Source organism: Vulpes lagopus, chromosome 1, assembly GCF_018345385.1.
Source record: "Vulpes lagopus strain Blue_001 chromosome 1, ASM1834538v1, whole genome shotgun sequence".
In the NCBI taxonomy this organism is placed as follows: domain Eukaryota; kingdom Metazoa; phylum Chordata; class Mammalia; order Carnivora; family Canidae; genus Vulpes; species Vulpes lagopus.
This window is the reverse complement of record NC_054824.1, coordinates 52,767,804-52,839,892: the sequence shown is the minus strand read 5'-3', so window position 1 is coordinate 52,839,892 and position 72,089 is coordinate 52,767,804. Positions and strand designations below refer to the sequence as shown.

General features: G+C 40.5%; 2 protein-coding genes across 4 annotated transcripts; one reads left to right on the top strand and one right to left on the bottom strand.

The window, feature by feature from the left end:
* The first annotated feature begins 39,391 nt into the window (after positions 1-39,391).
* On the top strand, positions 39,392-53,546 carry TMEM14A (transmembrane protein 14A). 2 transcript variants are annotated; one of them, XM_041760566.1, is made up of 5 exons: positions 39,392-39,540; positions 43,260-43,351; positions 48,435-48,536; positions 50,391-50,478; positions 53,258-53,546. In XM_041760566.1, the coding sequence occupies exons 2-5, from the start codon at positions 43,282-43,284 to the stop codon at positions 53,295-53,297; spliced, it is 300 nt and encodes a 99-aa protein (XP_041616500.1). In that variant the 5' UTR covers positions 39,392-39,540; positions 43,260-43,281; the 3' UTR covers positions 53,298-53,546. The 2 variants fall into 2 exon arrangements, with proteins under 2 accessions (XP_041616500.1, XP_041616421.1); XM_041760487.1 differs by lacking the exon at positions 39,392-39,540 and adding an exon at positions 39,556-39,935.
* A 1,604-nt stretch (positions 53,547-55,150) lies between these two features.
* Positions 55,151-71,880, bottom strand: LOC121493085 (glutathione S-transferase-like). Of its 2 annotated transcripts, none has more exons than XM_041758663.1 (7): positions 71,800-71,880; positions 68,348-68,446; positions 63,833-63,884; positions 61,867-61,999; positions 58,974-59,115; positions 56,862-56,993; positions 55,151-55,460 (listed from the first exon to the last, which is right to left on the bottom strand). In XM_041758663.1, exons 2-7 carry the CDS (start codon positions 68,432-68,434, stop codon positions 55,290-55,292), a joined length of 717 nt encoding a protein of 238 aa, XP_041614597.1. In that variant the 5' UTR covers positions 68,435-68,446; positions 71,800-71,880; the 3' UTR covers positions 55,151-55,289. The 2 variants fall into 2 exon arrangements, with proteins under 2 accessions (XP_041614597.1, XP_041614591.1); XM_041758657.1 differs by lacking the exon at positions 71,800-71,880 and adding an exon at positions 68,551-68,598.
* Positions 71,881-72,089: the final 209 nt, after the last annotated feature.

The window sequence follows — 72,089 nt, the reverse complement described above, 5'->3', positions numbered from 1 at the left end:
ATAACAGAACCACTTGTCAGGATAGCACCCTAAGTCAATGCCTCCAGCTACCCTCAGCCTCACTTAACCATGGATGGGGTCACAAAAATGTAATATTAACATGAGAGGACATTTCATTCCCTTTAGATCTCACAGTGACTTTGTCAAGCATTGAAGGTGTTGTGTGTGAGAAGGGCAAAAATCAAAAGCCAAAAGGAAAAAAAAAAAAAAACAAACCAATCAAACAACAACAAAGGCTTTCTAGGCTTTGTACTAGAAATGGTGAACAGATGTTCCTCAGATCCACTGAGAAATGGCCTTAAGTTAAAATAATCAGAATTTAGACATATCATAATTTGGGCACAGATGGGATGGAGAGCCCAGGGGGTTAAAAATCTAGTTATAAATAGGAAAGCAGAGGTAGTGAGTGAGGATATTTTCAGAGGGGAGAGTTAGTTAACACGGGTATGGGTTATTGATGAAGGTCATTCAATGTACATTCACTCTCAGTAGACATTAAAATCAGATAGACTCTCACCCCTCTGAGCCAGCACAAATTAATTCTCAGGTCTCTCAAGATTTTGAAACTCTAGGACTCTTTGTAGGGTGTAATTATATTTTATTATCAGATTTTCCTGTGAAAAGCCACGAAATGGACATCTCTCAGAAATCAGACATCTTAGTCAAGGTTAACCCGTCTTCCCTGTCCCTAGCAAGGCCATACATGGACAGCTAACCTAAGATTTGTGATTTGGGGGACAATCTCATGGACATTAAGCAATGATTCTCAACACTGCACACTATAATTTGTTGAAGAACTGTAAAAAAATACCAGTGCTGCAATACTGTACACTGAAAACTTTTATAAATCATCATTGAAAGCAATTAAAGAAGACCTAAGTTAACGGAAACATCTCAGGTTAATGGATTGGAAGGCTTAATAGTGTTAAGACAGCAATACTCTTCATATTGATATATAGATTCAAAGCAATTCCTATCAAAATACGGGCTCTCTTTTTGGTAGAAATTTGACAAGCTGATCTTAAAATTCATATGGAAATGGAAGGGACCCAGAATAGCTAAAACAATCTCAAACAAAACAAAACAAAACAAAAAACAAAGTTATAAGATTCGCTCTTCTTGATTTTAAGCTTACTACAGTAATCAAGACTGTGTGGTTACTGGCATAAGGATAGATGTATAGAGCAATGAAAAAAATTGAGAGTCTAGAAATAAATCAATGTGTGTATGGTCAACTGGTTTTTGACAAGGGTATCAAGACATTTGGTGGGAAAGGAACAATGTTTTCAACAAATAATATTGTAATGACTAGATATCTAAATGCAAAAGAATTAAATTGGATTGCTACTTCATTCCATATGCAAAAATTAACCCAAAATGCCTCAAAATACAAATGTTAAGGGGTAAAATTATAAAACTATAGAAGAAAACATAGGTATAAATCTTCATGACTTTGGATTAAGCAATGGTTTCTTAGATTCGATACCAAAAGCACATATAATAAGAAAAAAAGTAAAACTGGACTTCACAAAAATGAAAAACTTTTTGCATCAAAGAGTTTAGAAGTAGAAAGCAACCCCTAAAATGGGAAAAAAAATATTTGTAAATCATATATCAGATATTACATACATCTATTGGTGTCTAGCTATTGATATCTACTGGTACTCCAGTACCCAAAATATGTGAAGACTTTTACAACTCAATAATAAAAAGAAAAATAATAACCCAATTTAAAAGAATTTGAATAGACATTCCTCCAAAGAATATATACAAATGAGGAATAAACACATAAAAAGATGCTCAACATTATTAGTCACAAGGAAAATGCAAATCAAAACTGTCAGATATTCCTAGAAATATAAACTACCATACCTGAAGCAGGAAGAAATAGAAAACCTGGACAGATCGATTACCAGTGGTAAAATTGAATCATAATCAATAAACTCCCAACAAACAAAAGTCCAAGATCAGATGGCTTCACAGGTGAATTCTACCAAATATTTAAAGAAGAGTTAATACCTGTTTTTTTTCAAACTTTCCCCCCAAAATGAAAGAGGATGGAAAACTTCCAAATTCAATCTATGAGGCTAGCATTACTCCGATACTAAACCAAATAGAGACACAACACACAAAGAAAGAACTACAGGCCAATATCTTTGATGAAGATGCAAAAGTCCTCAACAAAATACTAGTAAACCCAATCCAACAATATATTTAAAGAAAATAATTCACCATGATCAAGTGGGATTTATTTCCAGGATGCAATTGTGGTTCAATATTTGCAGATTAATCAAGGTGATATATCTCATCAACAAAAGAAATAAAAACCATAAATCATTACAAATAGATGCAGTAAAAGCATTTGATAACATTCAACATCTATTCATGAAAAAAACCCTCAACAAAGTAGATTTAAAAGGAACATACCTCAATATAATAAAGCCCATGTATGAAGAACCCACAGCTAACATCATATTCAATGAGGAAGAACTAAGAGCTTTTCCTTTAAGGTCAGGAACAAGACAAGGATGTCCACTCTCACAACTTTTATTCAATATAGTATTGGAAGTCCTAGCCATAGCAATCAGACAATAAAAAGTCATCCAAATTCATAGGGAAAAATTAAAATGTCACTATTTGAAGATGACATGATACTATTTATAGAAAACCCTAAAGAATCCTCCAAAAAACTATTAGAACTGATAAATGAATTCATCAAAGTCCCAAAATACAAAATCAATGTACAGAAACCTGTTGCATTTCTATATACTAATAATGAAGCAGCAGAAAGAGAAATTAAGAAAACAATCCCATTTATAATTGCAACAAAATAATAAAATACCCAGAAAATAAACTTAACCAAAAGGATAAAAGAAAACTTTTATTCTGTATTCTGTATGCTGAAAATTATAAAACATGATAAGTAATATTAACAACACAAACAAATGGAAAGATATCTTATGGATTGGAAAACAAATATTGTTAAAATGTCTATATTACCCAAAGCAATTTAGAGATTTAATGCAATCCCTATCAAAATACCAACAACATTTTTCACAGAACTAGAACAAAATCCTAAAATTTGTATAGAACCACAAAAGACCTTGAATAGCCAAAGCAACCTCAAAAAGAAAAATAAAACTAGAGGAACCACAATTCAAGACTTCAAGTTATATAACAAAGCTACAGTATTCAAAACTGTATGGTACTGGTACTAATAGAGACACCTAGGTCAAGAGAACAGAATAAAAAAGCCCAGAAATAAACCCATATGATAAATTAATCTTCAACAAGGAGGAAAGAATGTGCAATGGGAAAAAGACAATCCCTTCAACAAATGGTGTTAGGAAAACTGGAGAGCTACATGCAAAAGAATGAAACTGAACCATTTTCTTAACCCAAACACAAAAATAAACTCAAATGAATTAAGAACCTAAATGTGAGACCAGAAACCATAAACATCCTAGAAGAGAACACAGGCAATAATTTCTCTGACATTGTCATAGCAACATTTTTCTAGATATGTCTCCTGTGGCAAGGGAGACAAAAGCAAAAATAAACAAAATTAAACAATAAACAATTGGAACTACATCAAAATAAAAAACGTCTGCAGGGCAGCCCCGGTGGCTCATCGGTTTAGCGCCACCTTCAGCCCAGGGCGTTATCCTGGAGACCTGGGACTGAGTCCCACATCAGGCTCCTTGCATGGAACCTGCTTCTCCCTCTGCCTGTCTCTGCTTCTCACTCCGTGTTTCTCATGAATAAATAAATAAAAATCTTAAAAACAAAAAAAGCTTCTGCACAGTGAAGGAAACAACCAACAAAACTAAAAGACAACCTAGTGAATGGGAAAAGGTATTTGCAAATGACATCTCTGATAAAGGGTTATTATCTAAAATATATATATTAGTAATATATAAATATACTAATATATTTTAGTATCTAAAATATATTATTCAACATCAATAAAAAAAATGTGATTTAAAAATGGGCAGACGACCTGAACAGATATTTTTTTTTCCAAAGAAGACATACAAATGGCCAACAGACGTATGTAAAGATACTCAACATTGCTCATCATCAGGGAAACGCAAATCAAAATCATAATGAGGTATTACCTCACACCTGTCAGAATGGCTAAAATCAAAATCTCAGGAAACAACAAGTGTTGACAAGGTTGTAGAGAAAAACGAATCCTCGTACACTGTTGTTCGTAGAAATGCAAACTGGTATAGCCAGTTTGGTATAGACTGGTATAGACAGTACGGAGGCTCCTCAAAAAATTAAAAATAGAATTACTCTATGATCCAGTAATTGCACTAGTGGGTATGTACCCAAATAATATGAAAACATTAATTTGTTGAAGAGATATATATGTGCATACTGATGTTTATTGCAGTATTATTTAGAGTAGCCAAATTATGGAAGCAGCCCAAATGTCCATCAATAGATGAATAAAGAAGTGGTAAATACACACAATGGAACATTAGCTATAAAAAAAGAATTAAATCTTGCCATTTGCAACAGCATCTATAGTGCTAGAGAGTATAATGCTGAGTGAAATCAGTCAGAGAAAGACAAGTACCATATGACTTCACTCATATGTGGAATTTAAGAAACAAAACAAAGAAAAAAAGAAACAAACCAACAAACCAACAGTTAACTACAAAGAATAAACTGATGGTTCTGGGGGAGGGGTGGAGGGTGGATGGGTGAAAGGAGTTTAAGAATACGGTTATCTTGATGAGCACTGAATAATACATGAACTTGTTGAATCACTATACCGTACATCTGAAACTGATGTAAAACTGCAAGTTAACTATGCCAGAATTAAAATATAAAAATAATTTAAAAATTTTTTTCACTATGAAGATATCACTTCTTCATAACCACTAGGATGGTTATAATCAAAAAGACAGATAATAACAAGTGTTGCTGGGGACAGAGTGAGAAAATTAATAACCTCACATTGGCAGTTCCTCAAAAACTCAAAACATAGGGGTGTCTGTGTGGTTCAATCAGTGAAGTAGCCCATTCTTGATTTTTTTTTAAGATTTTATTTATTTATTCATGAGAGACAGAGAGGCAGAGACATAGGCAGAGGGAGAAGCAGGCTCGTGATGTGGGATCACGACCTGTGCCAAAGCCAAAATAGGTAAATCCATAGGGACAGATCAATCATATCTTAATATCTCGGGATGAGGCCTGGGCCTTTGAATTTTTAAAGGTTCCTGCTAATTTTGAAGCACTGGTGCATTAAATAAACCATCAATCTTTTTTATTACAAATTTATTGGCAGAGATTAACAAGATTTTTTGACCTGCCTCCCACTCCCATCATTATTATAATGGTTAATTTTGGTGAGGACAGTGGTGGGAAAAGGTCTAGAGTAATGATTGCTAAAATTCACCAGTACGAGAATTATTCACCAGTGCTATCAACAAAGGGACATATTGTTTCATTACGTTATAATGCGCTTTAAAAAAAAAAGTTTTCCCCAATTCTAAACAGCATTTTCTTACCTGTTCTTTGCATTGTAATATCATTTAAGATATTTCAAAGGATGTGACATTACCCTTAGTTACCATGTCAATACAACAATCTGTAATGCCAGAGGGGTTTTGGTTGTGTTTTGCTTTTAATCTACTCCTGCTTCAAAGTTCACAGTGGAATAGCCATGGTAATCCCTAGCTCTGAGGATTTCTCCCTGTGGGATCCAGCCTTCAGATCTTGGGTGGTCCAAAGGGTTGGGTGGGGGTGCTTTAACTCAGGATAGGCTAAACAATTTCACCTACCCTAAGTGAAGGCTAGAACCACAACCACCCAAGTGGTTTTTAATTTTGCTTTATCATTCGTTTACTATTCCCACTTAATTTCCAAAAGGAAGTTGAAGTAATTTGATTGTCTAAGAAAGTATATTTAGGCTGGAGCAGGCCTGATAAGCAAAGGCTTAGGTTTCCAGCATGATTCTTTATGGATAGTAACCTGGATATTATGTATCATTTTGGAAAATGACCGCTTTCCACATAGTCTAATCCCATGATGAGAATCAGCAGGGACAAAGCCATGCAGAAAATGCAGATATAATGGCAAAGTTCTCGTATATTCTGGGAAACACCTCATTTCTGCTAAGATACCAGAATCATATACACATTTACATTTATTTATTAGAAAATTTTTCCACAATTAAGCAATAATCTTTCTGAAACATTTCTAAATAATGGGTTTCAAGCTTTTAATCTATTATTAAGCATAATGGATGAAATGTAAAACTCATGGAACATATTAGAGTAATGAAAAATAACTCTACCTGTAACTTTACTATTTTTAATCTCATACAAGAAAGCATATCAGAATTGAAATGAGCAAAAATAATGTTAATTATTGACTCTAGGTGATGAGTACAAGTCTGTTGTTCCGTGTACTGTGTCTCTGCTAATATTGAATTATCCTAATTATATTAATACTTAATATTGGGTCCAATTCAACAGAAATGTGAAAATACAACCTAATGAGGTAGGTTCAGTATTGGGGTAATATTGAAACTATTGAATTTAGAATTATCTTAATAATAGCATCAATTAAAACAAACTTTTTACATAGATATTCTGTTCTAGCCATGATGAAATAATTGATACCACAAAGCCCTCCCACTATAAACCCTCCTGCCCCCTCAAACTAGATAAAATATATAAAATAGCTGTTTTCATATACTGGATAATAGTCATGGAGGACTATAATTTCTGAAAGAAAGAAAACAAGACAAGTTACAAGGACACAAAAAAAGACTTCACTGATGAATTATCTCAAACATTTTAAAGGAAGAAACCTTATTAATCCTATATAACTCCTTTTAGAAAATAGAAGAGGGGGAACACTTACAAACCTGTTTTATGAGACTAGAGTTACCCTGATATTAAAGCTAAAAAAGACATTACAAAAAGGAAAACTACTGACCAATACTGTCATTGATATAAAAGTCCTTAACAAAATTTTAGCAAATTGAGCCCAACGACATAGTAAAAGAGTAATCATCATGATTGAATGAGACTTATTCCAGGAATGAAATGTTAGTCTAATATTTGAATACAAATTGATGCAATTTAAAGAATAAAGAAGGAAAAACATATAATCATCTCTATAGATGCAAGAAAAGCATTCAACAAAATTCAATATAGGATAAAAGGAAACTCCCTCAAACTGATAAAGGACATCCATTGAAAAATCTACAGGTAGCAACATACTTAATGGGGAAAAATTAAAATATTTTCCCGCTAAGATGAAGATCAAGGCAAATATGTCTACTCTCACCACTCCTGGTAGAGGTCTGAAATACTTTTACTGGAGATTTTCAACACTGTAATAAGATAAGAAAAAGAAATAAAAGGCATTAAACTGCAAAGGAATGAGCAACAGTGCCCTTATTTACAAATGATATGATTGTGTACATAGAAAATCTTAAGCAATTCAACAAAAGATACTAGTGCTATTAAGTGAATTTAGGATGATTTCGGAATAGAAGGCCAAGATACAAAACTCAGTTGTATTTCTATATATTAGCAAATGAACATTTGAAAAAGTAAACTTAGAATAATACCACTTACAATAACATTAAAAGCCCAATAGGTTAGGTATGCACATAATAGAATATATGGAAGATATCCTGAAAACTAAAATATTGCTAAGAAAATCAAAGGTGACAAACAGAAAGACATACTATTTCTTGCTAAGATGTCAATTCTCTAAGAGTTGATCTAGAGATTCAACACAAACCCAATCAGAATCCTAAACTTTTTTGCAAAAATTGACAAATGGACTATTTTTGTAGAAATTTTTATAGAAATTTTTATAGAAATATGAAAAGCCTAACAGAGATAAAGTAATTCTGAAAAGAAAAAAAGTTGGAGGTTGTATAATATCTGATGTCAAGATTTCTGTAATGCTATGGTAATCAAGACAATGTGATATTGGCATAAAGACAGACCAACAGAAGACTGAATATACTACAAAAGTAGACCCATATATATTGATTTCTCACCAAGGTACCAAAGAAACAAAATGGGGGAAAAAGTACTTTCATCAAATGGTGCTGAAACAATTGCCTATGTATGCAGAAAAAAAATCAATTGCAATTCATACTCACGCCAAACACTAAAATTAATTTGAGATGGATTATAGCTCTTAACATAAAATCTGAAATCATAAAGTTTCTAGAAAAACATATGGAGGTTATTTTTGCAACTTAGAGATCAGTAAATATTTCTTTGTCAAGGACCCACAAAAACTAATCATAAAGGAAACAAACTGATAAAATGGACTTAATAAAAATTTTAAACTTCTGTTCATCAAAAGTCTTTGTTATTACATTGAATAAGCAAGCTAAAGGAAGAAAATATTCATGACATATCTGACAAAGGACCCGTATCTAAAACGTATGAACAACTCCTATGATTCAGTAATTAAAAGATTTTTAAGAAGTAGTCAATTTTTAAAAAGTAGTCAAGAAGACTTCTGCTTCCAGAAAGATAGAGTAGAAACAATTTTTTCCCTTACTCCTTCTGCTAAGTAGACCTAAAAACTCTGGGCATTCTACATAAAACAAGGTAAAGGGCTGAAATGTGGAGAGAAGGCAGACCAGCGATAGACATCAGAAACTGAAGAACAAGATGGTGAGTTCATGGGTTTTCTTTTTGTCTCATATATCCCAGACTAGATGGTAGAGAAATCAACAACCTGAAAATGCAATTGGTCATGAACATCTTTCCCTATCAATAAATATGTTTCTATGCCACCATTTTCTTTCAATCAATGTTCATTACTACTCAGCAATAAAAAGGTGCATGTGTGCACCCTCCACCCTGCAGAAAAACCTGCTGGCTCTAGTCAAAGGACCAAAATAGGACAGGCTAGGAAGACAATAACAACTCTATTCCTGCCAAATACTCCGGATAAAATGGAACTCCACCCCCATCTGCACCAACAAGTCCAGGTAGGGAGCCTAACCCTCCATCCTCAAGAGCTTATAATGAGGTACCCCAAACCTCTCTCTTACCCTCCCAGTAAGGTGGTGTCAGAGATCATGGAGCTAAAGATTAAGTCCCAGCTTTAACTGAGTCTCTGATTCCAGTTACTCATTTTTTGATACCCTAGGAGGCAATGAATTGCCCTTTCAGCTTAAACTACTTTAATGAAGTTTATTTAAGAGCCCTAATTCGACTTAAAACTATTTTTTTCTGCAACCTAAATTCTGCTATATACTTTCTTCTCTCAACTTCCTATCCTTTCATGCCTCTTACTACTTAATTCTTCTCTTTAATTGTGTTGGTCATGCTTGCCCACTTCCTTCAGTGCCTAGCCTGTATCCTATAATGCATCTCCTCAACAATGCTTCTTGTTGAAATCAATTTTACTGATCTATAATTTGCCCGCAATAGGCTTCCTTTTAAAATGTACAATTTGGTGAGTTCTGAAGCATCCATATACCAGCGAAACTACAGCTACAATCAATACAGAGAATATTTTCGCCACTCTCAAGTTTCATCTTGCCTCCTGGCAGTCCATCTCTCAACTCCAAGTTTTTTTAGTCACTGTATTTGAATTATCACTATAGTTTATATTATTTACATTTTTATGTCTGGTTTCTTTCATAATGGTTTTGCATTTATCTATAGTCCGTTCCTTTTTATTGCTGAGTCGTATTCCATCACATAGACACCATATTTTGTTTATGCACTTACCAAGTGAAAGGTTGTTTCATTTTTGGGCTATTGTGCATAAAGCTGTAAAGAACATTCATTTTTAAAAAAATGGTAGCATAAAAGCATATTTACTGATAGGGAAAGATATTCATGACCAATTGCTAAATGAGAAAAACAAGTCATGGAACCGTTTATAAATATGAACCCATTTTTTATAAAGACTATATTTATGTAAATAAGTAAATGCATAGAAAAAATCCAAAATATTAATGATGGTTATATCTGAGTGTTGAGATTACACATCTTTTAAGGTAAAAATCAGTTAAAGTGGGCAAAAGACTGAAACAGTCACTTCACAAAGGAAGATATGCCAATAAATATACGAATAAATTGGTCAACATCCTTAGTCATCAAGGAAATATAAGTGAAAGCTACAATGAGATACCACAACTGATAGCACCAAACATTGGCAAGAATGTAGAGCAACAAAACACTCATATATTACTAGTGAGAATGTAAAATGGTATAGCCACTTTGAAAATCAGTTTGGCAGTTTCTTGTAAGTTATACATACACCTACCTATGACTCAGCAAATACACTTCTAGAAGAAACAGAAATACTGGACACAGAAAAGTCTTGTGCATGGATTTCATAGCAGTTTTACTCTTAGCCCTGAATACTCCAGGAAGAAAATCAGATTTCAAAATATTTTACTTTGTTTTCTCTTTTCCCAGCCTCAGTCTCAACAACTAGAAACTAGAAACAACCCAAATGTCCATCAGCAAGAGAATGAATAAATAAAATCAGTATGTCCATAAAATGGAATACTTTACAGCAATAAGAAAAAAAAAACACAAAAACCTTCTGATAGCTGGTTGCGCCCCAGTATCATTACACTGAGTAAAAGAAGACAGAGACAAAAGGATATGTACTATATGACTCCATTTGTATGAATTTCTGAAATAGGCAATGTCAATCTATGGCAAAAGAAATCAGCACAATGGTTGTCTGCGGAGGAGGGGGCAGGCAGGGATTAACTGGGATGGGGCTTAAGGGATATTTTGGGGGTCAGGCAATATTCTGTATTGTTATAGGGTGTGGTTGACACACATGTATGCAACTGCTGAAGCTCATCAATCTATACTTAAGAGCTGTCATTTCACTGTATATAAATTATATTTCAATAAAATGGGAAAAATTAAAACAAATCTTTTTGTTAATGTAGATTTTCAAACACACAAGAAAAGTAGAAAATACACTATAAGGATCCCTCTATCATATTTGAGTAATCATTTGCTAACTTCACTTACTGGCAAAAAAATTGCTTACGACACATAATTCAACGGATTCCCATAGGTTTGTGAGCCAAGAACGATTGTGTTTACTTTCTAAAGAAAGGCAGGGAGTTTTTTGATTGCTTGTTTGTTTCTTTGACAGATTTCATGGTTTGAGAAATGGTAGTATTTTTTATTTCCCAGGGATTTCAACAGAAAGTCAAAATTTGAGGTACACCTGGGTGGTTCAGTGGCTGAGCGTTTGCCTTCAGCTCAGGGTGTGATCCTGGAGTCCCAGGATCGAGTCCCGCCTTGGGCTCCCTGCATGGAGCCTGTTTCTCCCTCTGCCTGTGTCTCTGCCTCTCTCTCTTTCTCTCTCTCTCTTTCATAAAAATTTTTTAAAAAGAAAAATTTTTTTTTAAATTTTTAAAAAGAAAGTCAAAATTTGATCCACTGACACCTACTTTAAAAATGTGGTCATTTTCAAATACCAGCCAGCTTCATTTTTAAAGGCTTTTTATCAGTTAATGTTGCTTCTTAGAAGGAAACAACCAGAACTGATTAATTTTAAAATAAGCTCAGGGACACTTGGGTAGGGTAGTCGGTTAAGTGTCTAACTCTTGATTTTGGCTCTGGTCATGATCTCAGGGTCTTGAGATCAAGCCCCACATCAGACTCTGCACTCTAGAGTGCAGAGTCTGCTTGAGATTCTCTCTTTGTCTGCCCCTCCAGCTCGTGCTCTGTCTCTAAAATAAACAAACAAACAAGCAAACAAATAAAATAAGCTCAATATTTTTTCCATTTCACCAGCTCAGGAACTACCATGATAGTTTCTGCTATACTACTCCCCACTCATATTTTAGAAGAGGAATCAATGGAAGAAAGGAGGTAGTTTGAGGTTATGATGCTGTTCTTACCAATTATTTGCTATATGATCTTGAATACATTTCTAAATCATTCTGACCCTCAATTTCCACATCAATAGGCATGAGAATCCCTATCTCAAAGTTTCATAATGGAAATTAAATATTGTCTGTGAAAATGCCTTGACATACACCAGGAGCTCAGTAAATATTACTACCTTCCCTGAACGAAGACAAGAATGAAGAGCATGTTTTCCTTCATATTTCATAGTTAGGTACACTCTGGTATCTGGACACTCTTTGAGTGATTTACACAAGTTCCACTTGAACTATTTTTTAGGTGAGGTGAGGATGGGTGGATCAAGGTGGGCAGGGATGGCAAGGCTGAGAGATCCTTATCTTTTATCTCCTAAGAACATTGTGAACATTTTATAAAAACTAAGGATGAAATATTGCTTATTTTTTGCAGTTTCTATTTGTCTCTAGGAAAGTGTATCTAGAAGGCAATTTCTTGTGGTGGTGGTGGTGGTGGTATTTCGTTCTGTTGTTGTTGTTGTTTTCTGCACTAATCAGTACAGACTGCAGTGATGATTCCCATACTCTGAACAATAGTCCCCAGTGTGTGGGCAGGGAGGGCCAGCATATGGAGGCCTCTCATATAGCCAAATACTGGCTCTCTGCCTTTCCTTCAGCTTTGTTTAAAGACAAGATCCGTTTCCTCCTTTGTCATCCCCTACAAGGCCTCCAGACTCCACTCTGAAGCCCAGCCAGATTTCTGTAATAAATTACCTGGGAAGCTGAGGCTGAAAAAAAGAAAAGAACAAGGTGAAGTGTTTTGAAATCTGACTTTCCTTTCTGGAGCATTCAGGATTACCTATTCAGAGGGGGCAAGGTTGCACTAAGGTTTGTGCTAGGAAATTTGCCAGCTAAAGTTTGTAGAAGAAGTTTGGTCAGTTCATTTAGGCCATTACAAGTTTTTCATATTAAGGGTGAAATGTGTCCAAACTTAAAAAAAAAGATAAAGAAAATAGGTTCAGAGAATTACAAAAGAGTACATATAAAAAAGTTTTGTGGCATGATATAAGCCTATACAGGCATGACTTGTTTTATTGCACCTCACTTTATTGCACTTGGCAGAGGATGCATTTTTTACAAACTGAAGGTTTGTGGTAACCCTGCATCCACCAGTCTATAGGTGCCATTTTCCCAACATTTGCTCACTTGTGTCTCTGTGTCATATTTCTGTTAATTCTCACAATATTTCAAACTTTTTCATTATTACTGTTTTTGTCATGGTGACCTGTGATCAATGATCTTTGATGTTACTATTATAATTGTTCTGGGTAAGCATGAACCATGCCCACATAAGACAGTGAGCTTAATATATAATTATTTAGGTGTCTGACTGCTCCACTGACCAGTTTCCCTCATCTCTCTCCCTCTCCTTAGGCCTCTCTACTCCCTCAGACACAATATTGAAATAAGGGTAATTAATAACCCAACAATGGCCTCTAGGTGTTCAAGCAAAAGGAAGAGTCACACATGTCTCACTTTGTTTTTTAATTTACTTTACTTAAATTTGATATAATTAACATAGCATATTATTAGTTTCAGAGGTAGAATTTAGTGATTCATCAGTTGCATATAACACCCAATGTTCATTCCATCGTTTCCTAGAGTTAAGAGTCTCTTATAGTTTGTCTTCCTCTGTTTTCTTATTTTTCCTTCCCTTCCCCTGTGTTCATCTTTTTTGTTTCTTAATTTCCACCTATGAGTGAAATAATTTAATTGTCTTTCTCTGACTTTTTTGCTTAGCGTAACACCCTCTAGTTCTATCCACATAGTTGCAAATGGCAAGATTTCATTCTTTTTGATGGCTGAGTAATATTCCAGTGTGTGTGTGTGTGTGTGTGTGTGTGTGTGTGTATTATCTCACATCTTCTTTATCCATTCATCTGTCAATGGATGTCTGGACTCTTTCCATATTTTGCCTATTGTGGGCACTGCTGCTATAAACATTGGATTGCAACACATCTCTCACTTTATTTTTTTTTTTATTTTTTATTTTTTTTTCATCTCTCACTTTAAATCAAACCTAAAAATGATTTAGTGAGGAAGGCATGGCAAAAACCCAGACAAGCCAAAGGCTAGGCCTCTTGCAGCAATTAGCCAAATTTCAAATGCAAATGAAGAGTTCTTGAAGGAAACCAGAAGTGCTACTCCAGTGACACACTAATGGTATGAAAGTGAAACAGCCTAATTGCTGATATGAAGACAGCTTCAGTAGTCTGGATAGAAGATCAAACCAGCCACAATATCCGCTTAAGCCAAAGCCTAAAGCAGAGCAAGGCCCTAACTCTTTTTAGTTCTACAAAGGCTGAGAGAGGTAAGGAAGCCGCAGAAGAAAAGTCTGAAGCTAGGAGAGGTTGGTTCATCAGGTTTAAAGAAAGAAGTCATCTCCATAATATAAAAGCAACAGGTGCTAATGTAGAAGCTGCAGCAAGTTATCCAGAAGATCTTACCAAGAGAATTAATGAAGGTGGCTACACTAAACAACTGATTTGCTTTCCTTCCCTTCCTTCTTTCCCTTCCTTCCTTCCTTTCTGCAACAGATTTTCAATGTAGATGAAACAGCCTTCTACTGGAAGCAGATGCCATCTAGGACTTTCATAGCTACAGAGAGGTCAGTGCCTGGCTTCAAAGCCTTCAAGGACAGTCTCACTCTCTTGTTAGGGGCTAACACAGCTAGTGACTTAAATTGAAGCCAGTGCTCATTCACCATTCCGAAAATCCTAGGAATCTTTAAGAATTATACTCAATCTACTTTCCCTGTGCTCTATACATGGAATACAAAGCCTAGATGATAGTACATCTGTTTATAACATGATTTACCAAATATTTTAAGCCCACTGTTGAAACTTACTGTTCAGGAACAAAAGATTCTTTTCAAAATATTACTGCTCATCAACAATGCACCTGATCATTCAAGAGCTCTGATGTAGATGTACAGCAAGGTTAATGTTCTCATGCCTGCTAACATAGCATCCATTCTGCAGTCCAAGGAGTAATTTCAATTCTCAAGTCTTATATTTCTTAGTTAAACTCCATAATTTATAAATTAAACGATAAAATTTATAATATAAATTAAATGTTATTTAATTCATGTTTCATAAGGCTATAGCTGCCATAAATAGTGATTCCTCTGATGGCTCTGGGCAACGCAAACTGAAAACCTCCTGGAAAGTATTCATGATTCTAGATGTCATTAAGAACATTCAAGGAAGAGATCAAAATACTAATATTAACAGGTGTTTGGAAGAAGTGGATTCCAACCCACATGGAGATTATTGAGGTGTTTAAGCCTTCCATGGAGAAAGTTAAAGTGCAGATGGGGTGGAAATAGCAAGAGAACTAGGATTAGAAGTACAGCCTAAAGATATGCCTGAGTTGCTGCAAGCTCATGATAAAACTGAAATGGATGAGGAGCTGCTTCTTGTGGATGAGCACAGGCAGTGGTTTCTTGGGATGGAATGGACTCCTGGTGAAGATGCTGCAAAGACTGTTGAAATGACAATAAGGGATTTAGAACATGACATAAACTTAGTTGATAAACGGAGGCAGCATTTGAGAGGACAGATTCCAATTCTGAAAGAAGTTCTACTGTGGGTAAAATGCCATCAGACAACTCACATGTTACATAGAAATCATGAAAGGAAGAGTCAATTGATGAGGCAAACTTCATTGTCTTAAGAAATTGACACAGCCAGCCCAGCCTTCAGCAGCCACCACCCTGAGTCAGCGGCCATCAACATTGAGGCAAGACCCTTCACCAGCAAAAAGATTATGATTCTCTGAAAGCTCAGATGATGGTTAGCATTTTTAAGCAATAAAGTATTTTTACTTACTTACTTACTTACTTGTTTATGGTGGGGAGGGGCAGCGGGAGACAGAGAATCCCAAGCATGCTCCATGCCCAGCATGGAGTATGATGTGGGGCTGGATCTCACAACCCTAAGATCATGACCTCAGCCAAAATCAACAGTTGAATGCTGAACTGACTGAGGCATCCAAGTGTCCCTAAAGTATTTTTAATTAAGGTATGTACATTGTTCTTTTTAGACATAAGACTATACCACACACTTACTAGGTTATAGTATAGTGTAAATATAACTTTTATATGCACTGGGAAACCAAAAAAGTAATTTGATTCTATTGCAATATTTGTTTTATTTCAGTGGTCTGGAATTAAACCTGTGATATCTCTGAGGTGTGCCTAGAAGTTGACAAAGTTGTTACCGGGTAGGTAATATTAGTATCCCTCATTTTATAAACGAGGAAAGAAAGTCTCAAAGAGATTATGTGCTTGTTTGATAAAAGCATATAGACAGTAAGGAGTAAAATTAGGTCCTGAATCCTGGCATCCTGGTTCCAAATCTTTCCCAAGGCCAGATACCAATTTCAATTCCTCTGAGAATAGTCCTAGTTGATGTGGCCAAGCTTTGGGGCAATGTTCCCTGAAGCACAGACTGTGATAGTGGGGATCCAGAGAATGAGGGGGAAAGGTGGAGATGTAGGAAGCAAACATGAGATGTGGCACATGAACATCACAGCAGTCATTTGCAGGGCTAAGTCAAGAGGTGCCCCTGATAGCATCTCTTGGGTGGGACCCCCTTTCACACATCCCCTTTCTGAGATTACATCTCTGTTTCAGATTGGGAACAACCAATGCAGAGGGAAGAACAAAGGAAAATAGAAAATAGCATTTCTTTTTTTTTTTTTATTTTTTATTTATTTGACACACAGAGAGAAAGAGCACAAGCAGGGGGAGGGGCAGAGGGAGAAGCAGGCTCCATGCACCGGGAGCCCGACGAGGGATTTGATCCCGGGTCTCCAGGATCACGCCCTGGGCCAAAGGCAGGCGCTAAACCTCTGCGCTACCCAGGGATCCCTAGCATTTCCATAATGTGTTGAGTATCATCCAAATGAGAAAGAAATTTGTGAATGTACATAGAACAACGAATAATTTTTTTTAGATTAAAAACACGGTATCCCATCAAGTACAAAGCTTGTTGACTTTTTTTGTCAGCCCCATGGGTTTTTTTTAAAACAAAAAAAACATTTTATTTATTTATTTGACACACAGAGAGAAAGAGCACAAGCAGGGGGAGGGGCAGAGGGAGAAGCAGGCTCCATGCACCGGGAGCCCGACGAGGGATTTGATCCCGGTCTCCAGATCACGCCTGGGCCAAAGGCAGGCGCTAAACCTCTGCGCTACCCAGGATCCCTAGCATTTCCATAATGTGTTGAGTATCATCCAAATGAGAAAGAAATTTGTGAATGTACATAGAACAACGAATAATTTTTTTAGATTAAAAACACGGTATCCCATCAAGTACAAAGCTTGTTTGACTTTTTTTTGTCAGCCCCATGGGTTTTTTTTAAAACAAAAAAAACATTTTATTTATTTATTTGACACACAGAGAGAAAGAGCACAAGCAGGGGGAGGGGCAGAGGGAGAAGCAGGCTCCATGCACCGGGAGCCCGACGAGGGATTTGATCCCGGTCTCCAGATCACGCCTGGGCCAAAGGCAGGCGCTAAACCTCTGCGCTACCCAGGATCCCTAGCATTTCCATAATGTGTTGAGTATCATCCAAATGAGAAAGAAATTTGTGAATGTACATAGAACAACGAATAATTTTTTTAGATTAAAAACACGGTATCCCATCAAGTACAAAGCTTGTTTGACTTTTTTTTGTCAGCCCCATGGGTTTTTTTTAAAACAAAAAAAACATTTTATTTATTTATTTGACACACAGAGAGAAAGAGCACAAGCAGGGGGAGGGGCAGAGGGAGAAGCAGGCTCCATGCACCGGGAGCCCGACGAGGGATTTGATCCCGGTCTCCAGATCACGCCTGGGCCAAAGGCAGGCGCTAAACCTCTGCGCTACCCAGGATCCCTAGCATTTCCATAAGTTTGAGTATCATCCAAATGAGAAAGAAATTTGTGAATGTACATAGAACAACGAATAATTTTTTTAGATTAAAAACACGGTATCCCATCAAGTACAAAGCTTGTTTGACTTTTTTTTGTCAGCCCCATGGGTTTTTTTTAAAACAAAAAAAACATTTTATTTATTTATTTGACACACAGAGAGAAAGAGCACAAGCAGGGGGAGGGGCAGAGGGAGAAGCAGGCTCCATGCACCGGGAGCCCGACGAGGGATTTGATCCCGGTCTCCAGATCACGCCTGGGCCAAAGGCAGGCGCTAAACCTCTGCGCTACCCAGGGATCCCTAGCATATCAATGCAAACTTCCTGTTCCCAACTGCTATTCCTCTTCTTAGGTCCATCATTACAAGCAGCAGGAGGGCTGATGTTCAGCAGAAAATTAATTTGACAGGGTGTGTGCTTAAAGGCATCAGCTTCCAAGGGGAGGAAGTTTTTGTTTTGTTTTATAAAGCATTGCTTTTTACTTGTGGTGTGCCTTCTGTAGTTATGGATTATTTTTTGAAGGTAAAGACTTTAGGTTTAGCTTAGTTCTCCTGGAAAATATTCCGTACATGCTATTGAATTGAATGTTTAATAAATACTTCCCCTTAACAAAATAAGGAAAATTCTATGTGTCACTCTTCATTTTATTTTTTTTTTAAGTTAAAAGGTTTTATTTATTTATTGACTCAGAGGGAGAGCACAGCAGTGGGAGTAGCAGAGGGGCAGGGAGAAGCAGACTCCCCACCAAGCAGGTTGCCCAATGTGGGGCCCGATCCTAGCACCCTGCGATCATGATGTGAGCTGAAGGCAGACACTTAACCAACTAAGCTACCCAGGAGCCTGGGTCACTTTTCATTTTAGATGAGGTTATAGGAATAGGTGATTCAGAAATTGGGGAAATTAATCTATAAGGACTGTGGTCCAAGTTTAAATGTACACTTTTAAAAACAGGGCTTTTGACACTTTATTAAGTATAAAATAAGCACATGGCTAGTATAAACCTCCTCTAAAATTGATCATACCAGGCTTGGCTGCATACTGGGGACATGTGAGGTGGAATGTGTAGTAGGATTTTTTACAAATACTGCTGCCAGGCTCAGAAATATAATTGGTAATCTGTAGCCTGGGCTTCAGAGTTTTTAAAAACTTCCTAGGTGATTCTAATAGACAGTCAAAGCTGAGCATCATTGTCCTAAATGAAAGAACACATTTAATCAGCACTTACTAAGTACCAGGCACTGTGCTAGGCACCTGTTATCCTTTATTTTATGAATATAGAAATTAGGACTCAGAGAGGTTATCTGCTTAGCATCATAGAGCAATTCAGTGTTAAGGTTGGAAAGAAAAAAAAAATCCTATGACTTCACACTCTTTTTGCCATTTACATTGTAGTAAAGAATATGCTAGTGCCTGTAAAGGCCAATGTATTGACCTTTGAAAATGAAGGCATGATTAAGTGAAGACTAACTTTGTTGAAGATGAAAAGGATAGTCCTTGGGATGCTATGTGAAGCAGGTTTTTTAATCCATATAGAAATAAAATCTGGTGCAAACCTGTTGATCAATATTTCCTTCTAATGCCACATTCTTTTGTTTGAAACCCAGCAGTGTCTCCTATTGAGTTGGAAATTGCAGACTGATGTGAAGGGCCTGATGACAGGCCTTACTGATTTGGGCATTAGAGGCTGTTCAGTTGGCTCAGTCGTTTAAACATCTGTCTCTTGGTTTGGACCCAGTTCATGATCTCAGGGTTGTGATATCCACCCTCACGTCAGGCTCCGTGCTCAACGGGGAGTCTGCTTGAGATGCTGTGTCTCTCTCTGCCCCTCCTCCTGCTCACATGCTCTCTCTCTCTCTCTCAAATAAATAAATAAATAAATTGGCAGGTAGAGGATATAACAGGCACAGAGAACTTAAACACACAGAGAAGAACAGACAGTAAAGGACAGAGAATGAAGGAGACAGAGACAGGGAAACCCCAGAATGAGAGAATGGAGAGAAGCCAAAATGGAAACTCAGGGAGAGCTAGGCAGAGAGAGAGATGGTCAGTCAGTAATGGGAAGAGAGACAAACAGAGGCAACAGAGAAAACCAGACAGGAGACAGAGATGAAGAGAGAAAGGAAGAAAGAAACAGACATGCCGAGAGGAACAGAGAAGACGGATGGAGGTGAACAGGAAGATGGAGGTGAGCAGAGAGGCAGAGCCAGGCAAGAGTGTGGACAGTTTTGCATGCATTCTTGTGGAGAAATGAGAAGCCAACCGGTTTGCCAGGAGGGACAGCCTTCCCAGTCAGGGCTGTTGGAGCGTATGAGTTTAGTCATGCTAAATAGAAACAGGATTCCTTCCTCCTGAGCCTAATTCTGTTCCATCTGGAGGGCAATGTGGTGACTGTGGTTTCTATGCCAGCACTCTGGGCCATGGGAGGACCTCACAGAATTACAGAATGTTGGAACCAAGATCCTTGTGGTGGACATGTGTGGTTTCCTGGCCAGCCCGTATCCATTTACCCCAGTAAAAGCCAGTTTCCAGTAAAAGCCTCCAATACTTGTGGGGGAACCACCCTTTCCCACCTTCAGTCCTTGTGGTTTTTGTGGCATTGACCGTGCCTCCCCACCATCCCCTATTCCATGGATAGTGTATAACCCAGGCTTGGCATATGATCCAGAGCATCAGTTTCTCCTGTGGTTTCAGTGATTGGTTCAAGGACAGGCGCATAACTCAAGGGAGGCAAATCAGAGCCAATCAGTCTCACTTGGGTTTTCTTTCTGGGCTCCTGGGTTTGCCCTCAGATCCAGACTTGAACCATGGAGCCATGTTGGCTGGAGCTGGGGCTGCCATACTGCCAACTTATATAGTCTGAAAATGAAGCCAACATACACAGCAGCAGAGAGTAAAATGAAGAACAACTGGGTTCTTGTGGCCTCTTTGGAACACTGATCAAACTGTTCTGAGGTCAGAATCATCTCTAGGCCTTTTTTTTTTTTTTTTTTTTTACAAAAGCTAATAGATTACCTTTAAAAAAAATTTTTTTTAAACAGTTTGAATTAGGTATTCTTTCATTTGCAACTACATCCTAACAATATAATGTCTTAGAGATCATATATCACTACTTTCTACAAAAACTGAGTTGAACTTATCTATGATTTTAGCTCATTAGTGGCAGCATATGAAGAAAGGTTTCATCCACCACGTACCCCAATGAACTCACTCTTTCATTCTCTCCCCTTTATTTTATTTCAAAATTAAGCAATAGGGACCATTTCCAAAAAACATCTTTACTCGTGTGATTTCATAAGCTCTAGAAACACCAGCCCTAAGCAATATGCCCCCTCTAAGCAATGCTTCTCTTTGTTCGGCTAACTCCCCTTCCTACAATGTTTTTCTTCCTTCCTAGTCATGGTTAAGCAGAATACAGCATATGTCACTGACACTTTTATGTGAACTTACCAAACAGAACCTATATCTTTTAAAAGAGAATAGTGAAATGAACCTGAAGGAATACACATCTAATGCAGGAATTCCAAACATCATAGCATGTGGTTAGAAGACATACTGTGGAGTTGCTGAACCTTCTTACAATTTTCTGAAATGTCAGCTCTGAGCACTAGGTCCAGTATTCTTTTTTATAAGATTCTAGATGAAAACTTACTGAAGAACTCTGAAACACATCTCCCATGTAACATATGTTTAGAGCAGTGGTTCTCAAGCTTCACTGTGCATTAAATCACTGGAGATTTGTTAAACCCTCTTCAAGCCCCACCCCAGATGTTTGGCTTTAGAGGGGGTGGGGGTGGGTCTGATGATTTGCATTTCTGACAAGTTCCCAAGTGATGCTGATGCTACAGGTCTGAAGGGCACCATACTTTGAAGAACATGTTCAAATTTTAAAATAAAATACAGCTTCGAGAGAGTTTGGCCAGGTAGCATAAAACCTCAGCAGTGCCCTGCCCTAGTCTTAGAAATTAAGCCCCTCTCCAACCCCAGCAGAGGTATAGGCTACAGTTTGAGGTGCAACCTGCACAATTGTGGGAGGGGCCCCTGGTGCCCTGCAGGTGAGTCCACTGGTGAATCAGATGAAGGACTACAGCCAGAAGTTGTTGAGTGCTAGGATTGGCAGATGCTATGTGGTAGGAAAACAGTTTTGAAATACAAATTCAAGTGTCCTTTTTCCCTTTCTGATAATGCCTGTTACTCCAGGCATTAACTAGAGCTGTTTTATTCTCTCATTGCCCCAAGGGATGATGTCACACAGGAAAGAAGCCTATATCCTGGCTTTTGTGTATCTAGATACATAAGCAAGCCAGGTTAATGTGGCCAGTGTGAGTGCACAGGACAAAGTGCTCAGAAGGGCCTGGCACATGGGTTTAATGCTCTGCAGTGGCTGTCTTGAAATTTTTGACAGTTTTAACTTGGAATGTTTGATTTGTAAAGTAGAGTGCAACAGGACAATGGAGCATGCACTTGGGGCTTGAGGCCTTGACTCACATGTAATCCTGCCTCCAGCTGTCTCCTGGGGCAAGTTACCCACCACTCAAATATCCCCTGGTGCCCTAGTGCCATGGCCCTACTTGGCTTTCTTCCATACCTGGCATAAGCCTGGGCATAGGTGCAGAGAGAAGAGGGTGTCAGGCCCTGGGGGTGCATATGCCTCAAGGCATCTGGTGATGAGAATCAAAGAGGATGCCTTTGGACCTCAGGTGGTGGGGTGCCACAGCCATCAGGTGGGCAAATCAGTGAGGTCTCTGGTTCACCCCCAATCCAGACATGGGGACATATGTGTGTACATGTGTATGGCACGCATGTATGACAATCCCCTTGGAATCAACCCACCATGTGTGTTTGGTGGTGTGTTGACTTTTCCCACCCCATCCCTACCTTTATGTTTTCATATTGCATTGAATCCAGCAAATGATGTAGCTGGCCAATACATAGGCTTTGAAACAGACACCTTTGTACCCCAGAATACCTGAGATGTGATGAAGGCCACTGACAGTCCCACGGACGTTCTTACTTTTCCCAGCATTATTGTGGGAAGAGGAGACCTATCCTTTGCACTTGAAAGTAATGAAGAATTGAGCTGAGAGCAAGCTGGAGCTGGAGGGGCCTTGGGCCAAGGATGACTTAGCGGTGACCCACACAGTCCAAAGGCCAAACAGGAACAGGTAAAGTTCAGACTGTGCCAGCAAGGATAGTGACCTAGACTAGGGACGTGTGTGCTCATGTATGTGTGTAAATCCCACATTGTCAGATTAAACTCCTGCCATCAGATGAAGTGGAGGTTTGAAGTAGAAAATAAACGGCTTACAGAAAAAAAAAATTAAATCTCTTACATTCCTGAATTTGCAGATCGATGTGTATATATGCTATATTGTCCCCAAAAATGAGAAAAGGAGTTTGTAGAGGCAGAGTTAAGAACATGCAGGGAAAGAAACCACTTACAAGGCTGAGAGCTGGGAGAGACTCGTCAGGCCTGGCAAGGAACCACTGTTCAGAGGATCTAGGAAGGGAACTCTCAAAGTCCACTTACAAAAGCCAAATTGCCCAGGGTCAAGAAGCATAAGGACTGAGCCTGGTCAGGGGAAGCCGACCTAAGAAGCAGTATCACAGCATAGCTTCCTTCTAAGAGAGTTGTTTAAATTGTCCATGAAAATATTTTGTTCTTTTATGAATACAAATTCCTTGTGTACTTTATTTGGGAGAACATTTTCTTCAAAGCAATTTAGCTAAGGCGGTGGCGGGGAGGGTGGGCGTAGGGGGTTGGGAAATACTGGTTGCCAGGGGCTCCATCCAGGTCCAGGGGAAGAGCAATACTTGACAAAAATTAGCAGGAACTGAGTCTCAGAAACACTGGAAAGAGCAAAGTCATTGAGAAACCTGATTTTTTAAGCGGGAAGGTATTTTTGGAGATTTCTTTTCTCTTTTTTTAAATTTCTCTCTCTTCTAGTTTTTCTACAATGCATAGCTTTTACTTATGCAGTTTTTACAAGGGGGTAATCCTCTAAAATGAAGCAAAATGTGGGCATTCACAATAGTTGTAGTGAAGATCCATTTATGATTCTAATCGGCCTTTCTCTTGGGAAGAAAGGAGCAATAAAAGAAGAAAATGAAAAAGAAAGCCCAAGTAGTTAGTTTCATTCTCTTTCCTATTAGCTGAATCCAGACATAAATGAAAGAACAAACATTCCCAGGGAAAAACCAGAATGGAGGTGAGGCAGGGGGACCCACAGGTGGCCAGGTCTTTAGAGGACCAAAGTGCACCCACACGAGTCCTCCTCAAGGAGATATCTCAGACCAAATCATAGCTGACCTGGAGGATGTACCACAGCAGGTTACTGGGCCTCTGGGATTGTGCTGGTGGGGGGGCAGGGAATGGATTCTGTGAACAAACTAGTCAGGCCCATGTCAACAAAAATTCTTATATAACCAAAGATGTTCCAGGTTGTAATAAATAAATACAAAGCCCAGATAAAACCAAAACCATTGTGTCAAAAATCCATGAATAGTTCCCTGGAGTTCCTTGGAACTGGATTTGACTTATAGAAGGTTTAGGGGGAGAGGAGTTTAAAAGATTCTATTTTTAAGTAATCTTTACACCCAAGGTGGGGCTTGAACTCACAATGCCAGGATCAAGAGTCACACACTCCACTGACTGAGCCCGCCGGGCACCCCCTTTATTTATTTATTTATTTATTTTTCAAGATTTGGAAGGTTTTAACTTGTCCATCTGGTGCCAAATCTGCCATAAGAGGGAACTCTCGATATGGATACAATTCATACCTGTGAAAAAACCAGGATAGAAAAAGACATTCAAATGCCAAAGCGCCCAGAGAGAATAAAAGGGGAACAGAGAAAAGTAGATGCAGAGAAACATGGCATTCAATAACTCAGAACAGATAATGGATTTGTTCTTATGGAATCGGTGAAAAAAGGTTCTGCAGAAGGGGGTCAAGTCCCTGACCCATTTAAAAGAGTGTGCACCCTACTTGGCAGGCTGCCCTTCCCTGATGTGGCCTCCGTGTCAAGAAAACTGGATCCCGGTTCTCAGAAGCTTGTGTTTCTTCTCTCTTAGGGATCCTGTTTAGCTCACGATGAGAATTCTGTCCTCATCAGCATCAGTTTCCAAAATTCCTCACACTGACACAAAATTAAAAGGGAAGCAGAGGCCCCTCTGGGCTGTTTTATATCATGAATCACCAGGCCCTTCCTGACTCTCCTGGGAATCCCATCCACACACAGAGGTCCCATTGACTCCTGGGGTCCCTGTCAAAGGCGAATTCAAGAATGGAAAAGATGAGCTGGAGTTGATTTCATGTTGGGCTCATCGGCTGAGTCTTGTCACAGGCAAGGGTCACAGCAGCTTAAGATTAAAGAGCCTGCCATTCAAATACTTGGGGGCTTCTAGCATTCTGAGCGTAAATGGATCCCATAATTTACATGTGGACTATTTAGAAGGAGATGAATGAACAACAGAGCTCCACAGTGTTCTTTTTAGGCATACAGTGCAGCCTGTTTGCGTGGTAACTAGACTGTAAACACGTGCCACTGAAGGAAGTGCTTTGCCAGGTTTGCTGTGTTTTATTTTAATCCTGAAACAGGCAAAGGAAGAACAGAGTTTAAGAAAGGACATCCTCAAGCCTGGACAATCAAACACCTTTCCAGAGACATAACAACTTTGGGTTTTTTAAATACTTCACTGCTTTAAAGATTCAACAAGAATAAGCTGTTGTTGTTGTTGTTGTTGTTGTTGTTGTTGTTGTTGTTTTAACAAAGGCTGGATCCTCTCTGTACAGGATCCCACACTCTTCCAGCAAGAGAATAGAGGAAGACTGACCATGGCATGGATATCAGAAATTTGCCTTTGGAAATGTGAAAATTTCTGTTATTTGTAAGTAAATCGTAGGACTTTGATTTGTTCACTCTTTCATTCAGCTATTCACTTTGTTTATGTAGTGAACATCTGTTAAGTCTCTCCCATGTACAAGGCACTATGCTAGGCACAGGGTGAACAAAATGACATGAGATAGATTCCAGGGTTCCATGTAAAATGGACTAAGCTGGACTAACCAACCTTGCTCCTCCCACTGAATGCAGCTATAAAACCTGGACAGAACGCAAGGAGCAGGTATTTACTTTGAAAAGTAAATAGTAGCAGGTGGCTTGGGGAAAAGATCGAAATTTGAAGTACTGCTAAAACTGGTGGTGGGCTTCTCACTTTTCTCCTCCTGGTGTCCCCTGCCCTGGATTCAAGGCAGCCTAAAACCTGGAAGTGAGTGTTGGCAAGAATAGAGAGAGCTCCAGCAAAGGCCCTTTTGTTTTGACATGAGCAATAGAAGGATCTCCCAACATTCAGAGAAAATGGAAGAAATTTCCCGTATTCCTTTTTCTTTCTTTTTCTTTTCCTGAATCTCTCAAATTACCCAACCTGTGATGGCCCGCAGGTCCCTAAAACTCCGAGGGACAGGAAGGAAACTTCCTCTCTGATTCTAAGAACTGTGGCCCGAGAGTGGCACTAATGCCTGCTACTTTTTTTTCCCCCTTCTCCATCTTCCTGCCTCTTGGCCACTGTAATGAAGAATCTGACTCTATTTTTGATGTTTGATTGCTGGCAGCTTTTGAGCTTCACCACTCCCCATTCCCTTTGTCCCACATCTGGACAAAGCTGGTAGAAGGCTCAGTTGCTCCTTTGTCACCAATGAGAAGTACAAACCCTGGTGCTCCAGCCTTCATGCAGGGACTTTTGTCCCAGCTGCACTCCCTGGCTCGCAGAAACACCAAGCTAGTCTCCATTTCTGGCTCTTTCAAGCCATTTTCAAATCAGCTTGGGAGGCATCTTTGCTCTCTCCGGAAAGTTCCATGACATAAGTAATAAACTTTTCCATACTTCCTTGTTGATGTATGGCTCATTGATCTTAATATCCAAATAAAAAAAAATTTTGGCACAGTTACAGTGAGGGAGGTCCATCCCATTTTTGCTGAATGAAAACAACATCCCCAGATATGGGCACTGCTAATAGGAAATGCACAGCAGATGAAGACCAACAAGGGACTCTTTGGGGAACAAGAAAGCACTAGGGAAATCTCAGAGAGGAGGCAGCTGAGGGCACTGGTCAAATTGTTTAAGAGCTAGGGCTTATTCCCAGGATGTGCCTGCCTGAATATGACAGTAAGAGTGTATCCCAGGAAGAAAAATTAATCTTGGGAGATGTCACTGCCCAAGTGTCAGACTGGCCACTAGGTGGCGTACACTTTAGGTTGAATCCCAGCAGCGGAGCAAAGGCTTGGAAAACAACTGACTGAAACCACAACCCACACAAGGCTGGTCACAACTTGCAGCCTAAAACCAACTAGGTTGATTGCCTGCTAAAACAAAAAATGTCAACAATCTATCGAATTTAAGCAAGACCCAGAGTCTCGTAACAGAATCTTCAAAATATCCAAGACACAATCCAAAATTATTCAGCATGCCAAGAACTAGGAAAACCTCAACTCTAATAAATAGACTTGCTTGCGAGAAGCACACAACCGAGTGTGGAAGACAGAATCGTGAATGGATAGTGGCATAACCTTTGGTATCTTTGGTACCTATGCTGTGAGAGATGCAGATAGGACAATGCAGGAGCACAGACGTAGTAGACCTAACCCAGTCTGGGGAGGTGGAGTCAGGAAATTGGGACTGGCTTCCTAGAAGAACAGATGTTGGAGTTAAGTCTGAAAGGATAAATAGACAAGGAGGAGTTAGGTGAGGAAGTAGAAAGTAGAAAGTATTTATAGGGTACCTGGGTGGCTTAGTCGGTTAGACTCTTGATTTTGGCTCAGGTCATGATCTCAGGGCTGTCAGGCTCCTAGCTCTCTTGGAGTGGGCTTGGGATCCTCCCTCTCCCTCTGCCCTGCCCCCTCCCAGAAAAAAAAAAAAAGGAAGGAAGGAAGGAAGTATTCACATCTATGCAAGGGGCAGCAAGAGAAAAGAAAGCAGGTCAGGCGTGAATGGGGGACTGTAAACTACCCTGTTTTGATGGGGCACTAGCTACTAGGCAGGGAGTAGCAGAAAAGGATGGTGGAATGCCCAGGAGCAGGCCACAGAAGGCTTCAAATACCATCATATATCGCATTGGACCTTATCGGTCATCCTATCTGATCTCAGTTTTGGCAACACTGATACATTAATACAACATAACACAGTGGTCATAACGAAATCATAGAAATCATGGCACCCCTCTGGGTCTTGGCTTCTTGTGGCCTAAACTATTGGTATGCACTGTCCTACTGGTGTGCACTGATGACCTGTCTGGTCCGGCCTCTCTTGAAATTAGATTCGCTGTGTGACTGCTTGTGCCTATTGGATGTGAGTGAAAGTGATGCATGAAACACTCAGGGCTCAGCTGTCTCAAGAACCCAGGGTGCCTTTCCTGAACTCTCTTCCCCTTTCGCATAGACCTTAGAGGCATGTGCTCAAAGGCCATGCAACAAGATGCAAGCAATTGGGTTTCTGGGTCATCACTTGGAGGTGAGTCACTTCAGGAACATTAACAAAGGAGTTTGCACAAGGGAACAATAAGCTTTTCTTGTGTGAAGCCACTGAGATTTCATGGTCTAGTCTAATAGAATTTCTCCATCTCTTTATCAAGAACATGATAAACCTCCCTCCAAAGTCTTCCCAGATCCATAAATCTAACTATCTAGAGAAGTCCCTCCTCCAAACATCTTTGTCCAATTTCTTGGGGTCAGTTCTGCCTATGTTCTTCATCTTGAGGACACTTCTGTATCCTCCCTTGGAGAAGAGTCATGATGCCAGAGACACTGAGGATAGAACAGGTGAGCTTTATAGCTCACCTAGTGCACCTTACTTCCTAGTACCTGACTCACTTTTCCAACAGTCCTGCTACGTGGTGGTCCAGGATCTGGTTGAAAACTTTAAATTTACTGCCCTGACTACAAAAATTCTTCCTCTTCCAACATTCTGAAAAAGAAATACACTGCCCTTAATTGATAATCCCTATGGACCATGCTTAATCTCCTCACTTTATTTTTTCAAAACAATGAGTAGTAACTCTATTCAAATGAATGAGTTGTGATTCCATTTGGTACATGTGAGCTTTTTCCTGACCTCTTCCCATCATAGCAATAAATTCTTTTTTTCCCCTACACAATGAACTATTTATTTGGTGAAAATGTATGGCCTGTGAGTGACAGTCCAGAAATTATCCTTATATTCATCAATTCCATGTGCCGATGAGTAGAGAGCTCTTTCTTTGAGAGGATATTGTCTATAACACTACAATTTTACAGACAAGTTCTGATAAGCAGTAGCAGTTTTGCAGTTCAAATCTTTGGAAGCATTAAGTCTACCTATATGTCCATGTGGTATCTCTGAAACCATGAAGATCTATAAAAAAGTCAACACAACTAAACAAGAAAATAGAAATGAACACCCTCATCTGGCTGGAAACTTTTTAAAATGAAAGGTTTTTGTAGTGAGGCACTCTGTTTTCTTGGATGCAATGTCTGCTTGGTTCATAACACTAGATAGTTCTTGATTAATGCAAAGCACAATCCATAAAAGGAAAAAATGATCAATTGGACTGCATCAAAATTTAAAACTTTTGCTCTGTGACTCTACTGAAGGCATGAAAAGACAAGTTCTTTACAGAGTGGGGGAAAGCATTTGCAAACCACATATGTGACAAAGAACTAGTATCTAGAATTTATAAGGAATCTCAAAGTGCAACAGTAAAAAAATAATAATAATAATCCAAGTAGAAAATGGGTAAAAGACATTTTGCCAAATGGTGGCAAATAAGCACATGAAAAGATGTTTAACATCATTCACCTTAGGGAAATGCAAATTAAAATCACAATGTGATATCGCTGCACATCTATCAGAAAGGCTAAAATATAAAAGAGAGACTGCCAAATGCTAACAAGGGTACAGAGAAACTGGATCTCTCATACACTGATGGTAAGAATGTAAAATGGTACAGCTACTCCAAAAAATAGTTTAGCATTTTTTTAGAAGTTAAACATTAAAAAAAAAAAAAAAAGAGCAGCCCCAGTGGCCCAGCAGTTTAGCAACGTCTTTCGGCAACGTGTGATCCTGGAGTCCCGGGATCGAGTCCCACATCGGGCTCCCTGCGTGGAGCCTGCTTCTCCCTCTGCCTGTGTCTCTGCCTCTCTCTCTTTCTGTCTGTCATGAATAAATAAATAATTTAAAAAATAAAATAAAAAAATAAAAGTTAAACATACACCTACCAGACAAACCAATAATTCTATTCCTGAATGTTTATCCCAGAACAATGACAATGTATGTTCATTCAATAATATGTACATGAATTCCTATATCAGCTTATTCTTATTAACCAAAACCTGAGAGCCATCCAGATGGTTAAACAAAGTCTGGTACATGCATACCATGTACTTTTACTCAGGAGTAAAAAGGAACTAATTATTGATCCAGGCAACAACCAGGATCAATCTCCAGATAATTACACTGAGTGAAAAAAACTAATCCCTAAGGGTTATAGATAGAATGAATGTTATTTATATAACATTCTTGAAATGACAAAATTATAGAAGTGGAATATAGATTAGTGGTTGCCAGAAGTTACAAGGGGTTGGAATGGGAAGTGGATGTGATTACAAAAGGCCAACGTAAGGGAGGGATCCTTGTGCTGATGAACATGTTCTGTATCTTGACCACATCAATGTCAATACCTGGTTGTGCTATTCTATTACAGCTCTGGAGATGGTACCATAAGGGGAAACTGGATAAAGAATACAAGGAATCTCTATTATTTCTTACAAATGCATATAAATCTACAATTATCTACAGTTATAAAAAGATTAGATTTTAAAAAGATTTTCAAAAACATTCCTCATTTCTGGGTTGCAGCTCATACCAGGTAAATTATAATAGCTGGATGTAAGGGCCAGGCATCGGTAGTTTTTAAAGATGCCCAGCTGATTCCAGTGGGGAGCAGGTTTGGGAACCACTTATTAAACATCTCAGAAGCCTCCAAGGAGATATTTAAAAGAAGGGGGGAGGGTTCTTAAAGTTCTGTCTATAGATATATCTTTGCAAAAGGGAATGACACAGAAGCGTCCTATAACATTTTGGCCACAGGCCCAGTCTATGTGTGGGAGATGCGTTGGCCCTTTCTTATTCATCTGGCAGGCTGCTGGCCTTGAAAGTTCACTAACTGAACTTAAGCCTAAAAGCCAACGTTATTAACCACTTTGTTAATTGGAATAACTTACCAAAATGTTTTAAAAGTCATTTCATAAACAAAGCAATATCTTCCTCTCCACCTTCACCCCAACATTCATTAAATCTCACCAGGGGAGGTGAGATACAAATGCTACTAAGTGATCTAGAGCCTGCTCAAGGTTTTACACGTGTATTGTTGTTTTAAAATTAACACTCTATCCACATCTGATTTGAATTTCAGCTTTTTAAATAGCTGTTGCCCTTCTTCCCAAGAAATCTGTTAGAGGTACTACCTCTACTTGCTAAGCAATTAGCCTCTTAGACCAAACTGTAAGGAGAGAAAAAGGGACTGTATCTTTCCTCTATTAAATTTGGACCCAATTTATGCCTGAGTGGCTCAGTGGTTGAGCATCTACCTTTGGCTCAGATCATGATCCCAGAGTCCTGGGATCGAGTTCTGCATTGGGCTCCCCACAAGGAGCCTGCTTCTCCCTCTGCCTCTTCCTCTGTCTCTCATGAATAAATAAGATATTTAAAAAAATATTTGGACCCAATTTCACCTCTACAGTCAGCCCCACTGCCCTGCTGAGAGGACCTCAGAATGTTCTTCAATTGTATGCTTTCAAGTATTATGCCCTATTTTTCAGCCTACACCTTCTCTTGGGACTTTTTCTTTTAAATTAAAAACACTGTTTAAAATGTGTTATTGAAGCAACATTAATGTAATGAGAAAAAGCCTTATCAGACAAGATAACCTGCTTTTCCTCAAAGATGCCATTTTTATTGCATTAAGTGCTGTTTGCTCCATAAGATCTGAAGAAGTCAAATGGATTAACCCTGTACATCACGTCCTCTTTCTCAAGAACCCAATTTTCTGTTTGATTTTTCCACTCCAAGTATCACAAATACAGTAGTAGCTCCATGGGGACTCACAGAATAGGAAAAATTGAGCTCTCTTTAATTTTTGCCTTGTTTTATTTCTAAGAAATCTCTTTTGGAGAAGAGCAAGTTAGGCATGTATGCTAATGAATGTATGTAAATCCATTTTACCATAGAAACAAACGTAGTTCTTTTACAGTTAAGCAAAACACAAGAGTTGAGGAGTCATTTCATTCAGGACAGAGGCTCTTCTGGATTTAAGCGTACACAGACACACAGCATTAAACTCAGTTGAGGGCAGCCAATGAAAAACAAGCTGCGCGCAAAGATTGCCTCTCACACGGTGAAGTTTTGCACACAGCAACATCTGCAGGCTGCACAGTCCAGATGACTTAAACAGAAGATTCAGAGGCAGGAAACCATACGCAGCCCTGGCTCTTTGTGAACAGAACTTGTTGCTGAACCAATTCACTCTTCTAATTTACAATTCTCCACCCTCAACCAAGTACCCTTCCTTGTTTTCACAAAGCACAGAGCCCTTTCCCCCATAAGAGTCTTTGCTCAGACCATTCCTGCTGCCCCCCATGTGGTTCTCCTGATTCCTTGCCTGCTGGCTCCCTCTCAGACTTCATGTTTCAATTAAAATAATATCCCTTCCCATCCCCCTCGCTCCAGAGTCAGCCTCTGACTCTGCACTCTGTTTATTTCTAAGTCCTATTCCAGGGCTTGTCATCTAACAGATAACCATTTGTAAAATTAATAAAACGCTTCTCTTAAAAAACACTGATAATCAACAAAAGCTTCCTCCAGCTGAAAAAGTAGGTATCACAGCATTCCTTAAGTGAATTCCAGTGACGAGTAAAAATTGATTGTATTTTTAGTTAAACACACACACACATACACACACACACACACACACACTAATCAAATACAAAGAACATAATGATTAGCTCAAGTGATTGAGGTTCAGAGGCTAAGGCCCATTGCTTGGGTAGAACTTGAAGCACCTAGTACCATACCCAGCAACCTTTGACTCAGACCTGACTAGTATTGCACAACTGTTCCCGCCTCTGAACACTTAACATGCATCTTGTATCTGTCCCATTCATCCATGTAATAGGTGCTTCTGCCTTATGAATCTTACCAACCTCTAAAAGTATATTTTAAGCTCCTGGAAACCAAGGACCACTTTTTAAATAATAATAGCAAACACTTGAATATTTCCTATGTGCTTTCCTGTATTAATAATATTCACAATGGGAGTTGTGATGGATATCCAGGCAGAAAGACTGCAGAGCCTGCATGCACCTTCTTTCCTGAACCCTGGATTTGACATGCTCAGCTGTTTACATGACCTTTGGCAAGTTGCCTCAGTTTCTTCCTCTGTAAAATGGGGATGACAATGACATAGTATTACCTTGGAGGGTCCCTGTGAAGATTAAAGCAAGTTGATACCTGTAAAGTGCTTGGAAGGTGGCTGGCACACAGCAGGTACTCATTAAATGTTAGTTGTTATTGTTTTAGGAAAGTCCCTAATCCTGGGAAAGCCATCAGCCCCCCCCCCTTTTTTTTTTTGCACGGGAAGTCCCCAGTCCTTAGCAAGGGTTCAAAATGGGTCCAAACGGCCGGCTTAGGACAGGAAGTTGGCCCAGGCTCTGTGGTCACTCTCTGCTGCCCTGTCTTTCAGAGCCCACCTCAAAACTCTCCCTAGGTCCTATGACCTCTCCTCCCCACACGCCAGTGACATTAAGGAAACTACTCCTTAGCCAGTAGGCTGTAACACAGAAACCATGTGCCTTTTTCTTACGTTTTTCCCCGTAGCCCATTGCTCTGTTTTTCCCATTCACCCTTCCGTTTTATAACCATCCCTGTTTCCTAAGAGCAAGCTACAGGATGTTTGGGAATAACGGACAAGCCTGGCCGAATGAAACTAGGGCATCTAGTGCCCCCTGCTGCCACTCATAGGAAAGGCAATTTAAATAAGAAAAGCTCGATTCACTGACCCTGAATTTTGCTTATCGAGATCTAAACAGAAATCCGTACAAATATCCCAAGTTTGAAATTAGACTCATCTTTTTATCTTTTCTTGAATTCCCACTCTTGAATTCCAGCTTTTGGCTTTGCCTTTGCAAAAACCGATTTTTGCTTATTTATACCTTTCTCTAGGCACCTGGGTGGCTCAGTTTGAGCCTCTGCTTCCACTCGGGTGGTGATCCCGGGGTCCTAGGATCCAGTCCTGCATAGGGCTCCCGGTAGAGAGCCTGCTTCTCCCTCTGCCTCTCTCTGTGTGTCTCTCACGAATAAATAAAATCTTTTTTAAAAATTATACCTTTCTCATTCCTTGAATTGGCTGGCAGCTCTGTTGCTTTGGGATTTGAACTGGTTTTGTCTTACTCTTGGCTGTTGTCACCTCGGTGGAGCCCAGAGCGGGCGGGAGGCTGAGGCTGCAGCGGCCGGGGGGTGCAGGCTGGGACCGACAGACAGGGCTCCGGGTGGGCCCCTGGGAACTCGTCCGCACCCAGGCTCCCCCGCCTTGGGAAACCGCACATTCCCACGGATTCAGAGCGCGCTCTGGAGGCCAATGGGACGCCGGCGCCCGGCTGAGTGTCAGGCTGGTTCAGCCAATGAGCGTGCGCGGGCACAGGTGGCTCCGCCCTCCCCGCCCGACTGGAACCTCCTAGAGGCAGGCGGGGGCTCGGTCAAAGCCCGCAGCCCAGGCCGAGGCGAGGGCGAGCCAGCCGCCTGCGCGGCGTCCGCGGCATCCACCGGCCGCGAGGGGTCTGTCCAGGAGGTCGCGAGCAGGTGAGGGGGGCAGCCCATGGGAACCCCCGGCCCCCGGCGGAGAACCGACTGGGGCCACCCCCGAAAGTGAGTCTCCAGCTGGGACCCGGGGACCTCCCACTGGAGCCGGAGCCGCGCGGGAGCGCCCAGAGGATGGCCCGGGGGTGAACTGCGGCAAGAACGAGGAGGACTCGAGGTTAGGGGCGGTGGCGTTGGCAGGAGTTGTGGGGTGGACTTTGGTGCTGTCCTGAAGCCGCCTGGCGGAGAGGGCAGGTGGCCCGGAGTAAGGTGTGCGCTGGGAACCGGTGGAGCAGGGTCAAGGTCTGGGCCCCTCGCGTGCCAGGCCAGGGCCTCCATCCTCCCACCGTCCTCCCTCTCTCCATCCTCCCCTCCAGGTGGGAATGGAATACACTGACCTAAGCCTCTTTCCCCAAAACGCCAAGTTCCTTGAGAGTCACATGTGGGCACCGAGGAAGACAGGCATAGATGATTGCACTCCGATAAGAGGGTTTTTAAAAACCAACTTCCAGGGGCGCCTGCGTGGCTCAGTGGTTGAGCGCCTGCTTTCTGCTCAGGTCGTGATCCGGGGTCCTGGGATCCAGCCTCCCTTCCCTGCAGGAAGTCTGCTTATGTCTCTGCCTCTCTCTCTCTCTCTCTCTCTTTGTGTTTCTCATGAATAAATAAATAAAATCCTTAAAAAAAAATCCACTTCCAGTTGTGATGAGTGCCCAGGGCCTACACCCTGGCCGAGTTGCCCTTTCTCCCTCCCAGTCTTAAGTTTTATTACTGTCAGGCTGGAGTTGAGATCTCAGTAAGGAGGTAGTGTAGATTTATTGACATCTGTCAAAGGTAGAGTCCTTACAGATAGGATGGGTGGGTGTAGACCCTTGCTGTGGATGGTGAATTTATTTGTAATCCTTCCAGTGAAAGCTTTGGGAGGTCCGGTTCTTCCTTAATTCATGGATTTTTTGAAGACACTCCAAGCTCATGGAAGGATGTCCTAAAGGCTGCAAGCAGTTCAGAAAAGTATTATTGGGAAAGAAGACAGAATAAAAAGTCTACTACTGAACCATGAGACAGAAAGAAATATGTCATTTTTAACTAAATGTAGGAAATCTGGTTCAACCTTATATATTCATGTTCTCCTTTTAAAGCCTTGCATTATGTAGGGCAGCCCTGGTGGCTCAGCAGTTTAGCGCTGCCTTCGGCCAAGTGTGATCCTGGAGACCCAGGATCGGGTCCCATATCGGGCTCCCTGCATGGAGCCTGCTTCTCCTTCTGCCTGTGTCTCTGCCTCTCTCTGTGTGTCTGTCATGAATAAATAAATAAAATCTTTAAAAAAATAAAGTCTTGCATTATGTATTTTATTTTGATGTATATGTTTGTATTTGAAATATCCACAGCATATTAGCATAGCAGGTGTCTGATTTAGATGTTTCTTCAAAATTTCTTTTACTGATGAGCAGAGGCCTAAATAGTAAGTAGCTCTGTAGCATCTGGAAGAAGAGAAGGATCACGGAATTGAAGCAGACTTTTTTTGTTTGCTTCAAAATCAGTAAGTCCCCTCTGAATTCAATTTGTTTTTTTTGTTGTTATTTTTAAGATTTCATTTATTTATTTAAGAGAAAGCACAAGCAGGGGAGGGTCAGAGGAAGAAGCAGACTCCCAGCTGAGTAGGGAGCCCTCCTTAGGGAGTGTGGGGGGAAGCTCGATCCCAGGACCTTGGGATCATGACCGGAGCCAAAGGCAGACACTTAACCAGCTGAGCCACCCAGCACCCATGACTTTGCTTTTTATGAATTAATCTCCCAAAGCCAGGGTGTTCCTGGAAGAGCTGCTACAGACTGAGTTTTGGAACATTGTTGGAAAACAAGGATTAGGCTCAGGATCCACAGAGCACTCACTGAGGGGTAAACATCTTATGAGGTCCTGCCTGAGCGACCAGTCTGTCTGTCCATCAGTCAGTCTCTCAACCATGCTCTCCTCTTCTCCAATTCCACCTGTGTACAATTTATGAAAGCCTGTATTACTATAGATTGGAAGTTCCACCAATCCAAAGGGAACTGAGGATGGAAATCAGGAGACCTGAGAACCTGGACGGGGAGATTTCTATCTTCACTAACCTCAAACTAAAATGCAGCATTTCTTTCATAGGCAACAAACCACCGTGGGATTAGTACCCATGACTGTGTCATCACTAGGAATCACAGATGTTCACAGGTTACAGATGCCTCAACATATCATTTATGTGCAGCATTACCTGGGAATTATGGTAATTATTATTCCCACTCTGAGCTCTTGTAATTTAGTATAGTAAAGAAGTACATCTATTATATCACAGATTTAAATTTTTAATAATTTGATAACTGTATTTCAGTAAAATTGGCTTCCTTGGCAATCCCATTTTTTATTGTGTGTGTTTTTCCAGACTGCCAAAGGGGATGCCATCTGTCTCTGCTGTGGATCATGAATAGACAGTGTGACAAATAGGTAGAGATGAATATGCATTGTGGTGCTCTTGCCTTGTTCTCTAACCTTACCATTAGCTGGCTTATGAGTTGAGAGGACAGTGGCCCCTTTGCCTAAGAACCTTCATGAACCCACATCTCCAAGAATATGGAATTTCCCATGATGGAGAGTTGTTCTTTTAGGTTGAGGTGAAAATGCCTTGAGAAGGAATATCATGGGACTGTTCTCGGCTTCTAATACCTCAGTGACCAGGTGGAAGGGATCTCTGAGAACACCTAGTCTGAGCAGCATCTTATATATCCAAGCACTGAAGTCTGAAGTCCAGGGGCAAGTTATTTACCAGAGCTCATATCAGGTAAAGATACCATTATGGGAAGGCTTTTAGTTGTACTCTGAATAGGGAAAGTGTCCTGGGAGTCTGGAGAATGGGTGGATGGAGGCTAGGGTAAGGGTGGGCATAGAAGGGGATGGACAGGAGAGCTGGCTATTAGTTATTTATCCAAAGGATACAAACATAGTGTTTTGAAGGGGCACATGCATCCCAATGTTTATAGCAGCAATGTCCACAATAGCCAACATATGGAAAGAGCCCAGATGTTCATCAACAGATGAATGGATAAAGAAGATGTGATACACATACACACACACACACACACACACACACACACACAATGGAAATTATCTGGCCACCAAAAAGAATGACATCTTGCCATTTGCAACAACATGGATGGAACTAGAGGGCATTATGCTAAATGAAATAAATCAGTCAGAGAAAGACAGTTACCATATGATTCACTCATATGGGGAATTAAAGAAACAAAACAGATGAACATAGGGGAAGGGAAGGACAAATAAGATGAAAACAGAGAGGGAGACTCTTAACTCTAGGAAGCACTGAGGGTTGCTGGAGAGGGGTATGGTAACTGGGTGATGTGCATTAAGGAGGGCACGTGATGTGATGAGCACTGGGTGTGGGTGTAGTATGCAATTGATGAATCACTGAATTCTACCTCTGAAACCAGTAATGCACTATACATTAATTAAATTGGGGGGGAAAAAAGGAGAGCTGGGCGTCAGAGCCAAACCTCAGGTACCACCTCCCCGAGTCCACAGTCCAGTGCATGCCATCAACTCTCCTGTGAACCTTCAGCTGACTTAGACTTCTCATAAGTTAGTCACGTTCGTTCCCTGAAGCACTTTTATGCGCGAGGAATAAGTTCAGCAAACACGTTTCACGAGATTTAATCTATATTCTTTGGGTTCTTAAAATACTGATAAGCTCTGCTATTATTCACAGGCCGGCAACACTCCTAGAGCTGCCTGATGACTCCTAGATAACCGCCTTCTTCCACTCTCTGAAGGACTGTCCTATATAAGGAAGAGGGTCAGGTTGGAGTTACTCTGGATGCAGTTGAGGAGGAAGGCAAACCTGGCATGAGAGGCACAATTCCAAATCCATTTTTTAAAAGATTTTATTTATTTATTCATGAGAGACAGAGAGACAGAGGCAGAGACACAGGCAGAGGGAGAAGCAGGCTCCATGCCAGGAGCCCGAGGTGGGACTCGATCCCGAGACCCCAGGATCACACCCTGGGCTGAAGGCGGCGCTAAACCGCTGCGCCACCCGGGCTGCCCCCAAATCCATTTAAGGTTCATTCCTGGGATCCGATTATCCCCGGACGAGACCTGACTTTCAAACCTGTCTATACCCTTCCCTTCTCATACTGGAAGCCCAGCAAACCCTGGGCTTGGACCCAGGGCCCTGATCTCGCCTCCGCATCTCCAGATCACCTAGACAGCGCGCTATCACGAAGGGAGCTCCAGCTTAGAAACGCGACAGACTCGGTCTAACCTTTGCACCCTGCTTAGGAGCTGAGACCGGGGACACCTCGACCACTATACCTGTCTGGACCTTAGCTCCCCGCCCCCCCCGCCCCCACTGAAAAGGGCGGCAGTCTGCTGGCGAGAATCTAGGAGATCCCGGTTGCTGGCGAGGTCCCCCAACAGTCCCTTGAGGGATGAATGATTGATTCTCAGGGTGAAAAAAACCATGTGCCTTCCGGGCCCCCTGCTGCACCCAGCGGAGTGCACTCGGCGGAGGCCCCTCGGTCCCGCCCCGGCCGCTGCAGGCAGCAGAACTCGGCCGGGCTCGCGGCCAGCGCCCAGGGCCCCGCGCACCGAGCAGGGGCCTGCAGCCGGCGGCCTTGCTCCGCCCTGCGAGCCTGCGCAGCTCACACCCAGCCCCGGGTGGCGGCGAGGGCGCGGCAGGGCGCATGCGCGCCGCCGGGAAGGCCCCGCCCGGGACCGGCCGCCCCTGCACCGCGCGGGGAGGCGACGCGCAGGAGCGGAGGCGCTGGCCGCGGGGACGCTGCCCAACCTCAGGTACAAGGTTGGCCGCAGGCCGGCTCCTCATTTTTGCATTTTGAGCCGCGGGGAGCGGGGAGCGCTGCAAGTCAGCTGTGCGCAGTCGAGAACTTCCTCTCCTGGATGGTCTTGTAAAGGCACAGATTTAAGCAAAGATGCTGAGGCCCTTAGGAGGATCTTTCGGGGGCTGGGGGCTGCTTCTCCCAGGGATTGCTTCTTTCCAGCTCCTGAGAATTCCCTGAGCTTCTTCCTTCCGGGGCCCTGAATCTCCCACCCGGTCTCCTTCCTACCTTCCTGGAGCTGGGGAGAGGTGGGGAAGGGATGGGGTTCTCGGAACATGGCAGTTTTAACCTTCCTAGTACCGCCCAGACTTCACTGGAAAATGGTCTTTCGAGACCCCAAGGAGTACAGAGGTAGGTAGCTTTTTATATAGTAGCTTACGGAAAATCTCTGTGGGCTCCCCAATTTTGGGAGGGTTAGGGGCAACGCAGGGCCCTGTCACCTGGGTTTCTATGTGATGCAGTAAATCATTTTGCTGCATTGCACCCAAGATGCTTTCTGGCCTTACCAAGTGCTGAGGTAGCCTTTGCCAATGAAAAAGCATGTGATGCAAGGCGCACATCGGCTCCCCCTTGCATCACTTTCATATGTGGTTCTGGACAGGTCATAAGGTCCTTTGTGGAAATGGAGCAAGAGGGGTGATTGCTTTTTGTCTGCAGTTTCCCTGTGAGTTCAGAAACTTCTTGCAAGGGTTGGGAATAGATTTATTTTCTCCTTAGAATACTCAGTTCAGTAAGGAGATTAAGGGAACAGGCTGTTTCCTGGTAATAGACCCATATTGAGGGTTGGTCAGTTACAGAATGTCTTCCTTCAGCCAGACGTTGTTCCTTTTCACTCGCTCGTTCATTCAGCAAGTGTTCTGCACACACCTGCCTTCTGCATGGCAGTGAGCTCGGTGATGTAAGAAGGGCAGAGATGAACTGAACTTGAGCTTAACCTGGAGGAGTTTGGCTGGGAGGGGAAATGAGAGTGGGGGAGCTCAACCTAAGTAACTACACCAGGTATAAGGGAGTGGGGCCCCAAGAGAGAGTCAGAAGACTGAGGGTCAGAGGAGGGAAAAGAATCATCCTTTTACATCAGGTGGTTGGCTTAAGGAGAAAACTAGGTCCCCAGATTACTACCTGATGATGAGTGATCTCTCCTTAAGCTTCAGATCTGTGTGTAAAGGTGTTTTCCTCACTGTGTGTCAGGTGCCTTAGACTATGTCTTAGATAGGTCCCACCCCTCCTGGTGACCTCCCTCCTGCTGCCACCACATGCTTACTGCTGGTCCAGTGTTCCCTGTCTCAGAGAGTAGCATCAAGGCCCCTCAGCCTCCTACCTCTCCTTCCTAGTGGTCCAAGCCAGAGACTTAGAGGTGAGTCATCTCTGACTCATCCCTCCCCCGCACTTACCACACCCAGGCTCTTGATTCTGCTCTCTGAACCTCTCTCTGAGCCATTGCTCCAGGCCAGGCTGCCCCATCGTCTCTGGCTTAGCTTATCTTCCTGCTTCACTGGTTCCCATCGCAAGGAAGTACTTGCTGGAATTAAATCTGGCTATGAGACTCCCTTCATTCCTCCCTACCATCCTTGAGACAGAACTCAGCCTCCCTTACAGGACTTACAAGTGTCCTGGCCCTGTTGTTGTTATTGTTGTTTAACCAACCCCATCTTATCACAGCCCCCTTACACTTCTATTTTGAAAACATGCCATGCTTTCTTATGCCACTAGTTTTTTGCACATGTTCTCCCTGTTGCCTGGAACACATCCTTCCTTGTCACTGTCTTCACTTGGCTTACTCCTCCTCTCCCTCAGGTCCCAGCCAGGACCCCATTTGCTCTAGGAATCCTTCCTTAGGCTCCCAAGTCTCACTAGGCACCACTTCTTATTATGGTGCTCATGAGTCTCCTCTTAGGGCTCATCCACACATCTGCCTTCTCTGCTGTGCCCTACTGTGTGTCCCAGAAGGCCAGAGCCAAATCTGAGGGCTTTTCTTTGCTTCCTACTGAAAGCACTCAGTAAACAGGTGTTTAATGGAGTTGAGTAGAAGTTGTAAGATTATGGTTTGATTCATTGAATACCTGAACCATAAATTCACTCTATCCCCATTGTTTCCTAAGTGGGCTGATATAGTTATGGCCTCTCCCATGTCAAGTTGAAAAATGGGTGCGATGGTGAAAGAATAATCACTATTAAAGGAGCTAGTATTGGTTGAGTGCTCAGTATGTGCAGGCACCTTATAGTATTACCTCATTTAATTATCACAACTCTGAGAGGTGGATAATTTTATTACCTGCATTTTTTGGCAGACTGAGTTGCACAGAGATTAAGGAACATGCCCAGTGTTACATAACTAGTAAGTAGTGGCATCTGGTTTGGAGCCAAGCATACACTGTGAAATTCAATTAACTCTTTGGGAAAGACAGTAAGTAGGACAGACCATAAGAAGCTGACAGGGCTGAAGATGGAAAGTCACCAGATGGATGGCAGTGCAGTGTGGTCACAACTTTAAGCTGTGAAACCAACAGAAGCAACCAACCCAGAGCTTTACAGATCTGAAGAACATTCATTTTTTGTTTTTTGTTTTTTTTACGTACTCACTTTTCTTCAGACAGCTAACTCCATTATTAAAGGTATTATTCCTAGTGGTTAGGAATGAGACTTCTCTCAGTCTGAAACCTTGGTTCTGTTGCGTGGCCTCGGGAGTATTGCTCACCCTTTCTGTGCCTCAGTCTCTTCATCTGCAAAATGGGGGTACTAACAATAGTGCTTATCTCAGAAGGTTGTGGTAATAATTAAATGAGTCGATGTAAGGCTTTAGAAGGGTACCTAGCACATGGTAATTGCTCCCAGACATCCTCATCCCCATTATTATCCACGGGGTGGACATGACTGAGCTTTCCTCTTTTAATTCTTCCCGTGGATGTTGAGAATTCTTCACCGGTACCTTCTGATCACGGCCATCATCTCCTGGGCTTCAGGATTTCCTCCCCCCAGGCCCTTCCTCACAGTAACTTCTAGCTTCCTCTCTGCTCAAAACTCCTTTCTCTGTTCTTCTGGGTCAGTTTGGTACCAGTTTGTTTAGAGGATAAAACACTCTTTTAGGTCAACCTAAAAGAGGAGCAGTGAGAACACTGTAGAACTACAAAAAAACCTCATATGCTATTCCTCTTATATGAGGATATTTTCCTCAGGGAGGAGGTGTAGATGTAAAGAATTAAGATGCAAAAGCACCCCTGGGAATCAGAAATTAAAACGCCACAAGGGACTTATAGGGTCCATCTCATCTACTCCCCTCGTTTGGGGGGAGTTGATGTTGGGATGGGGCGTGATCCAAGGCCCACCAGCCAGCTAGTGACCATGTCTCCAGCCTGTAGCCAGCACACTTTGTCCTACATCTTATAGATTCCTTGGTAGGATTTTAATGGAACTTCTCACCCCTAGATATATGTTTCAACTGCTGCTATGAGGCACCATAGATTGTTCTTATCCCTTACTTAATTTTATGCCAGGGCTTCATTATATTCTTCAGTGATTTACTATTGATTAAGCATGAATGTCTCTGTACTTTTTTTTTCTTTTAGTAAACTAGAAAAGAAAAATTAACCTCTATAATTCTATGGAATGCGTATCATTTTTATATTACATATGCTCCCCCAGTTCTTTTTATTTTGTAAAACCTGTCCCTTCCCCCAGCTTTAGAATTGCAACCTTGCCAATGGACCTGATTGGCTTTGGTTATGCGGCCCTTGTGACATTTGGAAGCATTTTGGGATATAAGCGGAGAGGTAAGCCTTAACCATATTTTTCATCAGAGGGACTTCATTGGGGATTGGTGGTTGTGCTAAGATTATCTGAGGGTTTATAAATAAGACAAGAAGCTAAAGATGTCCTAGAGGTGGCTGAGGACCAGCATGTTATGCATGGAAGTGAGTTGTAGAGGGAAGGAGGGACAGAGCATTCTAACCCAGATATCTGGGTCTTTCTTCACTCGTCATCATCAACTGCATAATTAATTGGTTTAACCTCCTCAGCTACTCACTTATTATCAAATGAGGATTTTTATTTGTTTATATACTCTTGGTATCAAAACCTGAATTATGTTGATACGGCATTTTGCAAAGGAAAATTGGTTAAATACTTAGATGTCCTATCTGAAGTTGTCTTCTTCATCTGTATCCAAAAGTGAAAAAAAAAAAAAAAAAACACCCAGTTGATAAGCTTTCATGGAAAAAAAATGAAAGGTCAAGTTTTATATTTTATTTTGTTTTAAGGTAGAAGCATTTTTAGTCATGGTATCTCATGTTGATGTTTCTTATATTTTTATGAAATTTTTAAAATGAAGTTATATTTCAAAGAGTGTTCTTTTTGTGAAGTGGTGGGCTTCAATTTGAGTGGAAAAAACAAATCTGGGCAGCCCTGGTGGCTCAGTGGTTTAGCGCCACTTTCGGTCTGGGGTGTGATCCTGGAGACCTGGGATCAATTCCCATGTCGGGCTCCCTGCATGGAGCCTCTTAACTCTAATATTCTGTTATTTCCACCGTGGGAAATGTGTGTCAACGTTGAACCTGGTTAGGGAAGCTGAGTGCCCTGGTACTGTTTCCATTCTAGTTGTCCTCTCCCCAGTCAACCTCACGTAAGTTTTTTTTGTAGAAAAACCCTATTTTTCCTTGAGAAGCTACTGTGCCTACAGCCCTCTGCCTGTGTCTGCGCCTCTCTCTCTGTGTGTGTCTCTCATGAATAAATAAATAAAATCTTTAAAAAAAGAAAGAAAAACCAAATCTATCTAGTTATTAGAGTTATCCCTTAGAGATTACTAAGAAGTCCAAGGCCAGAAGCACAGGTGTCTGTAGGGCCTGAGGGGTGGCGGGTTAAAGTAGATTATTTTCTAAGATTCCTAAGAACCTATAATTCACTTAGACTTTTGTTTGTTCTTATTTTCTGTCTCAATGTGTGTAACATCATGGATGTGTATTTGTTGGAAAAATATGATGGCATCAAAGACCTATAAACCACTACTCAAAAGCTGATGTTTTATAATCGATTTTAAAGAAGACTCAGATGAAAATTCTGATAGGATTGTTATTGAAACACTTGTTCATCGTCAGAGGTGTCTAAATATTTCTGTTACAGAACAGAAAAGCACATCTGGACATTTTAGCTTGCATTTTAGGGGCGTGAGAAGAAGGAAGTGTGTGTGTGTGTGTGTGTGTGTGTGTGTGTGTGTGTGTGTGTGTTGGGGTAGCTGGAAGTGGCGTAGGAGAGGAGAGGCAAGGATTACTTTACTATTCTAACACAAATCTCTGTAGGAACAAATGAAATCTCATTCGCTGTAAGGTCTCTGATTCCAGGTGCCTGTTGTTCAAATGCACAATATGGTTCCTTGGATTCCTAACAAGAGCCCCCAGCTAAGTGATCATGGAAGCCTCTGGGGGCAGGTGTTCTCAAAGAAGCCCACTCTCCTATAATGTAGGTTAAGAGCACAGGCCACAGAATCAAGCATGGCTAAATTCTGCTCGTGACACTACCACTTACTAGCTCAGATACTCATGTGAGTTGTTTTAACTTCTGGGTCTCAATTCCTCATTTGCATATTACTCAGGATTAAATAAGAGAATGCATGTAACACATTTAACAGCGTGCCTGGCCCAGAAGAAGCATTAATATTCTTGTTTCTGCTGCTGCTGTTCTGCCAGTGGGAGAGTCTCTGGGCCAGTGGGGCAAAGTACCTTTTTCTAGTTTTGTATTCCATATTATATTCTAAGCTGCCTGTGGCCCCAGTGTCCTAGTACTTTTGTAGAAAGTGAATTAGCCCTTTCTGTTTTTACTTAAAGCTTCCCTAGACATGAATCCCATATAGTTCGGCCAGGAGACCCTTCCACAGGACAGTTACTGAGAACAATGTTGGGTAGGTTAAAGATGGGACCTCAGAATGGTGTTTGGTAAGAAAACAAGTATATCTGAATCCTATACTAGACTGGCTGCCAGCCATGGGTTGGGTCAAGGTGAGAGACTGATAGATTGCTTTTCTTGCTGGGAGCACAGTGGTAGGGCAGGATGCTGAGCACTGAGTTCTGAGTTCATTCCTCCCCCCTCCCTCTCCCATACAAGTCCCCAGAAAAGTGCATAGCCAAGAAGACACTATGATTTTGAGGCTTTTTCTGAGCTAAGTAGCCAGTGCCCAAAGCCAAAGATGGCCTTCTCCTGCACCAGGGCTGAATCTAGCCTAATATCTTTCTACGCCAGTTCAAGGGCAGGGCACAGCAGCCCCTCCAGAGAGGAGGGAAGCAGGAGAGCTTGTCAGGCAAGTGTCCTGCTCTGAGGGAGGGAGGCCCCCACGTGCACTTTGAAAACTTCTTGAGACTGCCCCCACCAGGTTGGCACTTGGAGGAAGGGGGTGTGGGACAGAGCTTGGAGCTTCTTTTTTTGTAGCCCCACCATAGACAAGTGAGTTTTTTTGCAGGATCCCTCACCCCTCCACCAACCAAGTCTTTCTTACGAGGTGGAGCCCACAGTTCCATCTCCTTCCTCATGCAGGATGCATTCTCCCAGGAAGCCTTCCCATTTCTCAGTCATGTGGGCTGCTGGCGTGCCTGCCCATCCCCACTGTTTGGCTGTCTCATCTCACCAAGGCTCGGGTGCAGATGCTGCCCCTCCCTCCATATACATAAGGTGGGGAGGATTGTAGCAGGGCAGAAACTGTCAGGGTGTACAGAAGAGAGTCAGAGATCTGTAAGTGAGAAGACATATTAATTAAGGTGACCTAGTCATGCATTCCAGAAAATGCTTAAATCCCCTTACTTATTTTCTAATCTGACATCTTGTACTTAAACATGACCCAGAACAGGGAATGCCCAGGCATGCATTTTGTCAACATTTATCTAGTGTTGCCAAGTACCCAGCACCATGTCAGGCCCTGGAAAACATCAGTGAGCAAAAAGAGATGGTACTCACAAGGAAGGCAGGGGGCTGACCTTTAAATACATGGACAAGTGTACAAATATATGATAGAGAATCGTGGGAGGTTATGATGGGGGCCCTTGTTCAGAGAAGAGAAGACTCTCTGAAGAGCTACGGAGACATCTGGAGGGGAGCTGCAGTTGGCCAGGTGAGCAGTGCAGGGAAGAGCAGTGCAGGCAAAGAACAGCGTGTCTAGACGCCATGAGGAATAAAGAGTTTGACATATTCAGGGAACTGAAAGAAGGCCAAGCCTCCAATAATAGAGTGGGGCGTAGGTTTTTCCCTAAGTGCCGTGGGAAGCACCAAAGATTTTTAATTAGAAGAATGACCTGTCCGGGTATATGCTTTTAAAAGATGATGTTGCTGAGTAAACCTGGATGGCTCAATCGAGCATCTGGCTTCAGCTGGGGCCATGATTACGGGGTCCGGGATCGGGTCCCACGTCAGCCTCCTTGCGGGGAACCTGCTTCTCCCTCTCCTTCTCCCTCTGCCTATGTCTCTACCTCTCTCTCTGTCTCTCATGAATAAATACATAAAATATTTTTTAAAAAAAAGATGATGTTGCTGTGTTTGCAGAAAAACTTGTGGGAGGGGGAGAAACAATGAGGAATTTTTTTAAAAGACTTTTATTTATTTATTTGAGAGAGAGAGCAAGCAAGGGAGAGAGAGTACAAGCAGGAGGAGCAGCAGAGGGAGAGGGAGAAGCAGGCTCCCCGCTGAGAAGGGAGCCTGACGCAGGGCTCTATCCCAGGGCCCCACGATCATAACCTGAGCCAAAGGCAGACGCTCAACCACTGAGCCATCCAGGCACCCAACAATGAGGAACTTAATATTATCCAACTGTAACATTCTAAGCCTTTATATATTTGACATGGATGGTATTATTAACTCTGTTTTGCAACTGACAAAACTCAGAGAAACTAAGTGCCTTAGCCAAATGCAACAAATGGAAGAATTAAGACTAGAACCCAGTGCTTGTGGCTTCTCATCCAGATGCTGCTGCTGCTGTGTGTTTGTGTGTGTATGTGTGTCTGTCTGTGCTTGTGCGTGCAACTACACATGCACACATGTTGCTGCAATGGTTTTTAACCCTGACTACAATCCAAATTTCCTGTAGATATTTAAAAAATAGAGATGGTTGACCCTACCCAGAGGGATTCCAATCCCTCTGGGTAGATCCCGAATAGAATGAACTGCATGAAGCACCAACTGTGCGTGTGTCTTGTTCACAGTGTCCCTGGCATGTAGCCCACTGCCAATGCACAGGAAGTACTTGCTGCTGGGCACAGTGCCCTGGGAGCTGGGTGTGCACTGGGTGGCCGACTGGCGGGCTGGATCAGTGCCCTGGCTCTTCCCATTGCTCAGTATAGTCACCATTCATCCCTGAGTCCTGACATCTTGAGGCTGGAAGCTTTGTTAATTATTCAGGACAAAACCATCACTTGGTTGGCACAGGACTTATCTTTCTACCTCTATGAGCTTAAATATCAGTGCATCCTATTTTTATTATCACAGCCTCAGAGTAAAAAGACAGAGGCAAGAAGAGGAAAAAAAAAAGAAAAAGAGGGGTGTAAAGAAGTCAACTGATTGTCCAAGATCATGCAATCAAAGTCAAAACCACTACCACCAGGCAGGCTTTCTTATTCACTCAAGCTGTATCTAACACCTGCATTGCTATGTATTCGTGGTTCCTCTGCCTTGCATTTCGAGTTCAGCAGAGACCAGTCATAACTTAGAAACGGCTGACACATAATTCAGCTTTGTCTAAGTAGCCTGTGGACTTTGTCTACAGTACTCGAGTAGATAAACATTTGAAGGTGCATGTATCATACTGGAAGGATTGGAAGGAATTCCTTTCATTTGGAGATCCTCTTTCTGAGCCCACCCCCCCCCTTTTATTTTTCTTTCCAGGTGGTCTTCCATCTTTGATCGCTGGTCTTTTTGTTGGATTTTTGGCTGGCTATGGAGCTTACCGTGTCTCCAATGACAAGCGAGATGTCAAACTGTCACTATGTAAGTAAGACATTTTCTCCAGTTATGAAGCATTGAACCTTTGGAGTGGCTTTTTTGATACCCTATCCTAGGTATACTAGAAAACATGCAGTCACATGGCAAGTGGATATGCCAGCGTTGAGACTGAACACAATTTTTGTTCCTTTCTAGACAGGCCCACTCAAAAACAAGGATATTGCTCCCAGGCCTTCAAACACAGAAGAACATTTCTATGAAACATATTACTAGAAAAATAAAATAAAATTAGAAAAGTAGGGCAGCCTGGGTGGCTCAGTGGTTTAGCACCGCCTTAAGCCCAGGGCATGATCCTGGGGACCTGGGATCAAGTTCTGCATCAGGCTCCCTGCATGGAGCCTGCTTCTCCCTCTGCCTGTCTCTGCACCCCCCTCTCTGTCTCTCATGAATAAATAAATCTTTAAAAAAATAAAAATATAATTAGAAAAGTTAAGGAATTATGCCTAGATTTTCCCCTAAGCTCATATAAGCATAGTTTTTGTGTTGCTATTAAAATACCTAACAAGAGACAGCCTCACATTATTTTATTTAATTCACAAGCAGCTTTTAGATCCTCTTTTTGCCTTAACTTAATCTAGAAAACCAAGGCTGACCTTTTTTTTTTAGCTTCTTCCCTTGTTTGGCGTGGTAGGGGAATGTCCCCAGTAAAAATGGAAACCTGTATGTGTTTAAAGGCCCAGGCTGCTTGGCTCTTTTTAGCTTGAAATCTGGCGAAGGTTTGGAAATTCTCTTTATTGAATTTGACTATTAATCAAAGTGGCCTGCGTATGTATGGAAAGATATGCAAATGAAGACAAATTGTATCAGTTTGGCCTTTGAGGGAGAGAAGGAGACAGTGTTGTATTTTTTTTTCATGACGTGTTTGAAATAGAACTGGGGATAGTTTTTAAGAGTAAAAGTGTGTCAAAAGAAGAAACATATCAGCAAGAGGTGGATATTTTGGGTTTTTTATTTCACATGTATTTAAGTAGTTTACACATGTTTATTGTCATTTTGTTCTATCGGCAAGTGATTTTTCGTTGAAAGCTTTTCTGAAATTGTGACATCAGCACCCTAAGCTCTTACGTAAAACAGCCTCATTCTTCATATTGGTTCAGCTCCTAAAAGGCTGGTATGTGCTTCTGAATTTAATGTTATTAATACTCTTATTTAGTCTCCAGGCATTAATTTCTCAAAATGCAGTGCTGCAAATTAAAAAACAGCCTTTTTTCCTAGTATTTTTTTATTCATCAGGTCTTACTTTAAAAAAAAAAAAAAAAAAAGATATTTGGTGGCACCTGGGTAGCTCAGCGGTTGAGTATCTGCCTTTGGCTCAGGGTGTGATCCTGGGGTCCTGGTATTGAGTCCCACATGGGGCTCCTCACAGGGAGCCTGCTTCTCCCTCTGCCTCTGTCTCTGTCTCTCTCTGTGTCTCTCATGAATAAATAAAATCTTAAAAAAAAAAAGATACTGATTATTTACTTTCAGTTAAATGAGCATTTATTGGATATCTCCGTGGATCCAGACGTACTGCCTACTGTTCCTGAGAAAAGTTGAATTAGACACAGTCCTAGCCTTCCAGGAGTTTCTACAAATAGAAATTTAAGTTAGACAAAGGCTTTTTCTTTTGAAGATATTTCAGGAATGGATTATAATGTGCTTGTTAACTCAGAAAAATTTTCAGTAAGCTAGTTTATAAAGTCTTTTAAGAGCACTTTATCTTTTTAAGAAGATAGCAACTTGATACTTATACATAATAGTCATTATATTAAAAAGCTGAAACAATGTCTTTTTTTTTTTCACAAGCAAGCATTGATAATGTGTTTGAAACTCTGGTTCATGCATTGATTTGATTTTTAGTTACAGCTTTCTTCCTGGCCACCATAATGGGTGTGAGGTATAAGAGATCTAAGAAAATCATGCCAGCTGGGCTGGTTGCAGGTTTAAGGTAAGAAAAACTATTTTGATCTGTACTTTCTTCTGCCATCATTTTGCAGTGCTGACTTTTTGGCAAGAGTCAGTTTTAACTTGAAAGGTCAAAGTAATTTTTTTTTTTTTTTTTTACAATAAGCATGACTGTAAGACTTTAAAATGTCATACCTGCAATCAGTCATGGTATTGATGTTTCCATGAGCCCTTTTTGGAGTACATGCAGTGTTGCTATAGTATCTGATCACATGCACCCGCTTACCTTTTTCCAAAAAACTAAATTCAGCCTCATATTTCCTTAAGATTTACTCATCTGAAACAGTAAATGTGTTCATTTAAATCTAAAGTCAGTCTTTCTTAGAGTGTTAGACTGATAGTAGGCTACACATCTTCTGAGTTTTCAAGGGAAGACCGTATTTTTTTAAAAAATAGGCACCGTGGGTGGCTCAGTCGGTTGAACGTCTGCCTTTGGCTCAGGTCGTGATCTTCAGATCCTGGGATGGAGGCCCAAGTTGGGCTCTCTGCTCAGCAGGGAGTCTGCTTCTCCCTCTTTCTCTGCCCCTTGCCCCTGTTCCTAGGTGCCCTCGCTCTCTCTCAAATAAATAAATAAAATCTTAAAAAATAAATAAATACAGAGCCTCCAATTTCTCTTAATTTGATCCCAGTGATTCTATCCATGAGATTAAGCATATTACCATGTACAAATTTATAGGTAACATTTTTCATTCTTCCTGGAAGAAGCCTTTCTATGTTAAGTCTTAAATATGTTTACTTTGTTATACATTTTTACTTTTTGAAATAAAAAGAAACAATGAAATGTATACAAAGACTGATGTTTATTACAACTTTTTTTTGAAGATGCTAAAACCCTACAGATTTATTAATTTATTAATGAATTGAAGATGAAACAGAAACAAGATCAAAGTCTGAGCAGACTGTGGTTCACTGTTGCCCAATAAAAGGAAACAGAAGTTGGCCCATGTGAAATTCAGAGAGATTCTGGACTCAGACTCAGCAGGCAGGAGAGAGTTGTAATGCAATTCATATTAAAACTAAAGGAATAAAAAAATAAATAAAACTAAAGGAATCGGGCATCCTGGGTGGTTCAACAGTTTGGTGCCACCTTTGACCCAGGACGTGATCCTGGAGACCTGGGATCGAGTTCCACATTGGGCTCCCTGCATGGAGCCTGCTTCTCCCTCTGCCTGTGTCTCTGCCACGCTATCTCTCTCTCTCATGAATAAATAAATAAAATATTTTTAAAAATACTAAAGGAATCAACGCAGGGTCCATATTAGAAAGCCTGCTCTAGTCCATAGTGCTATACTCTCCCACCAGGAACAGAGAATTGGGAGCCTGGGTTATCCTCAATCTTTTTTTTTTTTTAATTCAGCGAATTAACATATAATGTATTATTAGTTTAAGAGGGAGAAGTCAGGGATCCCTGGGTGGCGCAGCGGTTTAGCGCCTGCCTTTGGCCCAGGGCCTGATCCTGGAGACCCGGGATCGAATCCCACGTCGGGCTCCCGGGACATGGAGCCTGCTTCTCCCTCTGCCTGTGTCTCTGCCTCTCTCTCTCTCTCTCTCTGTGACTATCATAAATAAATAAAAATTAAAAAAAAAGAGGGAGAAGTCAGTGATTCATCAATGTTATATAACAGCCAGTGCTCATTACATCACGTGCCCTCCTTAATGCCCATCACCCAGTTACCACTGACCCCCTCCCCCACCCGTCTTCCCTTCAGCGACCTTCAGTTTGTTTCCTATGATTATTGCGACTTTATTTCTAATGGAACACACGTGAACTGAAAAATTAGAAACAACTTAAAAACTCACCAATAAGGAAATGTTTCAATAAGTGTTTTGTCAACTTAATGAAATATCGAGCAGGAATTACATGTCACATTTTCAAAAACTATTTAGTAGCATTATAATATCTTAATGTTCTAATCAGGAAATACTAGGAAGGCAATGCTTCCAACTGCTAATAGTGTTTATCACTGGGTGGTAATGCAGTGAGTAAGTTTTTCCTTTTTCCTTTTCTTTCTCTTTTAAAAAAATATTTAGTTATTTATTTGACACAGAGAGAAAGCACAAGCAAGGGGAACTGCAGAGAGAGAGGGAGAAGTAGGCTCTGCTGAGCAGGGAGCCCTACATGGGGCTTGATCCCAAGGTCCTGGGATCATGACCTGAGCTGAAGGCAGACACTTAACCAACTGAGCCACTCAGCTGCCCCTCCTTTTTACTTTTCTGTAGAACTTTCTTCTGTGGCTATGCATCATGTTTAAGACTTGGTGGTGGAGGGAGGTGTCAGGGAGGGATGCGGTTACAGGGAACTACTTTCCAGTTATGGCTGTGTTCTAGAAATGATACTTGATGATAGAAAGGATCGGAAGTATGGGTCCCGAAGACCCTAGTCAGTGGAAAGTAGCTGAGACTGTAATAAGAACACCCTAGAATTGCTCATTGCTTTTTTTTCAAGCCACTTGCCTTTACTAGCACATCAACGACTTGTGTTCCTTTCTAAAACTTTCTCTTAAAAAGGTTCATCCCAGATTTGCAGAATCATGAGTTCTGATTTTGCTCATTCAGTCAATCAACATTTTTAAGTGGTTAATTCAGCCATGTCTGAAGTTCCAATACAGGGATCATGTGATCACCCCTGCTCCAAGGAGAAACAAGAAAGAACCTTGGAAGCCAAAGTTTAATAACAGTACAGGTTAGGTGAATATGTGAACCTCTGTCTTATACCAGGTAAGCATGACCCGCTACTTTGCCTTTCTTTTATTTTAATCCAGCCTCATGATGATTCTGAGACTTGTCTTACTGCTGCTTTGAAAATCCGAAGGAACTGAAGACTAAATTCATATGATTCTACTGTAACGGGCAGAGCATACACTTTGTATTTAAAAGATAATCTTCAACTTGGAATGTGAAGTGTCTCATTTTACATTAGAAACAACAGAAACACTCCAAAATAAACGCTAGTTTGAGGGATTTTTTTTTTAACCAAAAACTCAACCGTTTTCTACTTGTCAGATAATGGTTTCATTAAAGATATTTAATAAATCATTATACACTCTTTCATTTACTGTGTCTTGTTTTATATATGTGGAGGTGTTTTGTTTTGTTTTGTTTTGTTTTTGTCGATTCCAAATACTTGTGTCTGAAGTTTACATTAAGCTTTAAGTCCTCAGATAATGGAATGCCGGAAGTGAACTTTACAAAATGCTGATGTATCTGCTTGTCCTTTGTGTTATATTAGAAATTATAGTTCCTCCATTTTAATTTTATTGCTGCCAATGTGAGTTTTCCCTTTAAAAAAAAACTATTCTTAGCACCCTCTGCATATTAACAGGATGTATTTGGTATTCAGATAAAATGCATTCTCTTTTGAACCTGTTTCTATCATTTTAGTGTCCTATGTACTCTAAATCATTTTTAACATTTAAATGTTCAATTATTAAAGAGATTGGGAACTCTTCCTCAGGAGCAAATGTTCTCCCTTGCTGGAACAGTAATAATTCTGAAAGAGAAATGATTTTGTCCCAAGTCACCATTTCATTTTTAGGTATAATTATGACAGTGTCCACAGCAGTTATCTTCAGACCCCAGACTGACTATCAAGAGAGCTGAGTTCTAGCCCAGTTTTCCCACTGACTGGTTATATGTTCTTTGGAAGGTCATTACCTCTCTCTGGGTCTCAGTTTCTCATCCTTAAGGTGGAATTTGGACTAAATGGTTGATGAAATCCCTTCAAGTTCAAAAATCTGCAATTTTGGGCAGCCCCGGTGGCGCAGCAGTTTAGCGCCACCTGCAGCCCGGGGTGTGATCCTGGAGACCTAGGATCAAGTCCCACTTCGGGCTTCCTGCATGGAGCCTGCTTCTCCCTCTGCCTGTGTCTCTGCCTCTCTCTCGCTCTCTCTGAATAAATAAATATTTAAAAAAATAAAATAAAAATCTGCAATTTTGATCCTGTTGCCTCTACTCTAGGGTGTCAGATTGCAAACCCATTCTTTATATGAAATGGTGGGTAGAGTCCTACCTGGTAAGAGCAGAGTTGATACTGTTGTGTTCAGTTACCTTTCCCAGCTGACTTCCAAGGAAGTTATTAGACTTCCAGTGATAAGTAATGCAATTAAGGGAAGGGAGGGAGGGAGGGAAGAAGGAAGGAAGGAGAGAGCCTACCAGGGTAACCAAATAGAAAACCCAGACAAAATTCTTTGATAAACTTTAAAAATATTCTACTTAAAAAGAAAAAAAAATCTCACTTATACCAATGGTGCTAAAGAGGTTGTTAGCACAAAGTTGGAAAAAGTGGCCATCATTGGGGTACTGTGCATACTTACTATCAGAGATAATTGAGAATTGGATTGATAATTCATACTCTAACTCTGATTATGATACTGAAGCAGAAACTATGAAATTGATTATAAAAATATATGCCATATCTGTAAAATGCACTAGTGATTGAAAGTTTAAGAAACTAGTTTGAATCTATACCATGTCCTGGACTTTTCCCAAAAGGATGTGGAAGTAGGTGAGGGTATATGTATATGTGGGGTTTTGTTGTCTTTTAAAGAAGTCTTTGATATCCATTGCCTTTATGATTTTACTCTTTTGCAATAAGAAGAACGCAGAAGAATCTTCATTTTGATGAGTGATTGGTATTTTATTGTTTTATGAAAAAGGGTTGTCCGATTTACAAAGTATTAGTTTATTTCCTTTTGCTTCTTATTACTTTATTAAAGTGGCCTCATGATATCTTCCTGAGCATTGCTACAAATGCAAAGTGAAACATTTGCCGAATTCTCTAGCCCTCTTCATTTTTTAATACTCTGCTACTATAGTGCTCATGTTTTTGAGAAACATGCCACGTTCAAATTTGAATATGTTCTTCACGCTCTCAATGGAGCTTTCATCTAGTGGAGGCTTCCTTTGGCTTCCAGGCTGGAGAAATTTTTGAATTGTGGGAATGTAGCTGATTCTGGCCTTGAATTCCTAAAATGCAGAAGTATACTGTCCATGAGAAGAGAATATGGCAAAATAGGCAAAATATAAATGATACATATTTTTGCAAATGAGAGAAACCTTGTGTAAAAATTATATTCCTCATGGCTGGCAGAAGTAGGGGATAAAATGCTGTCTTCACACACTGTGTGGCATTGTGAAACGATGCTACCCTTGTACAAAGCAACTTTGCAGTATTTCTCAAAAAACACAAAAATGTTCCTGGTCTGTAACCAAGTGACCACATTTTTCAGATTGCTTCCTAGTGATACCATTTTAAATGAGGAAAAATTTATACCCACAAAGATGCTGTTGCAACATTACTCGTAAGAGCAAATATTTCAGAGTATCCTGATATATAACTAATAAATAGATGTCCTTATGTCATAAGGATTTCTTCATGTCCTTATGTAATCTTTGAAAATACACCTTTAGGTGGCTGCATAAAATCTACCCAATGGATGCATCCTTGTTTATGTAGACCCTTCTCCGGTATTGAATATTTAAATTGTTTATGGTTTTCACTATTTAAAATAAGATTATTCTGAGCATAGTACATGGAATATTATATAATCATGAAAAATTTCAAAAATAGAAGACTAGGTTGTATCAAAATGAGGCGGATTACATAAAAATACCAAAACATGCTTATTGTGTAACATGAAGTTGGAGGTTGAGGCTGCAGAGTTATCACAACTTTGACAACAACTATATTTTAAATAAACATATTTTTTAAAGGTTAGAAAGGAATCCACCAACATAGCATAGTGTTCTAGGAGTCAGGTCATGGAATCAGCTGAGGGTTATGTCCCAGTCCCGTCACCTACCAACACTGTGACTTGAAGGACAGTTATTTGACCTCTTGGAGCCTTGTTTCGTATCCACTTTGAGGAGGGAATAAAATCAGTGAGGTAATGCTCATTCAGTGCTTGGTATACTGCTTGGCACATAATAATATAGTCGGTGGTTATGGTTACTGTTAAATAATGGCTATGTTAGGATGATAATGTCTTAAATGTTTTCCCATCACCTTATCTAGAGGAAGATAGCCATTTTATTGAGGTTCTGCTACATTCAGGGCAAACCTTTGGAGACTGAAGGCCTAGGATCAGAAGTCTGCCTCGGATCCCCATGCTGGCCCAGATGACCCTCATCTGCTTTCCTTTCTCACTTTATTTTTAAATTTACTACCTTAGATTGAGGTTATTTGTCTATGTGCTTCTCTCGCCCACTACATGTTTCCTTAAGGGCATATTTGTATCTTTAGCACAGGTCTTGGCATAAAGAAGTTAGTAGATTCTTAAATAATAATGAAGGACTGAATGAAAGAATAAATGAATGATAAAAATTTATTCTTCCTGCAGTTCTTGGGAGTTATTTGTATAACATTACCTGTAGCAGAGGAAAGCCTGTGAGGACACTGGGTTTGCATTCTTCAGCCATTAGGATGACTTCAAGGAGCTGTATATCAGCCCAGCTCAGCCGATTGCCCACAAGAAAATCTTGCCCATGATCTCTTATTGCCTGCATGACAGTTGAAAAGAAAGTAGAGGATTTAGGGGCATACCTAGCAGATAAATGCAGTGAGACTTGGCAGAAAATCTAGAAGTTTAGAGACCTGGCTCCTAAGCTTGGCTGCTGGCTAGGTGTGTGAACACATATAAATCCCATCTCTGAGGGCTTCGGTTTGTTCATCAAAAGAGGTGAGATAGCCTGAATTGTCCTGAGCATTCTCAACACCAGAAACAGCCTAATCTCACATGCCTTTGTTTTCTTTTCATTACATCTCCTGTGCCTATTCTATGAACCTTTATAGAATAATTTTACCCCCATAGCCTGGATTGGTGGTCCTCCTGGGTGTAGGATGATAATTCTCTCCTCACATCATCTCAGGTCAGTATCCTTAGTGCACTGTTCTTCATGGGAGAACATTGTTCTCACAGGGACCCCCACTGTATTTCTAGAAGTAAATTTTCTAATAGGGCTCTGACTGCTAGGTCACTTTGAGTCAAAATCAACTGAATAGAAAAGGTTGGAGTAGAAAGTCGCTAAGGTATTTTGTAGCCCTAAAACTGATTTTGTGATGCTTGGACATTGGGATCAGGAGTTAGAGAGACCTGAGTATCAGCCCCAGTGTGATTAGTTGTATGACATCAGGGAAGTTACCATGCTTCTTTATGCTCTGCAAAATGGGGAGAACAGTGGCACATCTTTAATGAATTTAAGAAGATTACATGGGATCATGCATGCAAAATGCATAGCACAGTGCTAACACATAGGAAGCACTTAGCAAAAATGAACCATCAGGAAAGTTCTGTTTGAGTGATGATGATGTTAATACAATTTTTAGCCATGATAGAAGTCTCCGTTCTTCATAGTATCCCATCACAAAAACATAACTCATCCATCCCATTCTCATTATTGGTAAACTATAAGATAAAAATCTCTTAACTAAAAAAAAAAAATCTCTTAACTCATATGCTCATTACAATGGAATGGATTATCTTTCAAATAATTTTGAAGGAATGACAACAAGAAAGCTGGAGGTATAGAATATTCAGTTTGATCCATCTTCCATCTTGGACCAAAGAGACTGATAACTCACTAAATGTAACTAATGGAAAAGTATAACCTAGGAAGTTAGAATATCTATAATCTATATTCAATACATAAATATCAATTTAAAAATCTGTAGGATTAGACTATAAAATAGTTGATATGATAAGTATATTTAAGTGTATGTACTAAATCATTCAATTAGAACCACTGTTACTCAACCTGGAAAGGATGGATTAAAACAGCATTGCTGGTGGGTTTGGAAAACTGATGTCTTGTTTTTACCAAACCCTTAACGTTATTCATGATCCTTTCCTATATTGACTGATATTATATCAAATGCATCTTGACCTTGAGGTCAAGAGCACTGTTAACTCAAGAAGCTATCCAACTCTGTGTCGGGGCTGGTACTAAGTATTTGCTTAAAGCTCAAGTTTTTCAGACATATTTTCAGCTGTTAAAAATGAAGAGACAGATGAAAAATAGCATCAGTTTTGGAACAATTTTTTTCTTAACATTTTAAATATTGTGTAGAATTCAGATAAGCCTTATGAAGTACCCTGAGCCCTGGTACTATCCCGTGTATTTTAGAAGTAATATCCATCCTTTCCCCTCACTCTAGCTCTCTAATTAGTGTGGGATTTTCCCCCTAGAATTCTTTTTACAAGACTGTTTTACTCCAGAATTAAATCAAGCAACTGAAATTATGTCAGCACAAGAACCACAAATATTGCTGAAGTTATGCATGAAATCCTTAAAAAATAAAATGCAGAAGACTGAGGTGAGAGGAAAGAGATTTGTTTTATAATGGCAACTGGGGGAAGAGTTTTGCTTTCACAGAGTGTTTTGGGGATCTTTCACCCACCAGTGAAGTTCTTTACTTTTAGTTTAGTTAGTTTTTCTCCCCCTTGATCCAAGTCATACAGCAAGGCAGAATTTGTCACTTACCTTCTCATAGACGGGGAAGAATTTTGTAGTGGCTCTTTCAAGGATGTATTCAAGATTCATCTCCTTTTCTCCAGGCAGGGAGAGTGGAAAGAACATAATCATGTCACTGAGGTCCTTCAAACCCTCTACATACATGTCAATCCTAGAGAAGGGGTGATAATTCAAGAGCTCCAGATAAAGGAATCATCATTTCACGAGCCAAAGAAACATATTAAGTAATGCCTTAGTTCCACCTGCCTTGTTAGCAGGTATCTCAGTGTCCCATGAGTTAATACCATTTCTACTTAATATCCTTTGAGATATTAAGATCAATTTGAGAAATGGGAGAATTATAGGACTAAAGTATGGGAGCAATTATGTGAGTGTGAATATCAACTGTGTAACATGAGTGCTAATTAAAACACAATGTATAAAATAGTCCTAAAGTAATATATTAGGCAAAGATTGTATTTGAGTATTTAAATGTTATAACAACAATGAAACTGGGGCACCTGGGTGGCTTAGTAGTTGAACGTCTGCCTTTGGTTCAGGTCATGATCCTGGGATCGAGTCCCACATCGGACTCCCTGCAGGGAGCCTGCTTCTCCCTCTGCCTATGTTTCTGCCTCTCTCTCTAGTCTCTCATGAATAAATAAAATCTTTAAAAAATAAAATAAAAATAAATTTAAAAATCAATGAAATTGCCCATGTCTATACATGTTGGGGAAGAGATAACTAGGAACCTCTATGCCAGCAACAATATCTCCACCTGGACTGAAGGTTCTGAAAGTTAGAATAATTCAAGAAGGCACAGAAGTTACTCAACAGTTTCCCTTGCCACCACTCACATCTTTATGCCAGAATGAATCGAAAAATATATACTATGTTAGACAAGACACCATAGTGAAAAGACTACTGGTTTGGGCATTGGCAAACCCTGTCCTGGTCCAAAGGGAGTCTCTTAATCTTTCAGAGCCATAGTTCTTTTAACATTAACCCAGAATAGCAACAAGTATCTTGAAATGGCCTCAAATTCGTTGCTACTTCTGCTATTGAGAATGAGTCTCATTCTCCCTTGAATTTGAATGGTTCTTGAGGACTTGTGTGACCAACAGAATGTGGGGAAGTAATGTTCTAAGATTTCCAAGACTAGGTCATAAGAAGTCTTACAGTTTCCACCTGGTCCTCTTCCACGTTTGTTCTGAGGGAAACCAGCCACCTCATAGAAACTCAAGCTGTCCTCATGGAGATGTCATGTGGAAGGAAAGACATACCCCACCAGGCCCATTTGTTCCAGTTCTCCTAACCCAGGTGCAAGATATATGAGGGAAGAACCACATGAGAGACTCTTGAAGAGTGCCATCCAGCCTGCCCCTGTCAACTCACAGAACCGTAAGAGATGGTGTCTACAGCAACAAATTGCCTGAGCAATAGCAACAGTAGGGTTATGTTGGGATTTTGTAGTTGCAAGAGTTTTAAATAATAAGGTCTCTAACATATGAGGTTTTATCATAACAATATCTCAGTGAAGGCACTATAAAAATTCTTAATTCATTTTCAATTTATAAACATTAGTTTTATGAAAGATGTACTTAAAAACAATTTTGAACCACAGGTCCTCAGAGAAATGGCTGAGTTCAGGTCTAGAATAAGAGATGTACAGGATAAATATGGATTATCACATTTTATCAGGTAATAAGGAAATTTTGAGAGATAACTAGGGTAAGGTCAAACATTCCCAGGAGCCACTTCACTCCCACTGGCCAAAGGTAGTACAATTTGAGTATCAATAAGAGTAACAACTGAAGTGAATTGAAACACCTCAGAGATATTTACATTGACAAGATCACAGTGATATAGAATAATAACAATAATTAATTGGTCAATGTTGTAGGATGCAGGTGAGCCAACTCATTTGGAAAATTGGTAAACAAAGGTCTATCATGTCTTTCCTAGAGGAAATTGTACTCCAGATAACCAGAGAGTAGATGAAGAAAAGCTTTTCTTTATAGAAGTATTCTAGATAACAAATGCAGAAGGAATGATAGTACTGAACACAAATGGTGTTAACATCATAAAGAAGGAATGATAGTACTGAACACAAATGGTGTTAACATCATAAATAGACAAGCAGATATTTTTTGCTTCCTGATCAGGGAATGCACCAATACCTATGAAATAGTCTTGCAAAAACCACAAGAACTTGAGTCTGATAAAACTTCTATATCTTACAACCAACTGACAGGAAATACAGAGACAGAGGAATGTGTTAAACTACACTGCAGAGATGTAATCAGCAGAAATTTGGCTATGAGAATCTGCTAGAAAGCATGAGAAAGCTTATGTTAAGCTTTTAAAATACAAAAAAAAAAAGATTTTAAAATACAAGCTCTATTTCAAAAATTTTACTGCATTAAAAATTTTAGTTATGTTTCTGAAGAATGTCTGGGAGACTGGGTGACTATCTGGTGTGCCAGAGACTGAGGAGGTGGCTATTCCTCAGGAAGGCTACTTCCTGAATCAATTTCACAGATTCACACTCCAAATTTTGAGTTTGTTCTTGTGATTTACCCTGTGCTTTACTCCCACCTAGTGGAGCGAAACAGAGTTCATCAGGAAGAGGCAGATTTCCTTCATTGGTTTTGTCCTTGCTTTGTTCTCTCTAAATACAGAATTAGAAAATGAAATAAACTGTGTAACTGGCCATGAATTGATAATTGCTGAAAGTAACTCTGTACATAGGGTTTTTTTTTTTACCAGTCTCTCTCCTTGTGTGTTAGATTTTTCCATAAGAAGTTAAAAAACAAGAAAAGAAGTTTCAGGTAATCTATCAAGAACTACATACAATTGCTAACATGCCTAATGGTTAGATTTTCGTTTTTTGTTTGTTTAAGTAAAAAATAATTGTTGTTACCAGGCTTGTTCCTGTATATTCCTTCCATACAAGTTGTATTTTGCAGCTAAGTATCTTAGGATGGCTCTGGTTTCTACCAAATTCATTCCATCAATTTCGACCATGGGCACTTGTTCATACATCAGAGTTCCACCTTTAAATGTACAAAGGAAAGTTGGATTATTTACTGTCCCTAATGGTAGCATCTGAGTTTTCTTTAACCCTTCAGGTGCTACAAAATGGGACTACGTAACTAAATATGATTAAAATATTTTACAGACTAATCCACAAGGAGAAATAATTATGTATTTATTCACAGATAAATGTGTAGAGTGCAAGACTTGAGGCTGTGTCCTCCAGGAGATACAACAAGGTACAGACAGAAGCTTTCTTTCTGGCCAAGAATGTCTGTTTCTCATCACTTACTCTCCATTCCTGTAGCCACCCTGCTGGTGAGACTCTCTTTCCCTCTGAACCATCATAGTAATGTCCTAGCTGTTAACATGACCCTCAAATGATCCCTCCTTTTTTTGTTGTTAAACTTTTTTGTTTTCATTCCTGTACAGTTAACATAGTGTTCTATTAGTTCCAGGTGTTCAATAAATTCAACAAGTCTATACATTACTCAGTGCTCATCATGGTAGTGCACTCTTAATCCCCATCATGTATTTCACCCATCCCCCACCCACCTCCCACTTTGTTCTCTATAGATAAGGGTCTGGTTTTTGGTTTGTCTCTTTTTTCTTTGTTCATTTGTTTTGTTTCTTGAATTCCACATATGAGTGAAATTATATGGCCTGTGCCTTTCTCTGACTAGCTAATTTTGCTTAGTATTATACCCTCTATGTCCATCCATGTCATTGCAAATAACAAGGTTTTATTATTTTTTATGACTGAGTAATATTCCAGAGGTGTGTCTCTGTGTGTGTGTGTGTGTGTGTGTAGCACATCTTTATCCATTCATCTATCAATGGACACTTGGGCAGCTTCTATCATTTGGCTGTTGTAAATAATGCTGCAATAAACATAAGTGCAAATATCTCTTCGAATTAGTGTTTTCATATTCTTTGGATAAATATCCAATAGTGGATCATAGGTTAGTCCTATTTTTAACTTTTTGAGGAACCTCCATACTGTTCTCCAGAGCAGCTGCACCAATCTGCATTCCCACCAACAGTGCATGAGGGTTCCTTTTCCTCCACATCCTCACCTATAAGACAATAATATTTATCCTCAACCTGGAATTCAAAGCACTCCTTGTAATTTGCCTCCATGTACTTTCCACACATTCCATGCCACTCACCAATGTGAACCAGAGTCCCAGTGGCCTCCTATCAGAGTGACAGCTCTTTGTTTGGAGCTTATTTTTTCAGTCTTCTAGGGAATCTTTGCGTTACATATCAACAGCAACTTAAGAGGCCCAAGGTTTAATTTAAAAGAATTCCATTCTCTCTGCACCATCCTTCCCTCCTTCTCTTCCTGTGTCTTTCTGACTCTTCATCAAAAGGGCAACAGTAAAGCTGGCACTTTTCCCACTTTTCCTTAAGTTGAATCAGCTCTCTGGACTGAATCCATGGCAAGAACATCCTGGTTTTTCTGCTCTTGCCTCCAGGTTTAACTGGAAGAACATTTTCTCCCTAATTACATCAGTCGGGGTCTAGCTGGGAGATAGAACCATACTAGTTAGTTACTTTAACCATACTAAGTTACAAAGAAGTTAACTAGGTCCTGGAGAACTGAGAGGCAACAAAGGGACAGTACAGTATCATGAAGGTGACATCTGCAGAAAGTATCATCCCTAGGGCTGAGAAAACAAGGGGACGGTGCTGAAATTATTACAGTTTAGAAGCTCAAGGGCAGGACTCCTCTTACTTTGAGCATTCATAAGCTTGTTGCAAGATCCAAGTGCTGCCCTCCTGACATAGAGATATTGATAGACACTGTCTAGCTAATTTTCTCCACTGAATGTGTGTGTGCTTTTTCTCACCTTGGATTAATTTCTCAAATTCTTCACGTGTTTCAAAAAGTTCTTCTTCAAACTAAAAAATGAAAAAAAGAATATGTTGCTATTATTTTTATTGTTATTATTACTTTTGGTATTATGGAAAAAGAGTTGAATAGAAGTAAAATGCCTAACTACCAATGAAACCAATGTTTCAAGGAGTTATTTAACACACGCTGATCTTTTCTGGGTTCTATGAACCTAAGGAAGTTTTGGTATAAAACTAAAGCAAAAGATTTACTGAATTCAGTTGATTGAGTAACATTGATACCTCCTGTTGTGTGGATGGAGCCTGCCAGGTAGACTTTTCAGATCACAATCTGAATGCAGGCTACTCCCTTCATTAGCTCAGATAAATTATTCTCTTCTAATTTCAGTTTCCTAACATGTGAAAATGGAGCTAATACCTACTCATAATGTTGTCATAATGTTTTAAATGAGATCCTATCAAAGGAAGACCAACACTCATGTTTGGCTCACCATTACTGTTTTCCTCAGAACTTTCCCTTGGGTAGTGTTTGTTGTCCCTAGTTTCCAGGGTTCAAGAACAACCAAATGTTACTTTGATCATTCTATTATATATTCTCTTTTTAAACCCAAGATGGTTAGACACAGAAAAATTAAATTGCAGCAAATCTCAGAAATTAGCAATCTGACAATAGAACTGAATAAACTCAAAAGATACTTTGTAGCATTAAGGAAAGAAGAATCAAGGTACAGTTTATTTCTTGCAGCTTTCAATTTTTTTGTCTTAGATTTCTGCTTTAATGTTTTTTCTACATTATTACCAGTTACCTTCCAGAGACTTAGTCTTAGTCTTAGAATATATCCACAGACTGAACATGGCCATTTTGTACAGTATAATTTTAATATAAAATTTAAACACAATTAATTTTTTGTATTATTTCTATCATGATTAGAGATGGAAAACCCCAACATGTAATTGGAAAACAGTGTTTTCCCCAAGGATTCTATTCTACCCCCACTGAAACAAAAATAATTTTAAAATTTTACATTTACAGTTTGGAATGATAAAAAATATTAAGAAAAGATACGGATAACGTGGTTCCCTAGTACTGTTCCTGGATACTTACTATTAAACCAAGATGTCTGATCATCCTTATTCCTAAACCTTGAAGACCAGCATTAACTACAACTCTTGGTGCTCTTCTTTTCCAAGCCTTCATGTGATGCTTATAAAGCCCAGAGAGGTTAATTGACTTGCCTGAAGTCCTACAGCTAAAAAGTGGAAGAACCAAGGCTAGAATCCCTTATCTCCAAACTCACTAACTAACTACATTTTAGATATTATCATTTTGCTAAATGTGTAATTTGTATTTCAATAATATTTATAGGAAGAAGTCATATTCCCAAATTGACATCAAATCTTAGGATACAGATAGGACTAACTAAGACATAAAACAATGCTTCCCAAAAAGCACTTTTTCCCTACTTTTAAAGATTGCTTATGACTTTCATGTAATGTGATGGGGGCAAAAAAGTATATGTTTATGATTTCAATTTCTCCTCAAATTTCTCACATCAGGAACTGTCTACTTTGGCCAGGCTCCAAGAGTTCAGAGCTCAGCCCCAAACTCCAATTCCAGCCCAGGTGTTACCAAGTGGGTCCCTGAGAGCAGCTTGGAAAGAGGGCAGCACCCAGGAGTTCATAGTCTGGGTGTGGCCATGGAACAAAGGCATGGGCTACAGCAAAATTCCTCAGACTATATACTGCATGAGGAATTTTCTGGTAGGTTTAGATTGAGTTTGACCAGATCACACACCAAAGATTTCCCACATGAACGTTTTTGTTTTTAATGGTGTGTTTCCTTCAATTTTATCTTTTGCTTAAAGGCTTAATGTGCAAGAACCCTGGGCTCTGAAGATAAACAAAACACAGCTGTTTTAGCAAAGTCACTGATGCTAGAGCATGATTATTTAACTTCTGAAAATTTCCTATGACTCACATCAAAAGGAAAAAATCAGGCACAGAAGGTAAATATTGACTATAGAATTTTCTTCTAACTCTAAGAAGCTTTGAGGATACCAACCCTAATATAAAAATTGTGAGGAGTCAGAAGATGCAGGAAGGAGCTTCATGTGGCTCAGAAAGGAGAATTGGCCTTTTATTGTTTTGAAAAAATTAGCTCATTGGAAGAAGAAAGGACAAGTTCAATTTTTTTTTATTAGATACTAAAAATAGTGCCCCTCCAAAGAAATTGGAGTGTTTTTGGTATGTGGGCTTTGGGTTCACATCATCTCCTGTGTGTTTTACCATATTTTATTCAGATCTAATGTTAAAGCAACACTACATAAAAATAAAGGAATGACTCTGATTCTCCACTCCCTTCATTTATTCATCTGTCATTTATCTGCCTCAATATGGATGGATCTCAAAGACATAATATTGAGTGTAAGGAGGAAAATAAAGAATGATTCACCAACGGAACCACTTATATAAATTATCTCAAAGGGCGCACAAGTCGATGGTTGGTGAGCACACACATAAAAATATAAAGGCTGGACTAACAGGATAGGGGTTACTTATGTGACATGGGGGTGATGGTCCAACTGAATCTTAGCTTTATCTGTTAATGTTTTATTTTTAAAAGAAGATTACATTAATACCCATAGCCCAGGGCAGCCCGGGTGGCTCAGCAGTTTGGTGCCACCTTCCGCCTGGGGCGTGATCCTGGAGACCCGGGATGGAGTCCCGCGTCGGGCTCCCTGCATGGAGCCTGCTTCTCCCTCTGCCTGTCTCTCTCTCTCTCTTTCTCTCTCTCTCTCTCTCTCTCTCTCTCTCTCTCTCTCTCTGTGTGTGTCTCATGAATAAATAAATAAAATCTTTAAAAAAAATGCCCATAGCCCATATGGTTTTTTAAGACTTATGGCAAATATGACAAAATAATAATACTCATTCCATATAGTGTCATCATGTGTGTTTATTAGAATATTCTTCATACTTTATTATATGTGCTGCCAAAGCAAGCATTCTTTAAACTTTACATATCTTCAACATTTAAATAATTCATAATAAAGGAATTTTTGAAAAAAGTGATAATGAACTTTGTTCACAAGAATTTGTTGCTTTATTATAACAGAAATTCTTAATCTGGGGGCCTAGGATATGTTATGTATTTTGTGGCTTCTTGGAGACCCTACAATTCTATGTACATCAGGCTTTTTCCTGGGAAGCAGCTTTATAGGTTTCTTTAGATTCTAGTATAAAACATCTGTTCTATTCTCCTGAAATGTCTTCAAGCCTTGGTACCACCAGATACTGTAAGATGGTATGTTTCACAAAATATTTAAAAACAATAAACTGTGTTCTAAGCTGCATTTATATAAGGTATCTGCGTTCCTAGTGAACAGATGAACATATGTCTTCTGTCAGGGCCAAAACAATGTAGAGAATCTAAACAAATATCAAGTGAATGGGGTTATTTGCTATTCTCATGTTAAACCATGGAAATGTGAAGAAAACTCCCTGTTCTTTCATCTTCGATCTAAGAGACCCACTTAGGAGTGACTAGGAAAAAAAAATTGTGGGTCACAGAAGAGGCTAATTGCTTTATATTCACAGTGAATGTGTATATATGAATGTGTATATAGACACAAATATTTATCTTTGGAAGGTCGGTATAAACTTCAATAACAGGGATCCTGGGTGGCTCAGCAGTTTAGCGCACTTGTGTGCAAGCCCAAGGGTGTGATCCTGGGGTCCGAGGATCGAGTCCCATGTCAGGCTCCCTGCGAAGAGCCTGCTTCTCCCTCTGCCTGTGTCTCGGTCTCTCTCTCTCTCTCTCATGAATAAATAAATAAAATCTTAAAAAAAAACTTCAATAACAGCTTTTAAGTATGTTGAGAATAGAATTTTTTAACTTCATTAAAGTATAGGATAGTTATATTTTTGGTAATGAATATGTTCTAACATCAGTCTCTATGAGACTTTTCTATGCACTTAAAAAAAAATACCTTGTTTCTCAATATTCATGAGACAGATGTAGTTAAGCAAATCCAATACTTGGCTGACAAGGACGAAATGGAAAGAAACTCTTTGGTAGAACAAGTCCCTTCCTCCCTTCCTTTCTTCGTTAGTTATTATTTGCTTCACCTTGGGTCAGCTCAGTACTCACAACCAGTTTCCACGATACTTGGGCACTTATTTAAAAGAACTCACTCCCTCCTTCACAACCGAGTATCCAAAGAGCAGGTGGCAAAACTGGCTTTTTGTTCAGGAATCATATGAGAAGTTTCCTATACCTGCTCTCTAAGTAAGTGCTCAACGGCCCCATTATGAAAATAATATGAGGGCACCTGGGTGGCTCAGTGCATTAAGTGGCTGCCTTCGGTTCAAGTCATGATCCCAGGGTCTCCCTTCCTCTACTCCCCCTGTCCTCCCCACCCCCCCATCCCCGCTCAATTCTCTCTCTCTCTCTCAAACAAATAAATCAAATCTTTTTTAAAAAGGAAACAATATGAATAAATCCAGTGTCTTACCTCTACTCCTGCTGCAGCCAAGAGCCATCTGATGGACTCCATTCTGCCTCGTCCATTGAAGTAGTGAAGCTTGGGCTTTCCCGCCATGCTTAAGGATTCCTGCAAATCAACAGGGAGAGAGACTGATGAAGACCCATCTGCAGAGAGAGAGAGAGAGAGAGAGAGAGAGGGAGAGAGAGAGCAGGAGAGAAACAGAAACATACAGAGCAGTGTAAAGTGAACCAGAAAGCTCTGGACTTGTGCCCAAAGTCAAAGCTGTTCCTCAGCTCCAAGGATGTCTGTGTTCTGTGTTCTGTCTCACAAATGGAGTTTATCATCACAAATTGGTGTTCTCAAAGCTTAATTGGATAACAGATACATTTTTAAAAATAGATAGAGGATAAGTGAGGAAGCTAAACAGATGGAAGGAATTCAAAAATAAGACTCTGACCAGCTCTTCCTCCCGTAGCAGGTGGTGAGCTTCCAGCATCCCAATCTTTTTCCTTTTTATCTGTACAGATCCCCCTCCCTCCTCCTACCAGCACAGCACAGACTGACAGCCCAGACTGGCAAAACCAGGAGAGATTAGGCGAGGTTGATGTTTTTCACTTTCCAAGTAAATCTCTGTACTTTAATTGAGGTGTCCTCTGAAGCCTGGAGACAGCATTCAAGAGGATTTTCAATGACTCATTAGGATTTAAAGCAAAAGTGCAGAGTTAGGCAAACTGGGTCTTTTCATCCTTTTTCCTCTGAAAATGCCTTTTTTAAAGAAACATAACCCTTGCTCACTTTGAAGAAGTTAAAATAGTATAGAAATTAAAAAGCCTATCTGCACCACCCCAAGATAGACTCAAGGCTTATGGGACATGGGGAGTAGCTTTGGTGGGGTGACAGGCTCTGGACATTCAAAAGTAGCTTGAGGTACCTGGAGAAGTGGGTCCCTGGAAGCACAGGAGGCTGTGTGGAGGGGCAGGAGTGGCTTTCAGAGTAGAGAGTCAGCGTCTTCATGCTAGGAATGGGACCTGATTTACAGCATATCACCCGGCTCACTTTTTAAACAAACAATTCTACACATTAAGAGCTCAGCAAAATAAGTGAAGAGAAGAGGATAGGTTGAGGATATTATCATTTGGGAAACCAGAATGAAAAAAAGTAATCTAGACCTATGGCTTTTCAGCCCCCTATGTGGTACTTTAGAATCATCCTATTAGGTGCTTGCAACACACACAGGTGCATGAGTGCACATTGGTGGTTCAATCTCAGTCTCTCTCTCCTTCTCTCTCTCTCTCTCTCTCCCCCCACCCCCGTTCCCTGCCCCCCCTGCTCCACCACACCCCCCCCCCGGTCCCACATTGATTTGGGAAAGGACTCTGGCACCAGTGTATCTTAGAATCTTTCTAATATGCAGTCAGCATTAAGAACCACTGATCTAGACAACGGTTATATCAATAGCTGCTGAAACTACTGATAGAGATCTCTAGAATGGAGAGGCCAGGCTGACTACTCTAAACACCTAACATCACTAAATTGGGACAACCAGACATGACAGTTTTCCCAATGTCATGTAATAGAAAGTGTACAGCACTGCCTGTGAAGAATTCTCGCCAAAACAACTGACCAGGAATTCAATCAAGCCTAAAGATACCAATTTATGGGATACAGGAAACAGATGAACACTTCAGGGATGCAACTAGCAAAATCAACAAAATCTATAATGTGGAACTGGACAGGCTTGCCATTCAGAGAGTGGTCCCCATGCTAGCAACATATGGATCACCTGGGAAGTTGTTAGGAAAGGCTCCACCCCAAACCCTCTAGAATCTACATTTTAAGATTCCCAGGGATTTACATGCACACTGAAGCTTGAGAAGCACGGTTCTGCAGGTCAAATAACTTACATATTCCCAAAGAACCCTCTACTCTTATATTGTGGTGATAAGAATTTTTTAAATTTGCATGAAAATTAGAGATGCAGGGGAATCTATAGGTTCAAGAGACTTAAGAGATCCTTTAAACAAATGCAATGTATAGGAACTTTTTTTGGATTCTGATCTTAACAGAGCAATTAATTTAAAAATAGATGATATGCTGGGAGAATTTGAACTACAAACATTTAACGTAAGGGAATTACTGTTAGTTTTGTAGGTATTATAATGATATTATGGAATGCTTTTCAGAAGGAATCTGATCTTAAGAGACTCTGAGCGCAGGATCCCATCAATGCAAAGCTGGGTTCCTGATCGACAGAAACTAGGAAATAATACATGGATATTACACTAAGCCAAAAAAAATCCGTATCTTTCAGAGAATCATGTCAAAGTATTTATGGAAAAAATAGTATAATATTGGGATTTGCTTTCAATTAACCCAGTTGTGAGCGAGAATGGATGGAAGCCTCAGTAACATGAGTGATCTTTTATTGCTAATTGTTGCAGCTGGGCAATGGGTATATGAGTTTTTTATATTATTTGTTCATTTTCATAAATGTATGAAATTTCCCATCATAAAAATATTTTTAATTGCTCAGCAAAAGCTGATATTATTCATAATGGACTGAAGCTTTAAAGGCCCTGGGGTGGCTTCTGAATCACAAGGAGATTTGGAACAGTGCTCATTCCCGCTTCAGGGATGAATGCTCAGCCTAGTTTTAGTTTGTATCCCTGGTGGAATGAGGCTCAAAATAGAAATTAAACTCAGTTATAGAAATATAAAACTACGTATGCACTCTTGAATTTGTGAACTGGCTCACCTGGATCTCCACCCTACAGTATCTACTCTGAAAATTTCCCTTGAAAAGTCTGAGGCCCAGGGAGCTTGTGAGCTGACCCAGCTTCCCATCTGGTCTCACCTACAGCAGATGTGGGGCAGCTGTGGAAGAAAGCAGGTGCCTCCCACAGGACAATGGGCTTCTGAGTCTCATGTCATCTTGGGGAGCTGTGAGAGAGGCTGAGTTCATGGAGCCTGGGGAGGCCCCCATGAGGACCTGGGGCTAAATATTATGGTCAATGATCTCTGGTTCCATCAGCTCTGGGCTGGTTCCTGTAGAGTGGAGGCCAGTGGGTGACCTTGGGTCATATGCCGGGGAGGCTCTGATGAGCACAGGTAGGAGCCTGAGCTGGGGAGGACCTAAGCCACCCAGAACTTTACCTGCTGTCCACAGGGCCTGCCACCCCAACTCCCAGCAAGACTGCCAAGGGGGCCCCGTCCAGACCCTCCCCACCATAAGCATTCACTTTTGGGGGTGGTTCTCAGAAACCCATAAGCCTGGTGCACAAGCTCTTGTCCCCTCTGTTTTTTCTGGACAGGCAAAGCCTTGGTTTCCCCCAAGTGGGGGCATCCTCAGCATTCTGGACCTGGGGTTTCCTGGGTCACCCCCACCCCCCAGGAGTTGACTAGACCAGCACAGGGCTCCCCCATTATCCTGCTCCCTCCCCTTTTGGGGAGGTTGTGGAAGGCCCCTGCCCCCAACTTACCTGCCCATCTGTCCCCCAGCTGAAGAGTGTGACATTAATGAGTACTTGACCTGGGGCACAGCTTATCTGAGACTTAATAGAGAAAACCATACCTTAGAGAAAAAAAGAAAGCAGAGAAGGGCTAGCGTAACAGCTGGGAGAGCCCCCGAATGTGTTACATATAATGTTAAGTCCCCCGTCTACTCGTTTCAAATATACATATTAATTTGAGGTGAGAAAGTAACAAGAGTATATGGCAAATATAACTAAATCAATATGGTTAACCCATTTTAAATCATTTGAATTGTAAT

Excerpts from the sequence above, each read along its gene's own strand:
- LOC121493085 (XM_041758663.1), bottom strand. The coding sequence starts at position 68,434 with ATGGCGGGAAAGCCCAAGCTTCACTACTTCAATGGACGAGGCAGAATG. Across the intron at positions 63,885-68,347 it reads TGGCTGCAGCAGGAGTAGAG|TTTGAAGAAGAACTTTTTGA; the intron begins GTAAGACACTGG and ends TTCATTTTTTAG. Across the intron at positions 62,000-63,832 it reads ATTTGAGAAATTAATCCAAG|GTGGAACTCTGATGTATGAA; the intron begins GTGAGAAAAAGC and ends GTACATTTAAAG.
- TMEM14A (XM_041760487.1), top strand. The coding sequence starts at position 39,844 with ATGGGGTTCTCGGAACATGGCAGTTTTAACCTTCCTAGTACCGCCCAG. Across the intron at positions 48,537-50,390 it reads AGATGTCAAACTGTCACTAT|TTACAGCTTTCTTCCTGGCC; the intron begins GTAAGTAAGACA and ends TTTGATTTTTAG. Across the intron at positions 50,479-53,257 it reads GGGCTGGTTGCAGGTTTAAG|CCTCATGATGATTCTGAGAC; the intron begins GTAAGAAAAACT and ends ATTTTAATCCAG.